Source organism: Pinus tabuliformis, chromosome 2_2 (assembly GCF_031772625.1).
Source record: "Pinus tabuliformis cultivar Carrire ecotype Pingquan chromosome 2_2, CPIR1, whole genome shotgun sequence".
Taxonomy (NCBI): domain Eukaryota; kingdom Viridiplantae; phylum Streptophyta; class Pinopsida; order Pinales; family Pinaceae; genus Pinus; species Pinus tabuliformis.
In genome coordinates, this window is record NC_142300.1 from 5,240,774 (window position 1) to 5,312,862 (window position 72,089).

The following is a 72,089-nucleotide window of genomic DNA, read 5'->3' on the forward strand; positions in this document are numbered from 1 at the left end:
TTTCCACGACCAACGATTCTAACCTTCCTGTCATCCCCCAAGAAGACGTCACCACCATCATATTTCTCATACTCAGCAGAACCAATTTCTATGGGGAGTGAAGTGGAAGGATGCACCTGAGTCAATAAACCATGCCTCATGATCTACATGTGTACTTGAAGAAGCCAAGTACACATCCCCATCGTCATATGAGGTGATTTTCGCCTCTGCAGAAGGAGCATCATCAGATCCCTTTCCTTTGTTAGGAGCTTTAGATTTACAGTCCCTTTTGTAGTGCCCTTCCTTTCTGCATTTCCAACACAACACCTTTACAAGTTTTCCTAGAGATTTAGATCTCCCTCTAGATTTAGATCTCCCACTCGATGACTTATTTTTGTCTCTGTTCTGGGACAGTCCTCCTACAGACAAGGCATCACCATTTTGGCTCTCCATATTTTTTTGTCTCATCTCCTTTGTCAGCAAGGATGAGACTATTTCATCAAACTACAAAGCAGTTGCATTGCCACCTATTGCAATAACCAAACTATCCCACGAATCTAGTAGAGAACACAACAAACTAATGAACTTATCTTCATATGAAATTTTAATATCAACAAACAATAACTGACTTACCACAGTATTAAATGCATTTAGATGCTCTGTCACTGAGTCTCCATCTTTCATCCCCAGGTTATACATCGTTTTCCATAGGAACAGTTTATACACCAAAGACTTAGATTGGTACAAAGTCCCTAACATGTCCCACAAATCCTTTGCCATAGCTTCCCTTGATACATTTAGTAATACTAAATCTGAGAGACACAATCATATTATGCTCTTTTCCTTTCAATCCAACTTCTTCTATTCTTTATCGAACACTCCCATTGGTTTAGTACATGGATCTACTGCGATCCACTGATATTTATCTACTAACAGATCCTCCATCTTGAGTTTCCATAACTCAAAACTCTAACCATTAAATTTCTCAATCTCTATCTTTCCACTCCTCGCCATCTTCTTTTAGCACTAGAATTGATCCCGCAGATCTCCCACTGAACAGGGTCTACCACAAGCTTGAGCGAAACCCCTCAGTAGCAAAGGTGTCCCCTTGAAGCCAAAACAACTCTGATACTAAATGTAGGTTTTAACCTCATACATAAATTACCTGCATACGAATTCTAAAACACAGAAAATAAAAAGTGCGAGAACGTAACACATAAAACACATATACACAGATATTTTCCCTTGGATCCCAGAACCGGGACTACCAGCTTGATTTTTCATTATATTCATTTCAATTTTACAATACATATTTAAACATGCTGAAGCATCCAATACCATGGATCGAAGACCATCGCATCCAAAAACATGTGCGAAAACCATGCACAAAACCATAGGTAGGTTCGCCCAACCTAATATACGGTCCACAAATATTTTCCCTGCAGCACTGCCCCTGACCCCGTAGAGGGGGGCTAACCACCCCCCTCAAACCCCCTATGACTCCCCTGCTACGCAATTGGCACAATGAAGTGGGGGCTCCACCCCCCTCTAACCCCCCCCGTAAACTATGTGGGCTAGTCGTGGAAAGAATATAAACAACCTAACAACGCGATCTATGCCATTTTTTCAGGCAAGCCACCAAAATAATACCCAAAATTGTTTATAACTTTCCATAATCATGATTAAGGTGATAACAAAGAAAATAATTCAAACTTGAAGCAATAACTTGACCTAGATTTCCTAGTACACATCCGACATTTCTTCAAACAGATGGTAAAAATAAAAGTTATAGTTAATTAATGGATATCTAATCTTAAATCTATGAAATTCATCTGAGAATCACCAAGAAGATCTAATTCCCTCTCAAGTAGATGCAACAACACTTTTTAGTCCATGCATTCAACAACCATTCAAATAATTATCAAATCATGAACAAGAGCCATAGCTAGAGTACATCATAGAACCATGCTTATAACCAACATATATCTAGAATGTTAACCATGAAAAATAAGTCATAAAATCCATATAAAACAATTACAAGTGCTCATAGATCATAATAGGAAAATTATCTCTTATTAACTTGTGCAAAATCCAACCAAGTCAGGGACTTCCACATACAACCGACCATAGATTGGCTTGAACCAAATATTTCTTTCAGCCAATCAACCTGTGCCATATTCCAAGCTTGAATGTGGGGTTTCATGGGATAAACCAAGACATAATAAACTAGGGACTCTAGAGATTAAACCACCTCCACCCTCAAGCTACCGTCATCTCACCTAAACTAGTCCCAAGATCATAAAACCAAACCAAGCTTGGATGCCTCAAAATTTATTCACCATACCTTGAGGAATTTGTTTGTCTCCACCCACCTGTCAATGGATTTCCATTGAAAACAATATCCTATCCCAACCCTTGGGAATTTTCTTAAGGCCACCTCAACCAGTTCCAAAACCTTCTAAAAATCCAAAGCTCAACCAAGAATGAATCCCATCACACCATGGCTATCCTAGAAATGAAAAGGCAAGGCTGAAACCACTGTTAAACTAGGAAAAAACCCATGCTAATGACAACAAATGAACCAAATAATGAAATGTATATACCATGAATTCACATCCCAATAAAGAAATCATACGTGAAACCTATTACTTGCAAGATCTTCCTACTGAAGCTATTGATCCAACTTTCTCCTTACGCCCCCTTGCTTTCCTTGGCTTTCCTTTTCTTGTCCTTTTCCTTCCTCTGCATGTATTTGATTTCCTTTCCTTGCTTGCTCTCTCCTCTTGGTGCTATGTCTCTAAAATTGATCCAAAGGCAAGAATGAAAAAAAGTTGGGAACTAACCAAAATCTATGAATTGCTTCTTTGATGCCTTTTTATTGTTTATGTCTCCTTTTTCCTTCATTTTTCTTAGCATACAAATTTATGTCTCTTCACCTTTCTTTTCTCCTATTTTCTTTTATTTCTCATAATTAAATGCCAATCACTGCCTCTTTTCCTTTCCCAATTGCTTTAGCAATTTCCATATCCATTATTGAACCAAAAGCGATACCCACTAAAGTGTTTCCTCAACATTCAACTTGGAATATGTGTCCCATGACCGTGATCTTATTTTTCCTTTATTATCCTTTCTTATATGAAACTTTAACCCAAGATTGTTACAAACCCCTCCCTCTTATGGGAAAACCATCCTCAGTGTTCTTTGAAACCTATGACCAACAGACCAATGAAAATAAAACATGCTTCTTATGGAGCTTTATAAGATAGCTCAATGCAATATTTACAATGACATCCCACTGAAAGAAATAAAGAACATACCACTTATTGGAGCTTTATAACATAGCTCATTGTAGTATTTACAATCATATATATAAATATACCAAAAAAAAATTGCTTGAAAAAGAAAATAATGAAGGATATAAAGACCACATTTGATCAGCCATCTCCCATGTAGCTTCATCGGGCCCAAAGTTCTTCCACTGCACTTTAACTTTCTCTATTGCTCGGTGCTGGAGCATGAGTTGTTTCCACTGCAATATGCATTGAGGTTCTAGCTAGAATTCGCCCTCTGGTTCCACCTGTAATGCAGACCAATGCATCACACGATAAACATCCTTCACATATCTCTTAAGTAATGAAGCATGGAAAATATCATGGACGTTCATTGTTGGTGATAGTGCAAGTCTGTAGGCCACTAGTCTAATCCTATCAAGGATCTCAAAAAGCTTGCAATATTGAGGTGCCAACTTGGCACATGACCCAATCTTGAAGGATATCCTCCTAGTCTTCATGTCTAAGTACACATTCTCCTCAAATTGAAACTCCTTGAATTCTCTATGTTGATCCGCATAACTCTTCTGCCTGTCTTATGCTACCTTCAAATTCCATTTGATAACCTGCATCTTCTTCTCCATCTCAGTGAACATATCCAGTCTAATCAACACCTTATTCACCTATTCACTCTAGGTGATAGGAGTATTACAACCCTGCTCGTAAAGAACCTCAAATGGCACTATAAGAGAAAAAGTCATTGGTGAGGGTCATGCCTGTGAGAGAACTTTAAGGTCCATCACCGATGTGACATATGGTGACGGTCTTTAAAAAAGCATTGTTGTAAGTGTATATAGTGATGGTCCTTTAAGGTTTGTCACCAAAGCCATTTTCAATGAAACTTTTGGTGAGGGTCATTAAAGGCCCATCACTAATTCTCTCTTTGGTGACACTTTTGGTGAGGGTCGTTAAATGCCCTCCACTAATTCTCTCTTTGGTGACACTTCTAGCGACGATATTTTATTGAGCATCACCAATGATCTTTTTGGTTACTTTTGGTGACGGTCAATAAATTTTCATCATCATTGATCATTCCAATGATTTTTTTGTAACGCTTCATTCCTGTGATGGACCTTTAAGGTCCATCACCAATGTTGTCTATGGTGACAGTATTTAAAAAATCGTTGTTGTAAGTGTATATAGTGATGGTCCTTTAAGGTTTGTCACCAAATCCATTTTCAATGACACTTTTGGTGAGGGTCGTTAAAGGCCTTGTTAGCTCTACTATGCAGTGCTGACTTTCTAATGATAGAGAGAATCTTGGTCTGTTTGGCTGTGTCCCAAAAGGGGCTTACATTGGTCACTTCTCCCTTTCTTCCCTCACCCCTCTTACCCTTAATATTTCCCATTTTCTAAACGAACCTTCCAAATCCGACAAAATTCCCTTTGGCCTCAACCCTAAGCGCAAAGCTAAACTAACCATAAAACCTCATCCATATGCCTTGTGTGCTCGTAACCCATTGCACCACATCCCCATCGTTGATCAACCCCCGCCAATCCAGTGGCTCACATCGCGTCTGATAAAGGCAACCCACTCGACCACTTTTCACCGTCAGATCATCTCCACCAAGATTTAATGGCCTTTGCACATATCGTGTGGACAACTAGATCGAACGATAGTGCATGATGAGGGAGGTTTTTCTCCCTCATCTACTACTACATGTCATTCATTGTCTGGAATCGCACTACCCTGAGCAATTACCACTTAGCGCTCGAAAGCGGTGCGATGAAAACTGTTACCACCCAAGTAATCCATCCTCACCTGTTAACGCCCATGCAGCTCCATCACCCGATGATCATCTGATCTGTCCACTGAAGATCCAATGGCCCTAACGTACCCCGCTTCCACCTCAGCCGATAGCCTTCACCGAGCGATCCCTACCATTCATCTCCTCGATCCGACAGTCATCTCTCTCGCTCATCCCAACTGTCCACCTACCCATGCACCCTATGTCCTACGTCCATTCTATTGCCCAAGCAAGGAGATGACCAGCTCTGCTTGACTGATAACAATCAGATCCACAAAAACCACATTAAACAAAAGGCATAGCCAAAGGGAGAAAAGGACATAGCATGGCTCTGTAACTGAATTTATCAGACATGGACTTCACTGCTGCGAGCATTGCAACCGCCTAAAGGACAGAACAACAGTTTTATAGATCATATTTACACAGTGAAGAAAGCAACTTCATTCAAAGACTCCATTAGGTAGTTAAAGGCAGTTGGTGGTCAATTAAGACCCCTCCATACCTAAACGACTAGGTGTCGTTGTAATGTAAACTTATAAATATCAAGATGAAAGATGTAATCAAGGTTGGCATTGGATGTAAGGTTCAACTTCTGGAGACTGTAGACACTTTGTCGCTTGTAGCATCTCATCTTCATTTTCACCTATACAAGCTTCTTTTGTTGTTAATCGCTCACTGTCCATTTTCTTCTATTCTAAGTTTGTGCTGATGTGCGGTGTTCTTGATCTCTTAATGTTTAACACTAGATAACTTTCATCTTATCTTTGTGTTAGAATGTTGAATGCATCACTGAATGGGTTACTCAGGTTTCTTTCTATCTAATGCAGGAGAGTTGTCATCTTGTCTTTTCATTAATAGATTAGATTTGCAGGTTTCTATACTAGTTGCAGCTGGCCATCACATGGTCTTGTGTATCTGCTGGTGTGGTTAGTATTCTCCATATTCACCTAATATCTAAACTATGAGCATTGGTGGTCTAAATCCTTGTAGATTGAGAGTTTTCATGCATGTCTGGAGTGAAATAGGGTAGAAGAGGTTATCTTGCTTGAACCAAACCATCATTCCTTCCATTAAACCTCGCAACAATAGTTGAATTTATATGTTACCAGGCATCTCCGAGCTACAACGTAGAGAGTTTCTTGGAATCCGAACATAATTGGCGTCGTTGCTGGGGAGAGGAGATTGAAGCTCATCTTCCCTGGGAGAACAACACAGATCTAGCTTTGATGATAGACAAATTCTGGACACATTTTTAGTTGTAATCATCTATCTGGCGACTCTATTGGAGGTCGAACCTCTTAGGGACTCCACATCACAGTTCTAGTTCAATTTGTGAGGCATACTCGAAAAAATCCTTAGAAATCACCATCTAACTCAATCCCTGACCCTGAGACGATTGTCAAGTAGAGAAAGACATCACAAAAAGGAGCATCGGGATTAGGTAAGCCTAAACAATTTTATTTATCTCTGCTAGAAAGGCTTGTAATAGAGCATCTACATGTTGAAAATATAGTGTCTAGTACTAGCAGTGAAGAAATATTTTCAGAGAATCATAAAGCTCCCATTTCTTTAGGTCCTCCTTTCGATCTCAGCCCAAAGGAAACCTCCCTTCTAGTCCATCAATTTTCTTCAGCCCTGTCATTCATTTCTCAGTGTTATATCATTCAAAATGCTAGCACCCTTCCATCCACCCTAGCCATGGCAGGTCCACAAGCACCAACCAAAATGGAAAGAATCGTAGCTGCTAGGTATGGACCCCTAGTCCTGCCTATTCCTGTGAATTCCATGCCTGTAGGAGAATATTAGAAATACTTGCCTAAGTTCACTGGGACAGAGGGAGTAACAGCTGAAGAACACCTTGAGTCGTTTTATAGCTATGCTGATAACCTCGATATCAGTGAAGATGATGTGTGGATGAGAGTATTTGTCCAAACCCTTGATGGAGAGGCTAGAAGGTGGTTTAGAGAGCTGACCCCTAGGTCTATAGCAGACATTGAAGCACTGGATGATGTGTTTTTAAAGAATTAGGGAGATAAGAAAGACCTGCTATACTACTATACTGAGTTTGCCAACCTAAAAAGGGAAAATGGGCAGTCATTGTCTGATTTTAATAAAAGATTCAATCGTATGTATAACAAGATACTAGCTGAAGTGAAGCCTACCCCCACCTCTACCAAACTCACCTATGTCAATGCCTTTGATTCTAATTTCTACCTACTATTAAGAGAGAGAAGATGTGCTTCTCTAGCTGAAATGCAAGATGCAACCTTGGAGGTGGAATCAAATATCATGGCTACAGAGAAACTCAAAGGACATGCTGATAGAAGGAGGCAGAGAGGTGAGTCTTCCTCTTCTTCTTCATCTTCAAAACCCAAAATAGACAAAATGACTAAAATGATAGAGTCACTGGCTGCTGAAATCTCCAAGCTAAAGGTTGAGCAAAGTTCTAGGAAAGCAAGGCTTCCTAATACATTTGATCCTAGAAATCCAAATATATACAGAAGAGCAAATGAACAATTGCACATCATTCAGAGGGACAAAGAGGCAAGTGAAGAACAAAGGGTTAAGACTCCTTTCCAGAACGTAGTCATGGAGGAGGAGCAGTTTGATGAAGAGGATGAGATTCACTGCATGGAAGACAAGGGCAGTGCTACCTTTTTGACATTAGCTGCCTACGAGGAGTCATTACTCAGGGATCAGACCAGTCAAGAGTGGGATAGAGAAGCTATTATGCAGACTGAACACCAACAAAGATATAAATTGAGGTCAAGAACGAGTACTGTCAAAGAGAATCCTACCCAAAGAGTTGTTGTTCCCACAAAGTAGCAGATCAGCAAGAAGAAGCGACCAACAGCTGATCCCATCATCAATAAAACACCAGCTCAAGAGGTAAGAGGCCCTGACGAGTCCCCTTCCCCTTTCAATTTTGAATCAGAAATCCAGAAGTTAAAAATATTTGTGCCTCTAATAGAACTTGTAAAGAGTGAGGTCTTTAAGACCTTGAGCTGAAAGCCACACGAGCCTCCATTGACTATGTGAATTTACAAGATGACAAACTTGCAGTTGTGGTTAGCCCAATGACTGAACCCTCTGATAATAGCTCCCCATCATTTTATGTCTCCTTGACCATTCATGACAAAATCCTCCACAACTGTCTGTTGGACACAGGTGCTAGCCATAATCTGATGCCCAAAGATGTCATGGAAGAGTTAGGCCTCAATATTACCAGACCTTATCGTGACTTGTTCTCCTTTGATTCAACGAAGGTGAAATGTCTGGGGTTACTCAAAGACTTAGCCATCACCCTAACTCAGCTGCCCATGAAAATCATGATGATGGATATTGTGGTAGTAGATGTTCCCCCTAAGTTTGGTATGCTACTTTCCAGAGGGTGGATTAAGAGGTTCGGTGGGACATTGCAAAATGACTTGTCTTATGCCACCATCCCAGTTTTTGGAGGAGAAAGCAAAAGACTATACAGGGAAGCCTAGCTAGCCTATATCATCAGTGATGAGAAGAATCCCACTAATCATCCCATTTACGCGGTAGACACTAATTTTGGAGTGTGTATTCTCCAAATTGAAAAATCCCAGAGGGAATTGGTGCAACTCAAGAAACCAGTATGCCAGGCCATGGAAGAGGAAGGGACACAGGCTTGGGATATGTTATTTGATGGAGCTTGTTCAAAGGAAACTGTAGGAGCAAGAGTGGTACTGGTGTCACCAAAACAAGAAAGCACACATCTGTCTTTTAAGCTGACTTTTCAGGTCACCAACAATAGAGCAAAGTATGAGGCTTTGATATTTGGCTTAAACACTGCCAAAGACATGGGAATCAGAGACATAAAGGTGTTTGGAGATGCTAATCTCATCATTCAACAAGTGAACAAACGTTCCAAACAAGGCACCCAAGGCTAAAAGCATACAGAGATGAGGTATGGAGACTCAAACACTCTTTTGATAGCTTTTGTTCTCATATATTCCTAGAGTAAAAAATCAGCTTGCTAATTCCCTTGCTGTGTCTACTAGTATGTTCATCTCTCCCATGCCCCCTAGATTGGCTTATGAAGTCCAGATAAAATATAGTCCATCCTTGCCTGATAATGTCCAGCACTGGAAAGTCTTTGAGGATGATGATTAAGTAAATAGGTTTCTGCAAGTCATTGATGAATTCTATGAAATGCAAATTGATCAAGAGAATGAAACCTTGGAGGAATATCCCCAGCCCTATCTAAGGAACAGAATTGGCCAAGATAGTATTGTACGGTTGCCTAGCAATGACATACTTGAAGGGCTAGTGCCTCTAGAGAAGTTGTTTGACCATAATGATGTGCCTCATAAGATTTCCCAAAAGGAAACTTAGTCTGCAGTCCATAGGCATAACATAGGAAGTCCAGATCATCCAAAGTATATAAATCTATCCACCCATTTGTCTACTGCCCAAAGTTTTGAGTACTGCACCTTAATGAATCACTTTGCTGATGTCTTTGCCAGTGACCTTAAAAATTATGACAAAAATATCATTCAGCATAAGATCCCATTGGAAAAAGACACCATTCCTTTCAAGAAGAAGCTGAGACCCATAAATCCTTTGCTCCTCCCTCTGATTGAAAAAGAAATCAAGAAGTTGTTGGCTGCCAAATTCATAGTTCCTCTAAGATATTCAAAGTGAGTAGCCAACTTGGTAGTGGTGAGGAAGAAAAATGGAGAAATCAGGTTGTCTGTTGATTTCAAGAACCTGAACAAATGCTCTAAGAAAGATAGCTATCCCCTGCCCAAGATGGAGCATTTGCTACTGAAGGTCTTATGTCATTCCTGGATGGATTTTCAGGGTATAACCAAGTTTTTGTACATCCAGATGACCAAGAAAAGATTGCTTTCACCACTCCTTGGGGCACTTTTATGTACTCCAAGATGCCTTTTGGACTGATGAATGTTGGGGCCACCTATTAGAGAGCCATGGATATAGCATTTATACAAGAGAAGGATAAGTTTCTCCTTGTCTACCTAGATGATATAGTAGTATACTCCAGCAGCCATCAAGATCATTTGCAGCATTTGAAGAAAGTGTTTCTGAAGTGCAGAAGGTTTGGGATATCAGTGAATCCTAGGAAATCACAATTTTCTTTAGAAGAGGGCAAGCTTCTAGGACACATTGTTTCTACTGTAGGTGTCAAGATTGACCCAGAGAGAGTGAAAGCAATACAAATCTTGTCTATCCCAAGACCAAAAAAGGACATCCAATCCTTTCCAGACAAAATAAATTTTGTAAGGAGGTTTATTCCTAATTTTGCATAATTGGTAAAACACATCACCTCTATGCTGAAAAAGGGATTAGAGATCAAATGGACTAATGCAACAAGAATATATTTTGAAGCCATCAAAAGAGCTATTATGGAAGCTCCCACTTTGATCAGCCCAGACTATAGCAAGGAGTTTCATATCTTCTCCTTTGCTTCCTTTGAGACCCTTGTAGCAGCCTTATTGCAGAAAGATGATGGGAATTCAGAGCATCCAGTGGCATTTTTCAGCCAAACCTTAATGGATGTTGAATTAAGGTGTGATATTATCAAAAAGTAAGCTTATGCTCTTATCAAATCTTTAAAAGCTTTCCGAATCTACATTCTGCACTCCAAGGTAATCGCATATGTTCCCTCTGTTTCAGTAAAGGATATCCTGACGTAGCCAGATGTTAATGGAAGAAGGGCTAAATGGATTGCAAAGCTTATTGAATTCAACATAGAGCTAAATCCCACCAAGATTGTTAAGGATCAAGGTCTTGCTAAGCTAATAGCTGAAGAAAATTGCAGGATGCTGGACATGAATTGGATAAGCACAAACTCAGATGACAGATAGACAAGGGGAGAAATAGTTGAATGAGGGCAGAACCAGTCTTTGGTTGAAAATCTGGCCTCTTGTGAATGGTATGATAAAATAGCTCACTTTCTATTGAAACTAGAAGTCCCTCTAGGTCTTAGCTCAAGCCAAGCCAAGACCGTTAAGCTAAAGGCAGCCAAGTATTGTATTCATGAAAGCTTGCTTTATTGGAGGGACCCATCAGGAATCCTCTTAAGATGTCTGGACAAAGAACAATCTGGGGAGGTCATGCATCAGTTTCATTCCAGCATCTGTGGAGGACATCACTATTGGAAAACCACAGCCCACAAGATCCTCAGAGATGGGTATTATTGGCCCACTCAGTTTTCTGATGTCTTTTCATTTGTAAAATCTTGTGACAAGTGCCATAATTTTGAAGGAAAATAGCAGTTGAAATCCTTACCCTTGAAGCCAATACGTGCTAGTGGCCCTTTCCAGCAGTGGGGCTTGGATTTCATAGGGGAAATTAATCCACACTCTAGTGGCCAGCACAGATGGATCTTAGTAGACACTGATTACTTCACTAAATGCATTGAGGCCATCCCTACTAAGAAAACTGATCACCATGTTGTCATGAAATTCATGACAAAAAACATTTTCACCAAGTTTGGGTGTCGACCCAAATTGGTTATAGATAATGCAGTAGCCTTTAGGGCAAAAGATTTGGTGGACATGTGTGACTCAATGGGAATTAAGCTAGTGAATTCCACCTCATATTACCCTCAAGGAAATGTTCTAGCAGAATCATCCAATAAGAGCCTGATAAGGATAATGAAAAAGCTGCTGGAAGACAACAAAAGGAACTGGGATTCCAAACTGAAGTTTGCATTGTGGGCTGACAGGGTGGCCACAAGGAAATTCATAGGGAATTCTCCATTCAAGTAGGTATATGGCACTGAGATTGTATTCCCAATCCAGTCGACCCTCCCTGTGGCCAAGTTCTTGCAGGAAGAACAGAATGAGGAAAATGACATGGCAAAGAGGATTAGTGACTTGGCTGAAGTGCATCAAATCAGAGATCAATTGATTGAAAAGTCTGCAACACATCAAAAGAGAATCAAGGAAGCCTTTGACAGAAAGGAAAATATGGACAATTTTCAAGTTGGAGTCTTGGTTCTTAAATGGGATGCATTCAAAGAAAAGAAAGGAAATCATGGAAAATTTGATGCTCTGTGGACTGGACCTTTTGTCATTACTCAGGTCTAGGGAACCAACACTTTCATGCTGCAAAGTATGGAAGGAGGAACAATTTTTGATGGCCTAGTTAATGGGCAATTTTTGAAGGTTTATGTTGCTTCAAACCTTTAGGCCGCAACATTTTAAAATATGTCTTTTATAGTTTTTAGGTGTAGGCTTAATTAGACTCCATGCCCAATGGAATATTAGGAAATCTTGCTGATATTTTTCCTATATGAAAAGCAGTGGTCTACGGTTCTGTTGTGGCCAGCAACACCCCCCCTAGTTCATTTAAGTGTCAACCAAGATACTTAAATGAATGGGGACCCTTAGTTAATTTTTAGGAAAAGCAAGAGTTTCTTCTTGAGGTTACAATCATATGCTTAGGAAAAGCCTCTTGGATATTTTAAGCGTAAGTTTATGATGAGAAGAAAATCTTTAAAGTCGCGTTGCAAAAGGATAGGAAATATCTTCATTTCTCTTTAAAAATCGATATGCGCACGACCCTTGTGTTAACAATAAAATCGCATCGCAACAAAGTAGTGCCCATAAAGAAAAACTTAAAGATTCACCGATCCGCGATAACGCCGATCGCTAGATCGCATATCGCAGAAATGAGTCGGCAAGATTTGGCAAACATCAAATTTCTGCGATCTGCGATGTTGCGATCGCTGCGATGCTGCGATCGCTGCGATGCTACATCCTTGCGATTTGTGATGATGCGATTAGCAATCACGCGATGTGCAAGGTTACGTCAGCAAATCATAAATCACTTCAGTACGAATCCTCCGGGCACGCCATTCAAAGAAAAGCCACTTACCATAATCTGACCCGAAATCATGCGCTTTTAATGATAGTAAATGAATTAGTTGTCAGTTATTAAATGGATTAAAGACGCGTGCCTTGGTAGAGATTTACTTCACGTAAGGTGGCATATTTGATTTATCTGTTGCATTTAAAACTCTCCCATCACCTTTCTGGATCAGTCATTTCCATTTCACTCGTAATCTGCAGGAACGAAGAGCTAAGACGACTCAGACAGAAACGCAAAGAGAAATGGGAAAGAAAAATAAATCTCAAGGCTTCGAAGCGAGGGAGAAGACTAAAGAGATGGCGCCTCTATACACAGACACAGCCTGTAACAGAGACGCAGGGATATCAACATGGGAAGGCATGTACAGGCTGCTAGAAGAGGAAAAACCTAGAATAATCAAGGTTGCTGCTGTCGCAGGTGCACCACGCTCTTCTGAGGCGTCCTTAGAGGACCTAGCATGTTCATTCCTTCACAGAATAGCGGCGAGACCCAAAATTCTACCATATACAGACATGATCAAGTGGATACTAGATGATGCAGACTTGAACAATAGACAATTCAAAATTCATGGACATGGGCTCATCGGATCGTTTGATGTGCAAGATTTGAAGCTTATGTATCATCTTCCAGAACCACAAGCGACCTATAACGCACAATTTGTTAAGAAGTTCACGGCGGAGAATCCAGATCTATCAGACACCACTAAAGAATGGTCTAGAAGAGGCGAGCCGCTAAAAAAGGATAAAAACGGTATGTACAGCACTGGTTCCCTCACCTCTCCATATTGTTTTGCTGCAGCCATGCTCTGTAGGTTATTTGGGATGCCGGATATGAACAAGTTTTCATCTGAATGGCTACCATTAATTGATGCTGCCACAAACGCCGACATTATAGATTGGGCCAAAATTCTTTCTGATAATCTATACACATCTGTTATCAATTACTAGTCTAAAAGATCCTTGTCTCAAAGGGTCTATCCTCCTTTTTATCTGTCTGCATATATTATGGATTCTGTTTGTCTTGTATCTGAATTCCCTACTATGGGTTGGAAATGGACTACCCAAGACCCATTGCCCATCCATGTTTATCATAAGGTATTATGGGATTCCCAGTTTGCCCCTCACTTTTACCAGATTTGCCATGGGCTTATTTTGCCCCTATATAGAATAATGTATGATAAAGACCCCCAAGGTGCTCTCCCAAGGCCCAAATTGACATCATCCCGATCGCGAGATGGTTCGGGGAAGAATGGTTTACTTACATTAGAGTTTTTGGAAGCACTGTACCTCCACATGTCCTACCCCTATATGTCCCTGATAAACTTTTGGCTCGGGAAATCGCTTATCAAACCTGTTCTGAAGGCGGCCTGACCAAAGACCTAAAGGACAAGAAGAAGGCCATATGGCCTCAATTTCCCGTAACTTGTGGGGCCTTCTCTTTGTTCGATGTAGGACACACTTTTGGTGAAGTGGAGAATGTGACGTGTCTTCAATTATTTAAATTCCCAGCGAGGCCATTCGACCCAAATGATGTGGCCCAAGAATTCACAACGAATGTCAAGATAAGAGTGTTCTCTGGAAAGAAAGATTTGTTTGATGATCTGTTTCAGAATAAGAGTTTGCTCCAAGAAATTTTGCGGGAAGCTCAGTCGAGGTTGTCTCCAGGTGACCTCCAAAAATTCACATTATACAAAGAAAGAAGGCTGGCCAGTATTCCGCTAGAGAAGCTGTGACTGCCTGCTAGAGAACCAACTCCAAGCATCAGCCTCAGTGAAAACTCTAGCACTTCCAGATCCAAGTCCAACGCTGTGCAAGAAGTATCTGAGCATCCTGAAGAGTCTGTTTACAACCAAGGACGAAACGAATAAACAACCAAAGATACAGCTCAGTCAAGTGCAATGTCTCAACAGCAAGTTATCACCTCCCCACCAAGAAATCTCCCCCCTCCTGTCATTGAAGCACCACGTGTCACAACAGAGCTAGATAAAGAGTGGGAAACCTTCAATGAATTGATCAATCTTGAAGGGCAAGCCCCGAAAACACCTGCGAATAATACACAGGTGGTGCAAGAAGTGGTTTCAACCATAGTCAGTAGTGCCGCAGAAGCAGAACACCTTCCTATCGCTCCACCTTCAGAGCTTCTACTTAACGTAGAAGAAATTCCCCCACTGGATGTATTCTATAGTCCCCAACACAATGCAGTTGTAAGGACACAGAGAAAGAAAAGAAAACTAGAGAATACACTGTCTCAAGATGCTGAACTTTTGGATGTCTTATGGAAAGACCCCAATAATAATCCGACTGAAAATCTCACGAAGTTGTCTCAGATTGCAGGAGCATATGCTTCTGCGACTATTGACAAGGCCTCGGAAGTTCAACAACTATTGAAGGAACAAGAAAATCATATACAGCTACTACAACAACAGTTGCAACAAGCCAACGCTAACACTGAAGCTTCCAGACAGCTCGAGAAACTACAGGAAGATTTTCAACAAATGCAGATAGGCTATCAAAGGAGTCTCGAAGAGAAAGAAAAACAATTTCAGACTTTACAAGAAATGCATAAAGATGAGCCCAAGCTGGCAGAATTCATTTCAGAATCTATTGGCTTGAACGAGCAACTATTGCAACAACAGGAAGAGTTGGGATGTAAAATATCACAGTGGAGTCACTATTGTGAGCTGAGCGACAATCTCACTAGTCAAGTGGTGGACTTGCGAAGTGACTATGATCAGAATGACAAGAAGGTGACAGAATATTTGACTTGGCAAGATGATAATGAAGGCAAAAGGGCAGGTGCACCCAGGATAAATGAAAATCATAAGGAGTTGCTATTTAATAAATGGGACGATCAAATCAGGCAAGCGGAGCAAGCAGCAAAGACAGCGGCAACTCAGGCAAGTATTCTTATCGACTGTGTAAATGAAAATCTACATAGGGCCAATTTAATTGCAGATACCACCCCAGGGTACCTACCAAACAAGTCGCAACTGGAAACAGAATGGAGGCAGAAAGCGCAGGCAAAAGGGAAAGCAATCCAAGCATTGGCCAGGTTGAATTGGGAATGTTACTGGACGTACTTGGTTAAACCGCACAGCCAATGGATGACGGTGAAATGCATTACAAACGCAGCCAAAAAGGTAGTGCCAGCTCTTGTAGATGTCGTTTTCACAGCCCAGCTCAGCGCAGAAATCAGTCAGCCGACTCTTCTCAAGCCTATGCTGAACACTTGCAATTTTAAAGACCAAGTTCATAAGTGACTTCATTTAGAATGTTGTTTTTTCCTTCAACTAGATTAGAAAAAGGACGGTCGTTTGAAAACCGCATCCTAAATTTTGTAATAATACTATTATTAGAATTAGGAAGTAGTATTTTAACCCTTCTCATGCATTTAGAGAGGGGTCCAGAAATTTGTAAAAAACTTGTCCTGGGAACATGCACTTCTGCACCCTCAGAGGAGGTTTTGATAAATGGATGGATTGAGGTTTATTTATGTTTGTATTTTAATGTCTGCTACTGATGTTGCACTTCTGTACTCTTAGTAGATGTTAGAACAAGTAGAGATAAATCGTTATTGCTTGAAGTTTGTGAGTAAAATCAGTCATAAATGGTACTTTTATCTCTTGACCAATTTCTGCTTATATTCTTAGAGTGATATGCAGTTTTAGTTGTTTATATGTTAATGTATGAATGTGTGGGTTACCATTTGGCACTTCTGTACAGTGGAGTCATTTATTTGTGCTTGACATATGAATAACTTATTATGCGATATGCTGTTCACAACTGTTTTGCCTAACTTTTTATGCAGAATGGTTTATCTTAATTGATTTATATTCTTATGATAGCTGAATGATCTTTATTACCAGTTATTGTTCGAAATATTTTTGGATCGCGTAATAGAAGAAATATACCCCGGGTTAGCGTAGATTAGATGTGTTGTTTTCATTAGACTACAATAGCATAGAATCAGTTTAGGAGTTAGAATTGAATTAGCCCTAAAGTTACTTCTAGATCAGCGTCATCAAACTCTACACACACACACACCCCTTACATTGGGAAATTGGTCCCATTATCCCCAGTCGAACCCGCTATACCAAACGGAGAAGGAGCTGCCAACCAAGTTCTAGACCGGGTGGGTATCCCCCTTGTTGTCGACCCGATTTCCGGGCCCTCAACATATTTGGCGCTAGAAGGAGGGCCTGAACACAGTGTCTGTTGGAATGATTTCCAAATTGTAAAATTTGAATCAGGATGGCTGCTCATAAAATCCCTATTTGGAGTTGCATCCATGTTCCTACCTCTTCCAACACTCCACCAGATGTGGTAAGACTCTTGTCTTAGGTAAAATTCAACGGTAAGAATAATTATTCTGCCTTTAATCATGCCCTTCAATTTATTCAAAAAGTTTCAGGTTCTGATATTCAGAGAATTGATGAAGGTGTTTTGTGCAGGATTTTTACTCTTACATTCATAGTGGAAGCTAGAAAATGGTGCAAAACCCTCCCAGTTGCATCAATTCACAGCTGGGACCAATTCGTCAATACTTTCATTTTGGAATTTGATTGTTATGACTACGACCAGGTATATGATGAGTATTCCCTACCTCCTATGTCTGATCAAGCAGAAATTAGTTCAACCTTTGTTTCATTTTCTTCTAATATGAATGAGGATTCCAAGTTGAATACACAAATCATCCATAATGAAGAAAATCTGCAAAGCCTAGGAGTCATGCATGCTTTAATACCAGAAGACAAAAACGAGAATGCTGAAAGAGAAACTACCTTGGGACCAGGAGATGACTCGGATACAAAGTCAGACAATATCATTACAAATCAACGAATGTAGATGCCAAGGTTAGAACAGCAAACTATTTCTCTTTCAAAAAGTGTCAGCACACAAAGGTATGATCTAAAACCCGATGTCTATGATGAATCCAATGAACAAAATTTTTTCCATGATGTTTTCAAATGCATTGTTCCATATTCGCATTTTTCTCTTTATCCCGATGTTTTTAGTGATGATAATTTCTCCCCTCTCAATTTTAAAGATATCTCAAAAAACACAGAGGGTTATTCAAATGACTCATCGTTAGGTTTTCGAGATAAAGAGACAACTTTAGCACATCCTTTGACCAATGTCAAACAAGAGCCGCTTGACCTCCCTTGTCTGAAAATATATAATGAAAAAGAGAAGCCTAGGGAAATCTGTAAAATCATTTGTGATAGTTACTTTGACAACGATGATGTCGTTGAGTTATCCCAAGTAACTCAACTAGGTTCGGATAATGAGAGACATCCTAAATCAGAAATCATATCAGTTGACCCTCATTTCAAAGTAAAAGATCATTTGCATGATTTTACTATCCAAGACAATACCCCGATCTATGATTCATATCATGAGGAAAGCTCCATACCTGTTCGCAATCATAACTCATCTCCTGATTTACAAGACCTGGCCAGTTCTTGTGAGGAGCAAGATGTTACAAGTAAATCGCAGTTGTGCTGTAACACTATCTGTACAAATAGTCATTCCTTTCTTTCTCACCTGCACTCATTTTGTACAAAATCGGATTTCGTTTTAAATTTTCAAACTTTTGATAGACTATGTTTTAGCGATTTATATATGGGAACTTTCATTTCAAACGAAATCGCTAAAAGCTCAGCGTTAACAAACATTGGGTTACAAGTCATTGAAACTAAAAAATCATATTCACAACCTGGCCTGTTATCCTTCCTATTACGGGATCATCAATTCATAACAGAAATTCATCCTAATTTTTATGATCCAATAGGTATCCAGTTGGAAAAAAGTTGTCATGAGAAAGGAAGATCAGACATAATTCGAACTAAGGTTGTATATTCTTATTCCACATCTAATATTCACGATCCAAGGAAGATTTGGTTCTTTACACTGATGTTTGGAAGTTTCATACGGCTAGGAATAAAAATGAATAGATGGTTCCATTGGAAATATCATTTCACATAGTTCATTTTCTATATATAGCTAGAATAGGAGTAGGAGTAATTTAGCTAAGTTATTAGGTTTGATTTTGATAATTGATAGGCAAAATTATACCTATTCTGTACATAACCCTAGGGAATATCTACCTCTCATTGCGTTAAATATCTTTCTCCATAATAACACTTGCTTTGGTTAACGACATTTGACATTTACTAAAGACACCTTTTCTCTGTCAAAGATTTTGGAACTTCTACTTCTATGAACAGCAAATCTTTTAGAAACTTGATCTTTATTATCAATAGAACTTCAACCCAGATATGATGATAGTTTCAACTCCAAGAAATTTGAAGAAAGCTATCTCAGTGAAGAATTTGTTTTAGGTCAGCACAATGAAAGGTATCAATAATAAAATAAAGATTCTCTGTAGAAACAGCCATAACCAAACAACTCTATCATTGTCGTCCAGATCTTTCTTAAGGAAAGAAAATTTGACTTCCTCCCTGCTAAAGGAAAACGCAGCATTCAGAGGAACAATCCAAAAAGACACTATATCTCAAAGAATAAGAGGTCTCATCACGAGCCGGCTTATCATGATCATAGATATTATAACTTGCTGACTTTGCCAAAACTATCTATCAAAACATGGCAATGACTCAAGATTGTTGCAATCAAAAGACAAGGGGTCTCATCACGAGCCAGCTTGTTCAGCAAAAGTATAAATCAAGTGAATGACTGTGTCATAATTTGGCCACCAAACCAAGACATTGTTCTTTAGAGAATAAAATGGAAAAAGTGTCAAAAAGGGTTTTTCTCTGAAAAAGTTGTAAATAACCTTAAGCAGGATAAAGGATCATTGCTGGGTAATAGGTAACCCTGTCGAGGCTATGGACGCCTGCTGGTAGTAGAGGCTCTACCTGCGACAAAGGAGCATATTTAAAAAGGTTGTTACATAGGGAAGACTTTATTTTATGTTCTACAAGACCAAGTAATGACTGATTTAAATGCAAGGACAAACTGAGGATGCAAGTAATTGAAATAGAAAGGGGTTGAAACAAAACATCATTGACAGTTTGAAGTATCATTTGCCTTATCTTTTTATAATAAAGTTCAAGTTTTCTGGAAAAAAAAAATTCAGGAGTTTGAAAGCGTCAATAGAAAATCAGAGATAACTGGTTCTCCCAAGTGAATCGGCAATTGTTGTGGCCAGCAACACCCCCCCTAGTTCATTTAAGTGTCAACCAAGATACTTAAATGAATGGGGACCCTTAGTTAATTTTTAGGAAAAGCAAGAGTTTCTTTTTGAGGTTACAATCATATGCTTAGGAAAAGCCTCTTGGATATTTTAAGCCTAAGTTTATGATGAGAAGAAAATCTTTAAAGTCGCGTTGCAAAAGGATAGGAAATATCTTCATTTATCTTTAAAAATCGATATGCGCACGACCCTCGTGTTAACAATAAAATCGCATCGCAACAAAGTAGTGCCCATAAAGAAAAACTTAAAGATTCACCGATCTACGATAACGCCGATCGCTAGATCGCATATCGCAGAAATGAGTCGGCAAGATTTGGCAAACATCAAATTTCTGCGATCTGCGATGTTGTGATCGTTGCGATGCTACATCCTTGCAATTTGCGATGATGCGATTAGCAATTGCGTGATGTGCAAAGTTACGTCAGCAAATCATAAATCACTTCAGTACGAATCCTCTGGGCACGCCATTCAAAGAAAAGCCACTTACCATAATTTGACCCGAAATCATGCGCTTTTAATGATAGTAAATGAATTAGTTGTCAGTTATTAAATGGATTAAAGACGCATGCCTTGGTAGAGATTTACTTCACGTAAGGTGGCATATTTGATTTATCTGCTGCATTTAAAACTCTCCCATCACCTTTCTGGATCAGTCATTTCCATTTCACTCGTAATCTGCAGGAACGAAGAGCTAAGACGACTCAGACAGAAACGCAAAGAGAAATGGGAAAGAAAAATAAAGCTCAAGGCTTCGAAGCGAGGGAGAAGACTAAAGAGATGGCGCCTCTGTACACAGACACATCCTGTAACAGAGACGCAGGGATATCAACATGGGAAGGCATGTACAGGCTGCTAAAAGAGGAAAAACCTAGAATAATCAAGGTTGCTGCTGTCGCGGGTGCACCACGCTCTTCTGAGGCATCCTTAGAGGACCTAGCATGTTCATTCCTTCACAGAATAGCGGCGAAACCCAAAATTCTACCATATACAGACATGATCAAGTGGATACTAGATGATGCAGACTTGAACAATAGACAATTCAAAATTCATGGACATGGGCTCATTGGATCGTTTGCTGCGCAAGATTTGAAACTTATGTATCATCTTCCAGAACCACAAGCGACCTATAACGCACAATTTGTTAAGAAGTTCACGGCGGAGAATCCAGATCTATCAGACACCACTAAAGAATGGTCTAGAAGAGGCGAGCCGCTAAAAAAGGATAAAAATGGTATGTACAGCACTGGTTCCCTCACCTCTCCATATTGTTTTGCTGCAGCCATGCTCTGTAGGTTATTTGGGATGCCAGATATCAACAAGTTTTCATCTAAATGGCTACCATTAATTGATGCTGCCACAAACGCCGACATTATAGATTGGGCCAAAATTCTTTCTGATAATCTATACACAGCTGTTATCAATTACCGGTCTAAAATATCCTTGTCTCAAAGGGTCTATCCTCCTTTTTATCTGTCTGCATATATTATGGATTCTGTTTGTCTTGTATCTAAATTCCCTACTATGGGCTGGAAATGGACTACCCAAGACCCATTGCCCATCCATGTTTATCATAAGGTATTATGGGATTCCCAGTTTGCCCCTCACTTTTACCAGATTTTCCATGGGCTTATTTTGCCCCTATATAGAATAATGTATGATAAAGACCCCCCAAGGTGCTCTCCCGAGGCCCAAATTGACATCATCCCCATCGCGAGATGGTTCGGGGAAGAATGGTTTACTTACATTAGAGTTTTTGGAAGCACTGTACCTCCACATGTCCTACCCCTATATGTCCCTGATAAACTTTTGGCTCGGGAAATCGCTTATCAAACCTGTTCTGAAGGCGGCCTGACCAAAGACCTAAAGGACAAGAAGAAGGCCATATGGCCTCAATTTCCAGTAACTTGTGGGGCCTTCTCTTTTTTCGATGCAGGACACGCTTTTGGCGAAGTGGAGAATGTGACGTGTCTTCAATTATTTAAATTCCCAGCGTGGCCATTCGACCCAAATGATGTGGCCCAAGAATTCACAACGAATGTCAAGATAAGAGTGTTCTCTGGAAAGAAAGATTTGTTTGATGATCTATTTCAGAATAAGAGTTCGCTCTAAGAAATTTTGTGGGAAGCTCAGTCGAGGTTGTCTCCAGGTGACATCCAAAAATTCACGTTATACAGAGAAAGAAGGCTGTCCAGTATTCCGCTAGAGAAGCTGCGACTGCCTGCTAGAGAACCAACTCCAAGCATCAGCCTCAGTGAAAACTCTAGCACTTCCATATCCAAGTCCAACGCTGTGCAAGAAGTATCTAAGCATCCTGAAGAGTCTGTTTACGACCAAGGAAAAAACGAAGAAAGAACCAAAGATACAGCTCAGTCAAGTGCAATGTCTCAACAGCAAGTTATCACCTCCCCACCAAGAAATCTCCCCCCTCCTGTCATCGAAGCACCACTTGTCACAAAAGAGCTAGATAAAGAGTGGGAAACCTTCAATGAATTGATCAATCTTGAAGGGCAAGCCCCAAAAACACCTGCGAATAATACACAGGTGGTGCAAGAAGTGGTTTCAACCATATTCAGTAGTGCCGCAGAAGCAGAACACCTTCCTATCGCTCCACCTTCAGAGCTTCTACTTAACGTAGAAGAAATTCCTCCACTGGATGTATTCTATAGTCCCCAACACAAAGCAGTTGTAAGGAGACAGAGAAAGAAAAGAAAACTAGAGAATACGTTGTCTCAAGATGCTGAACATTTGGATGTCTTATGGAAAGACCCCAATAATAATCCAACTGAAAATCTCACGAAGCTGTCTCAGATTGCAGGAACATATGCCTCTGTGACTATTGACAAGGCCTCGGAAGTTCAACAACTATTGGAGGAACAAGAAAATCATATACAGCTACTACAACAACAGTTGCAACAAGCCAACGCTAACACTGAAGCTTCCAGACAGCTCGAGAAACTACAGGAAGACTTTCAACAAATGCAGATAGGCTATCAAAGGAGTCTCGAAGAGAAAGAAAAACAATTGCAGACTTTACAAGAAATGCATAAAGATGAGCCCAAGCTGGCAGAATTCATTTCAAAATCTATTGGCTTGAACGAGCAACTATTGCAACAACAGGAAGAGTTGGGACGTAAAATATCACAGTGGAGTCACTATTGTGAGCTGAGCGACAAAATCACCAGTCAAGTGGTGGACTTGCGAAGTGACTATGATCAGAATGACAAGAAGGTGACAGAATATTTGACTTGGCAAGATGATGATGAAGGCAAAAGGGCAGGTGCACCCAGGATAAATGAAAATCATAAGGAGTTGCTCTTTAATAAATGGGATGATCAAATCAGGCAGGCGGAGCAAGCAGCAGAGACAGCGGCAACTCAGGCAAGTATTCTTATCGACTGTGTAAATGAAAATTTACACAGGGCCAATTTAATTGCAGAGACCACCCCGGGGTACCTACCAAACAAGTCGCAACTGGAAACAGAATGGAGGCAGAAAGCGCAGGCAAAAGGGAAAGCAATCCAAGCATTGGCCAGGTTGAATTGGGAATGTTACTGGACGTACTTGGTTAAACCGCACAGCCAATGGATGACGGTGAAATGCATTACAAACGCAGCCGAAAAGGTAGCGCCAGCTCTCGTAGATGCCGTTTTCACAGCCCAGCTCAGCGCAGAAATCAGTCAGCCGACTCTTCTCAAGCCTATGCTGAACACTTGCAATTTTAAAGACCAAGTTCATAAGTGACTTCATTTAGAATGTTGTTTTTTCCTTCAACTAGATTAGAAAAAGGACGGTCGTTTGAAAACCGCATCCTAAATTTTGTAATAATACTATTATTAGAATTAGGAAGTAGTATTTTAACCCTTCTCATGCATTTAGAGAGGGGTCCAGAAATTTGTAAAAAACTTGTCCTGGGAACATGCACTTCTGCACCCTCAGAGGAGGTTTTGATAAATGGATGGATTGAGGTTTATTTATGTTTGTATTTTAATGTCTGCTACTGATGTTGCACTTCTGTACTCTTAGTAGATGTTAGAACAAGTAGAGATAAATCGTTATTGCTTGAAGTTTGTGAGTAAAATCAGTCATAAATGGTACTTTTATCTCTTGACCAATTTCTGCTTATATTCTTAGAGTGATATGCAGTTTTAGTTGTTTATATGTTAATGTATGAATGTGTGGGTTACCATTTGGCACTTCTATACAGTGGAGTCATTTATTTGTGCTTGACATATGAATAACTTATTATGCGATATGTTGTTCACAACTGTTTTGCCTAACTTTTTATGCAGAATGGTTTATCTTAATTGATTTATATTCTTATGATAGCTGAATGATCTTTATTACCAGTTATTGTTCGAAATATTTTTGGATCGCGTAATAGAAGAAATATACCCCGGGTTAGCGTAGATTAGATGTGTTGTTTTCATTAGACTACAATAGCATAGAATCAGTTTAGGAGTTAGAATTGAATTAGCCCTAAAGTTACTTCTAGATCAGCGTCATCAAACTCTACACACACACACACCCCTTACATTGGGAAATTGGTCCCATTATCCCCAGTCGAACCCGCTATACCAAACGGAGAAGGAGCTGCCAACCAAGTTCTAGACCGGGTGGGTATCCCCCTTGTTGTCGACCTGATTTTTGGGCCCTCAACAGGTTCTTGAAACCTCACAGGGAGGATTTCATCCCCAGAAAGAGTCATTGTTAGCTATGCTATGCAGCACTGACTTTCTAATGAGAGAGAGAAGCTTGTTCTATTTGGTTGTGTCCCAAAAAGGGCTTACATTGGTCACATCTCCCTTTCTTCCCTCACCCCTCTTTCCTTTAACCTTTCCCATTTCCTAAACAAACCTTCCAAATCCGACAAAATTCCCCTTGGCCTCAGCCCTAAGCGCAAAGCTAAACTAACCATAAAACCTCATCCATATGCCTTGCACACTCGTAACCCATTGCGCTGCATCCCCACCATTGATCAACCCCCGCCAATCAAACGGCTCACATTGCATCAAATAAAGGCAACCCTCTCGACCACTTTCCACTATCAGATCATTTCCACCGAGATCTGACGGCCTTCGTGCATATTGTGCGGACAACTAGATCGAACGATAGTGCGCAATGAGGGTGGTTTTTCTCTCTCATCCACTACTACGTGTTGTTCATTGTGTGGAATCGTGCTGCCTCGAGAAATTACCACTTAGTGCCTGAAAGCGGTGCGATGAAAATTGTTACCGCCCAAGTAAACCACCCTCACCCGTTAATGCCCGTGCAGCTCCATCACACGATGATTGTCTGATCTGTCCACTGAAGATTCAATAGCCCTGATGCACCCCACTCCCACTTCAGCCGATAGCCTTCACCGAGCCATCCCGACCATTCATCTCCCCAATCTGACAGTCATCTCTCTTGCTCATCCCAACTGTCCACCTACCCATGCACCCTACGTCCTATGTCCATTATGTTACCCAAGGAAGCAGATGACCAGCTGTGCTTGACTGATAGCAGTCAGATCCCCAACAACCACATTAAATAGAAAGCATGGCCAAAGGGATAAAAGGACATGGTATGACTCTGCAACCAAATTTATCAGTCATGGACTTCACTGCTGCGAGCATTCCAACCACCTAAAGGACAACACAGCAGTTGTACATGATCATATTTACACAGTGAAGTAAGCAACCTCATTCAGAGACTCCATCAAGTAATTAAATGCAGTTGGTGGTCAATTAAGACCCCTCCATACCTAAATGGCCAGGTGCCATTGTAATGTAAACTTATAAATATCTAGAAGAAATATGTAATCAAGGTTGGCATTGGATATAAGGTTCAAATTTTGGAGACTGTAGACACTTTGTCGCTTGCAGCGTCTCATCTTCATTTTTAGCAATACAAGCTTCTTTTATTGTTAATTGCTCACTGTCCATTTTCTTTTGTTCTAATCTTGTGCCTGATGTGTGGTGTTCTTGATCTCTTAATGTTTAACACTAGATAACTGTCATCTTATCTCAATGCATCATTGAATAGGTTACTTAGGTTTCTTTCTATCTAATGTAGGAGAGCTGTGATCTTGTCTTTGCATTAATATATTAGATTTGTAGGTTTCTGTACTAGTTGCAGCCGGCCATCACATGGTCTTGTGTATCTGCTGGTGTGGTTAGTATTCTCCATATTCACCTAATATCTAAACTGTGAGCATTGGTGGTCTAAAGCCTTGTAGTCTGAGGGTGTTCATGCATGTCTAGAGTGAAACAGGGTAGAAGTGGTTATCTGGCTTGAACCAAACCATCATTCCTTCCATTAAACCTCACAACAATAGTTGAATTTATATGTTATCAGGCATCTCTGAGCTACAACCTAGGAGAGTTTCTTGGAATCCAAACAGGCCCATCACTAATTTTCTCTTTGGTGACACTTTTGGTGAGGATCGTTAAAGGCCCATCACTAATTCTCTTTTTGGTGACACTTCTAGTGGCGATATTTTATTGAACCTCACCAATGCTCTTTTTGGTTACTTTTGGTGACGATAAAAAAATGTTCATCATCATTGATCATTCCAATGAGTTTTCGATGAAGCTATGTACTTGTTACTATATTTTTTGTCAAAAGATAACGATTTAAGACCATTGTTGTGGAGTCTTTTTTATTATGTGTCCAAGGTCATAGTGGTTATAATAGCCAGTCAATTTGTTAAGAATTAATTAATTTGTATCATTTCCCTCAAGTCATAAGAATACAGTTTTCTTAAGAGTCAACACATGATTTATCTCTATTAGGTTTGTTATCTAGCAAATTTCCTTTAAATAAAGTTCCACTAATGTGTGTGGGAACTATATTAATTAATACATAATCAAGCTCTATCAATTCTATTAATGAGAGAGACCTAGCACTCCTCAACACTCATGGCACACCTTAACATGCTTTGGAATAGTACACTAACATTCCTTGGCACCTCACATGTCTTGGAACATCTTTGTACCTAGAACATCTTGCCATGAGTAGGATGCCCAAGCACATGTTGGCATGCCCTAACATAGCATAGCACTCCCCTATCATGTGTTGGCATTCCCTGGAACACCTTGGCATAATATTGCATTGGAAAACATTAGCACTTGGCACACATTGGCACTTAGCATGTATTGGAACATATTATTAGTGTTCCTAGCATGCCCATTTTGAAAAAGATAAAGTCTTGACTTATTAACCCTCTTATGTGTTCATTTCCTTGCATTTTAGCTTGGTTATTCCTTTTTCTGCCTCGAAACTCCTTGACGCATATTGGCACACTATGGCACCATGCACATCCTAGCATGTCTTAGCACCTGGAATGCCTTGGCACTATTTGGCACATGCTAGCACACCCCAAAAATACCTAGCACACTCTAGGACTTCTTGACATTCCTTGATATTCCCTGGCTTGCCTTACCCATGCTTAGCATACCTTGTCATTCCCTCCTTGGCATGACAGCTAGCACTCATTAACACTCCCTGACACACCCTTATATTCATTAACTTCCATGAATTTTTAACCTAGTTCTCCCTTGTGTTGTCCTAATACTCCCTAGCACTCCTCAGCATGCATTGGAACTTCTAGCACACCTTCGCACTCTTCAATATGCTCTTCCACTTCAAAGCATGCATCACACTCCCTGATGCACATTGGCACTTGGAAAGTATTAGCGTGTTTGGCATACGTTGAGATGACTTGGTATGATTTGGAATGGTTTAATATTAAAGTTATTTGAGATCAATTATTGGAAACTAGATGAGAAGAAACGAAGGAGGATTTGGCACTTAGCACCTATTGGCACCTAGTGTTGGTTTTCCTAGCATGCCTCTCATGGAAAAGGTAAATTGATGACTTATTAACCCTATTATGTGCTCATTTCCTTGTAGTTTAAATTGTTCATCCCTTTTGTTCCCTTGACAATCCTTGGCATGCATTGTCACACACTTGTACATCTTGGCATGCCTGAGCACTCGGCACATCTTTTCTTGGTTGACATGTCTTCATACTATCTAGCAAATGTTAGCATGCCCTAGAATTCGCTAACACACCTTGGAAGTCATGACCTTACAACTAGCATTGCATTTTTCCATGACTTGGTAACATTACATTCACTAGAACACCTTGGCACTCCCAAGTTTTCATGTCCTCTGTTATCCTCCACAATGTCCCAAGCTGATGAGGAAATCAATGCATGTAATCACAGACCAAGATTTTATTTTGGTAGCTAGCCCTACCAAAATAGAGAGGGCTCTCCCTATTAAATCACAACAAAGAGATGGCTAGAATGTAAGGGATTTTAGGCTACATAGCTAGGCTCAGGTGGGTTTTGAAATATTTAGGGTTTTGTTGCTAGATAAGTCTTATAGACATTTTTGTGCCTTACAGCATTGAGCATGAAATGTCCATAATCCAAGGGATCAAAAGTCCCTAAAAGTGTTGTTCCTGCCCCTAAAGGAACAAGGTCAACCAATGACATCTTCTCCCAGAAGTTCTCCACCAAAAACTACTCAGAATCAGTCAATTCAGGATCAATTCAGATGCTCTACTAGCTGCCTGCATTGCAAAGCACCCCAGTACACTAGCTAGGTGCGTTACAACGCACCTAAATGCACTACCAGGGTGCGCTAAGAGAGAAATGCCAAATGGCAGTGTCATTCCGCGAGGTGTACAGACAATGGAAGCTTCCAGAATCTTCCTCAATGACACTTGCCTCACTGAGTTCGACCAAGGATGAGTAAGAGGCTCTCAGCCTCCAAGTGGAAGCAAGAAATGACAGAGAGAAGCCACAAGTCAAAACATAAGCTGACTCATCCTCTCTACTTACATCTATATATGGATCCCTCATCCCAGAGATCCAGGGGCTGGAATTTTGTACTTTGCAGAGAATTGCTGTTGGTTTGAGATTGAGATTAGTGCATTGGGTGATTTATAGTTTGTTGGAGGTGAGGAAGGGATTCCTTTGCTGGGAGGTAGATGCTGGATCGGGACTCACTTGGTTGTATCTCCTCTTGGACTTTCTTATTATATCAATAAAACTATTTGAGTTTCTCCTACATGCTGTGTATCAATGATGCTTTGTTATATTTGCATGTTTAGCTTAAATCTGATCCTAAGCTAGTTATGAATGTAAATCTATGTCTTTTGTGTAGTTTTCCTCTTCTGTGATCTTGCAGGAACTTGGTGAAGCTGGACCAGTAAGGGAGCAGGCAGCGAGAAGCGAACAAAGAGGAGAGCGATTGGATCAACAAACTAGCGAAAGACACAGGTTAGTTACATCCTTCCTCTTCGTTTACATTTCATAAAGAAGAATACGAAAATAGTTTTCCTTGTTTGTTGCTAAGGCACTATCACACCTTAGAGTGGGATAGGGGCATTCTGAATAGATACTTTTCCCAACAACAAATTGGCGACTCCGTTGGGGAGCGTATCTAGTTAGTTTATTTGTGTTTCTATTGTTGTTCTTCTCATAAACTTAGGAGTGCCGAATCGAACTGCATTTGCCATTTACAAATGCAAAGTAGTGATCTGCTACTCTAGTCCATTCACTGGGCCTGTTTATGATCTGAACAGCTGATCCACAAATGCTCTAATTGCCCTTTGTGATAGCTCTTATTCCTCCTTTAAATCATCCCTCTAATTGTACCTTATTGATAGCTTTTATCTGGCCAAAAACCATAGATTAAACTGCAAACCGTGACCCAGAACCCAGAGACAATTCTCGTTTTTGCTTTAGCGCAGGCTCTGTGAAGAGGTTCTGCATTTCAACGCAGGTCCCGAGAGGGCTACCTACGCTGCAATTCAGTTTCTCTATGCAACAGGTGCGTTGATCAACCTTTGCCCTGTGCAGCTGTGGTTCTCTGCTTCATTTTGTTCAGTTTTATCTCTAATTTTTTGCAGCCTGTTATCAGTGTGTTTACCTATCTGAAAACCCCTTTTCTTTGCCTTAATTTTGCCTCAGTTGTATAAAAGAAACTGTATTTGTTTTTGTGTATTTGTTACATCATTTGCAGTTTCCCATTACAAAAGTAAACTAGTCATACTGTCGCCCTTAGATCTAGACCTGTCGTAAGTGTCGTTTTCATCTTAGGAGTAAGTTTGTTTGCTGTTGACAGTTGATTACGCTTTTACTTTTGTCTTTTGGTTTGAATTTGTGAATTTCTAGTTTCGAAACAAGTGTTTACTTCAAAATCATAAAGTGTCGTAATCGTCTTTTTGATTTCAAAAAGAAGCTTGTTTGTGTTTTCACTTGGAATCGAATTCAAATGTGTACAACAACTTTCTTTTTAGGCATCAATATTAAGAAAGTGAAAACAAATACATGCATATGTGCATTTGCATTTTGACAGTTTGTATGGATTGATTTAGGAAAAGTGCATTTACAGTGTGCTCTATGCTCTTTGAGAAAAGATTGTGTCTTTCTTTTCCCCTTTGTAGCTAGGATTTTCATTGTTGAAAAGAGATAAAAAGCTTGCTTATCATCTTTAGACTACATTTAGGAATTGTATCTACATCTCGTGGTGATCCAAAAAGGCAAACTTCTAAGAAAGATCAACCTAAAATAAATTGAATGAACTTAACAACGCTTTGGAACTTAACGCACAACATAGAGGTCTAGGCTAGAGACGTGTTCCGGCGTCGTAAAACCTGGTAACTGTTGGCCTCACTGATGGTTGGGTGATTCCTCCTAAGAGACGATAAGTGCTAGTATGGATTGTGCTCCCACATACCGTCGAGTATATATTGGGAGACCCCTATAGGCATAAAACCCTTATCCATAGGAAGCCGTGTCGGCCGCCCTATTGATCGCAATGCACTGAACACAGCATTCGGGAAGATTGACCGCCCGTACCCTAAAAAGTATTCTGCGGTTTTACGATTGGTTTGGCACACCCTCTACCTAGAACTCCATAGCAGTCCCTTTCGTTCCTTTTCAGACTCCTTAACGGAAAAGGTCCGTCTAAGCACTTGTCACTTCAGGCTCATTAAAAATCGAAGGAGACTAGAGTCATCTTTTGCTTTTTCTCGACTCTTTAAAATTGAAAAAGCAAGTTGTGTCCAAGCATCGTTAAAATTTATTTTAAATGGAATAATCATACCCTTTTTCCTGTGCTGATCTTTAGGTTGAGAAAATGGAGCCCACCAACCAAGGAATTCCCCTTGGTGGAAATCCTAGTCCCTTCTCCTCTTGGGGAGATGTTGGTGCGCCCCATATGGCCACATTGTCGCTTCCAGGACTGACAATTGGTTTGCCGTTCTGGCTCTTTTCAACCAATGTCGTTCAGAACACCACTATTCCTGAACAGTCGAATCAGCAGTTAGATGAGTCCAGAATTTCCCACCAACTTTCTACTTCCTCTAATTCTTCCTCTCTTCCTTCCTCTTCACGTGACGGGACTGGTAAAGCTAAAAGCCAAGTTCCTAAGGAGAAAAAGGAAAAGAAGAAGAAAGAGAAAAAGAAGAAGGAGCCAAAGGCAAATAAGGGAAAACAAGTGTCGTCTAATGAAAATCCACACACAGCACCGACCAGGCCTAAATCGCCATGTGTCATTTGTAGAGGAGACCACTTTCACAGAGATTGTCCTTGCATCCCTCGGATACTGAGGGACTGGTCTCCTCATTTTCACAATCCGGTGTTGTCAACCTCTGATGGCCATGTTGAAAGCACACCGTCAACTAGCGAAAGCGAAGTCCCAGGACGAAAAGGGAGGGCTAGACCTCCCTGTAGACTGTACGAAGGCGACCACGCCCTCCACCGTTGTCCCTTCTTAGACGAAGCTAAAAGAGTTCTGGATGATCGTCTGGTTTCACCGTTACGACTCCCTCTTGGATATAAAAAACTCTTGCCGAGTCCTTCGTTAGTTGAGAATCCAGCTGGCCCGCTCAAGTGGTCGGCTGAAGCGTCTATCATTGAGGATAAACCAACTGAATCCATACCAGACGAAAGTCAAAAGGTCGAGGCGGCAGTCGACCCGGTTTTGCCTTCAAAAGAATTATTTTCGAATGATACAGTCACTGAAGAGGATAAGGATGACACCATCCAAATTCTCTTCATCAACACAGACTCCGACGAACACGGGGGCAATCCACCCATTCCTTTATCGCAGGAAGGAAGTTCGTCAGAGCCATATCCGGTCGTCTACTCGGTCCCACCACCAAGCAACCTAGTTGTATCCTTCAACTGGAACCAACTAGGCAGACCCCGTTTGCCAGCAAGCATACCATTCCGGATTATCTTTCAAATATACAGAATGGTCATGGTTGGCACCATCATTGATGAGGGGGCATCTGTGAGTATCCTTTCCTCTATTGCTTGGAAAGCACTTGGTTCACCATCGCTGTTGCCTGAAATGAGAAATCTGACAGGCTTTGATAAAGGAACCAGTCGACCTTTAGGGATCCTCCCCAATGTGCCCATAACATTGAAAGGGAAGACCGTTCAAATGAACGTAATGGTCGTTCAAGGACCCTTGGATTATAACCTACTCCTTGGACAAGACTATATATATTGCATGGGAGCTATCGTCTCCTCACTCTTTAGAGTAATGTGTTTTCCGCACGAAGGAAGAGTGGTCAAGCTCGTGGACCAACTTTCATTCCCCAGATCACGCATCGCAAATAGTCATATACTATCCCTAAATGGTCTCTTCACACAAAAAATGTCTCCACCCACGATCCGTCCTCCCGATGAGCGCGAGTAATTCGGAGGGATATGACTGGAACCCAGGGGGCATGCGTCCTGGTCTGTTTCGGTAGGAAAACTTTGGGTATAGGGTAGGTTTCTGCGGGAGAATATGACTAGTCTGTACCCCGTCCGTGATTGGAAGAGGGTTATTCTAGAATAAGATTCTCTTGTCAAAGTTATGTGGGTCAGCGGGCGTCGTCACTCACCTTTGTTCATCTCGGTGGACATTGCCGAGGAAATGTTTTGTTTGCTGCGCAAATGAGACAATCTTTGGTAACCTGAAAGAGGTAGGCCTCTCTCGGTAAAACAAATGTTTTGGCGGAAGTGAAGTAGGGGTAACATTGAAATCGTACTTTATACCTGGGGGCATGCAAACCTTTTGGAGTGCAAGCAAGGGGCAGCTATTTATTTTTTAAAATTTTTAGGACCTCTAACCCTTTAAACTTGTAGGATTAGTCGTTTCCGAACTTGCATAAAGAAAGGAGTCCGGGGCAAAGCTTTGAAAGGTGCAAGCTCCATAAAAAATGGCATCTTCGAGACATTTCTTATCATATGACTGGGTTAATCGAGCAGTTTTAGCACATAGTTCATGCTCATTAAAAAATAAACATAAGACCGAGCAAGTGTTTCAATCCGCATTTAAGCTTGTTAAAAAAAATGAACTATCCTTCGGTAAATAACCACTGTGAATGTAACATTATCAGCCATTAAAGCCTTGGTCGTGTTTGCACCGTCACCTCCACTTTTCCATTGGCTGATCATTCACCTCCATTTGATTGTTTACCCATTTTGAGGAACAACTGCGAAGAGTGATTTCACTAGCCATCCTTGTGACACTGCCGTGATTGGAAAATTCCAACCCTTACCTGGAATCAGCTGCTACCCGTTTTATCACTCGTTCCTCAAAAGACGAGTCTTCTTTAAGCTCTTTTCATCTGACTCGTAAAATATGAAAAGATTGCCGAGTTTTGGCCTTCCAGCTCGTTAAAGCGACCGGAAGTGCTATCCCTCCTCTAGATTTTAATCTTTTTGGACCTGAGGGATTATTGCACAAAAAGATCGAGCGCTTGTTTTGTTCGGCTCGTTAAAACTATCGAAAATTCATCCCTTCTATATTGTTTTATACTTTTTCGGACTTAAGGGATTAGATGACGAAAAAGGACTCCCGGAGTTACCTTTACGTTCCTTTTCAGACTCCCTAAAAAGGAAAAGGACCGAGTTATCTTTGTCGTTAAACGCGTTAAAAAACATTAATAGCGACAAACTTGTCTTTAGACCAGAACGAGTTTTACTATCGCTAGGCTCGTTAAAACATAGCGATGGGTTTGCCTGAAGGGAAAATTATAGAACAAGCATATGTTATCCTCCTCAAGCTTGACAAAAATAAAGAGGTACTGGTCAGCAATGACTGGGGAAAAATTGGGAAGAAACTCAAAGAACCTTTATTGGTAGCAAGTCGCTCTTGAACATGACACTTCAACTCCGCGCCTGAGTCGGGTTGGGTTGTTTCATTCACCGGTCACATCACCATGGTCTCGCCATACCATCCACCTTTGGGGTAAATGCTACCAATCCATCATACAAGTGTCGCCGATATGTTCAAGAGAAGTTATCCAGAGAAGTCACCCGTGTCCCATCCACTACCATAAATTATACTTCATTCTTTCATGACCGCCACCCTGAACCATATATCATCAGATCGTTTTCACCTCCATCAAAATCATTTGCTCCATTCCGTGTCACTGATGTGGGATACATTAAGGCCCTCCTTTGACGGATCGCTTCTTGTCGACATTAGCTCATTATCCAAGAAGTTGATCTAGGAACACCCCCTTCAGTACTTTGAAGCTTGCATGCCTCAATGGCAAGTTTCTCACTTCCGGCGACAGGTATACATCAATGACCTTCGACCGAAAGATTTTGCGTGGTGTTCGACGCCAAGTCCTTTATTCACACCACGTGAATTGTACTGCAGTACCTTGAGGGTCATTATCATTATCGGTGATTCCTCTCGCGCTTGTTAACAGTTTACATCATTGACTGGTAATCAAGCGATGTCTTTCCATGTTCGACTTCAGAACATTTCTCACATGGATCGACTTGTACTTAGAGTGAAGATTGGACGAGATTGAAGACCCCGGATCTAGTTTCATTCATCCAGGCTGCGATATATATTCAGGAAAAATAAAGACATTGACATGTACAGCATTGCAGCACAGATAATCATCCTACCAAAAGGATGATGATTTCATCAAGATCATCAGTCTACCATCAGACGATTGTCTGTCCTATGTACATAAAAATGAATTTATAAAGCTGAGCATGAGAATGCCCGCCTCAGCTAGATCATGAAAACAGTATGAAAATAATGTATTGTATTGTATCTTATTACAGGTCTCCTCCCAGCATTGAAAGAACTTCAGATCCTCCTAATAAAGCATTTCACCCGATAAACGGCCTCATACTTTAGGGGCAACTGTTATAGAAATTTTTGTGCCTTAAAGCATTGAGCATGAAATGTTCATAATCCAAGGGATCCAAAGTCCCTAAAAGTGTTGTTCCTGCCCCTAAAGGAACAAGGTCAACCAATGACAGCTTCTCCCAGAAGTTCTCCACCAAAAACTACTCAGAATCAGTCAATTCAGGATCAATTCAGATGCTCTACTAGCTGCCTGCGTTGCAAAGCACCCCAGTACACTAGCTAGGTGTGTTGCAACGCACCTAAATGTACTACCAGGGTGTGATGAGCGAGAAATGCCAAATGGCAGTGTCATTCCGCGAGGTGTACAGACAATGGAAGCTTCCAGAATCTTCCTCAATGACACTTGCCTCACTGAGTTCGACCAAGGATGAGTAAGAGGCTCTCAGCCTCCAAGTGGAAGCAAGAACTGATAGAGAGAAGCCACAAGTCAAAACATAAGCTGACTCATCCTCTTTGCTTACATCTATATATGGATCCCTCATCCCAGAGATCCAGGGGCTGGAATTTTGTACTTTGCAGAGAATTGCTGTTGGTTTGAGATTGAGATTAGTGCATTGGGTGATTTATGCTTTGTTGGAGGTGAGGAAGGGATTCCTTTGCTGGGAGGTAGATGCTGGATCGGGACTCACTTGGTTGTATCTCCTCTTGGACTTTCTTATTATATCAATAAAACTATTTGAGTTTCTCCTACATGCTGTGTATCAGTGATGCTTTGTTATATTTGCATGTTTAGCTTAAATCTGATCCTAAGCTAGTTATGAATGTAAATCTATGTCTTTTGTGTAGTTTTCCTCTTCTGTGATCTTGCAGGAACTTGGTGAAGCTGGACCAGTAAGGGAGCAGGCAGCGAGAAGCGAACAAAGAGGAGAGTGATTGGATCAACAAACTAGCAAAAGACACAGGTTAGTTACATCCTTCCTCTTCGTTTACATTTCATAAAGAAGAATACGAAAATATTTTTCCTTGTTTGTTGCTAAGGCACTATCACACCTTAGAGTGGGATAGGGGCGTTCTGAATAGATACTTTTCCCAACAAGAATAAGGGAGAAAAACCAGGGAGCCAGGTCAGAGGATCAAAGGGTTACAACAACAAATATAAAAAGGAGCAAGGTAGCATTATGTTTGTGATGGATCTTAGGGTTTTTCGGTGTAGTGTAGTGTTTAGAAGAAGTGAAAGGTCTTAATGAGCATGAAACATAATTTCATTAAGCAAGAAATAAACTAACACATAATGATTTTTCCATGAAAACAGAGCTTTATGCAATGAATTTTGTTTATAAATTGTAAGGAAAACCATTGAATAATTGATGAATGGAAAGAGAAGATTAAAATATTTCATATAAAGCTATAACAGAGAAAAAATAACATCACAAACTTACTGCACATGAATTCCTAGATAATAGTTGCAAATTTTGTCCTTTGATTTCTAGAAAATGTCCAAGTACAAGCTACAATAGTTCTCTCCTCTGAAATCCAACCCATTCTATCATTGAGAAACTGATACATAAAGACCAAAACAACATCACCCCTCTCTTAGGGATTGAATCAATGACTCTAGGAACTATTCCATGAGGTGTTCTAACCAAACCCTAATATCTAGGGAAGTTAAAAATGACTTCTACAATTAACTTTGACTTCAACCTCTCTCATAAATTATGTCAAATTTACTTCAAAATGGCTTATAAATACTAAACACCCATTATCTAAATTTACTTTTACCCCTCACATTCATCTACTTCACCCTTTTGATGTTTACCAAAGTCAAACTAGGAATTACAAAAAATTACATAGTGAAAATTTTATAAAAAATCTCAGAAACTTATAGGTGTGGAGCGAGCTATTGGAGGCAATTTTTGAGTGCCTTTCTGAAGTCCAAATCCAGATCAGAAGCCTTTTCTAGAAATTTAGGAGAGTTTATATGTCTTTAGAGTATTTTTCACTCAAAATGACCCATTTTTGGCTACGATATGGCCATTCTTCCAAGGTGTCTCCAGGTGTGCAACGAAATGGAAAGATAGGGGTAGAAAGGTGATTTTTAGCCTCTTTTTTTACAAATTTCTCAAAACCTGAGCCCCAGACCAGGAAAGTGGGAAAATGGGGTTTGAGATGGGATCATATGCTTTCCAAAAATGCTGATTTTACATCATTTGGAGCCCTGAGGAAGAAGCACAGCATGAGCTCGCTGCCCTCCTAGATAGAAAATTTCCAAAAACTTGCAAGTCTACACCAAAACACACAATTATCTTCAAACCCTCCCAAAATTTGTCTAGAGATGCCTCCTTAGCACACTTAGAACTTTCTAACGCTCCCTATTGTACACCATTATTCATTCATTTCCATGCAATTGAAGCTAGTCCTTCCTTGTGTTTCCCTGGCACTACCTAACATACGTTGTCAATGCCCCCTTAGCACACCCAAAACTTGCTAACACTCCCTATCACACACTCTTATTCATTCATTTACATGTAATTGAAAGTAGTCCTCCCTTATGTTTCCCTGGCACTCCCTAGCATGCGTTGGCACCACACCTGTAGCACCTAACACCTCTTGGCATGCCTTAGCACTTGGAATGTCTTGGAATGACTAACATGCCTTGGAACTTTCTAGCATGTGTTATCACTTCCTGGAATTCCTTGCACACCTTGGCACTCCCTAGCTGTCATGCCCTCATAGATAGCCTTATTTTTTTGTGACTTGGCAACCCAACCAAGTCATTGAAAAAATAGTGTTGTCCCTAGACAAAAGTCTCCCTTTGTCTAAAATTGCTTTTTCCATCCCCTTATTGTAATCATAGGCTTACCTATTGCAAGTCCTATTATGAAATTATCCTAATTAACTTCATCCTTGGGACACTTGGAAGACACTCTTATTCATTTGTTTCCATGCACTCAAACCTAGTTCTCCCTTGTGATGCCCTCACACTCCCCAACACTCCTCGACATGCAATGAAATTTTCTGGCATGTGTTATCACGCCTTTCCATTCCTTGAAATGCCCTAGCACTCCTTAGCTATTGCGCCCTCATAACTACCCTTATTGGTTTTAAGACTTGGGAACCAACCAAGTCCTACCTCAACTACAACATCTTGACCAAGTTACAGTTACTACAACTACACCATCCCTTGTTCACCTAAGAATGGCCTATAACTCATCTTAGGGTACTCATGCCCAATCTTAGCTCATCCCACTTAAGAAGTTACCAAGTCAACGCTCATGTCTAACCATGGCCATAAAACAACTAAGCAACATATTTTACATCTTGACATGGCATAGCTGGCATGTCTAAAAATCCCTTGGCACTATGTGGCACATGTTGGCATTCCCTACATTCCATGGCATTCTTTAGCACTCCCTATCATACCGTACCACTCCTTGACATGTCATGGCACTCTTGCATGCCTTGGAACTACCTAGCATATAACTTTGTCACTCCCTCCTAAGCACACTTGGAATTCACTAACACTCCCTATCATACAGTCTTATTCATTCATTTGCATGCATTTTTAACTAGTTTTCCTTTGTGTTTATGTTGCACTCCCTAACACTCCCTGACACGCATTGGCAGACCCTGACATGCATTGGCATACCGTGGCATGTCACCCTAAACTCTAGCATTTCTTGGCACCACCTAACATACCTTGTCGTCCACTCCTTAGCACACGTATAACTCACTGACACTCCTTGTCACACACTCTTAGTCATTCATTTCCATGCATTTGAAACTAGTGCTCCCTTATGTTTCCCTAGCACTCCATAACACTTCTTGGCATGCATTGGCACACCCTAGCACCTGACATATCTTGGCATGTTTCCCTGGCTTGTAACATGCCTTAACACTACCTAGCATACCTTATCACTCCCTCCTTAACACACCTAGAACTCACTAACACTTCCTGTCACAAAATATTAATCATTCATTTACATGCATTATTTTCACCTATTGCTCCCTTGTGTTCCCCTATCATTCCTTAACACTTCCTAGCATGTGTTTTTAATGGACAAAACACTATATATAGGGTAGCTCATCCTCCATTTGTGGAAAAGCAAATTTGGTTAAGTAAGTCTGTAATAAGAAGTGCAAAGATAACCAACCAAGAGAAGGAAACAAAGAGAGAAGATTTTGGTGTTGTTTATGGGTCTGTTTTAGGGCTAATAGATCCACACATGTGAAGGAATGAAGAACTATATACTGTAGAAAAGGTCGAAGATATTGTTGTTGTCCAAGAATTTGAATCAAGGAAGAAGATAAGAAAGGTTACACACTGAATTATAATAAGAGTTCATACCATCCAAGCGAAGAAGATCAAGGTTCAAAAGGTTGGTCAACCACACGTTCTAGGGTTTATGCAAGAGGGCCAAGAACTACAGATCCTATCCATGGGACTGGAATTTGAAGGATAGTTGAGTTATTGAAGGAAGAAGCCTGATCATTGTTGACTCAAGGAAAAAGAAGGAAGTTGAATCAAGGAGGCTTGTGACTTGGTCTTGGAGAGGTCATTGAGTCAAGGGCCTAGGCTATGGTCTTGGTATTCGTCAATTGAAGTCTATATAAGAAGAAGATCTCGTTTGGGTTTTCCTCTCATGTTGGAGAGGTTTTGGCCCTTGTTGATCGGATATTTGATTTGTCTATTGTCTCCTCATTGTTTATGAATTGGTAGATGTTTGATGAAGAATACTTTTTTGAGCATTGTTTGTTATTGTGGATTAGTCTTGAATGTGTTTGTGTATGAAAAATTGGTTGGGTCTGTAAACTATGAGTAGAGCAGTGTTTGATTAATGCATGCTTCTTACAATAAAATATGTCTCTTACTTAAACAATTAATTTAGTGGAAACATGGGTATTTGGACAATTATTTTGGAATTTATGCACCTTACTAGTACATCAACTCATATAATACATAAATATAATGGAAATTTGTAACGTGTTGCAGCATACAAAGGATGTTGATAAAATCTGATAGCTTAAATGTACATGATAGTTTGGAAAGGTGGGGAATAACTCTTATTTAGTCATAGGTAGCCCACTCAATTCCTTTTTTAATCTGTAAATTTCCATGATGATTTTGAAAGTAGGTGGGTAGCAATTCTTAGTCATGCCACAGATAGCCTAACGAGTACTTTTCTCTATCTATAATGATACTAGATACAAAACTTTTTTGTATTGTGTGCTTCTTCAATTTTATTTTTTTATAATATATCGTGTTATAAAAACTTTAAAATAAGCCTCTCACTTTGGTTCTTGCATTTGTGGTAAAATCTGAACCTAGCTTCCGAAAGTAGTGTTATTCTGGAGGATGCCAACAATATTTTTCACTCCATAAAGGTTTTAACCTATCTTTAGTCTTTGATGAGTTTTTTGGATGATTGTACTTTAAAAATAAAGATGCATCTACAATTTTCTCACTTGCTAATTTAGAATCAATGAAAAAAATCAAAATAATTACTTACATTTATTTGTAGAGTTTACATGAAATTGATGGAACATGGTGATTACATCAAATGAGTGTGAAATTGAATTTTGAAATTTTATTAATGTCCTCAATGCTTGGAAAATGTAATGGGATCAGATGATAAGTTAACATGTAAGGTATTTAGTGAGACATTGCTTCTCTTCTAAGAAAAGTATATCTAAACCAAGTGCAATACTAGGGAGAGAGAGGATTCTGTAGTGTGCAACGCTTATTTGTGTGTTTTTAGGGCTAAGGCATAGTTGCTCCATTTAACTAAAGTAAAATGAGAGGAAATGAGGCAATGCATACTTTGTAAATCTTAGCTATGAGGATTTGGGGTTCAAGGCTTAGTCACTTCACAATTGAAATAAAATGAGATCAAATGAGACAAGGACTTGCAAATTATTAGTTATATGTAATGACATTAAAGTGATTAAACACAAAGTATCAAAATTCGAAGTAGAATCAACCCTTGTGTCTGAAAATTAAGTCAAGCATTTTTTTATGGCTAAATTCCCCATCAAAAATACATTTTATTAATGCAAAAGCTTAGAAAACCACAGCTATGTAATCGAGGTATCCCTTTTAGATGCACAAACCTTTCCCCTTGGCTTCCCATTGACTTTGAGGTTGTGTTCCCCTACACTCCTATATGTTTACTAGGGATACTACAGTCCAAGATGACGGATTCTAAGATATATTGTGATAGGGGGACGTGGGTTTCAGAAATTTTTGTTGCCACAGGAAGCTCTTGCCATGTTTAGTTCAACAATACAGAAGCAAAATGCTCATGTAGAAGGATTTATGGTGCTTTTTCAATTGTGGGAAATAGAAATTCCATACATTATGGTGCTTCTTGGTACAATATTACTCATTCATGGAGAAAGATCAATGGTTCCTTAGGTGGAACTACACCAATGTGTGGGTGGGACCAGGCTCATGAGATTCATTTTTTACTACCATCACAATGGACTACAACCAAATTGATTACAAAGGATTTATGTGAAGGAAGAACTCATGAGATTCATTTTTTACTGCCATAACAACGAACTACCTCCAAATTGGTTATAAAATATTGCATTGTTAAAAGTTAATTTTTAGCTTTGAAGTTTGACATAATAATTATAAAACCAAATCTCATTTATTGTATAACATGGAAACACATAATATTAGTATTAGATACTTAAACATCAATAAAAAATATTTATAGTCTTTTTGTTTAATTATATAAAATCCAAATCATTTGTTTAAAATTACAACTTACAACATGCTTAATTATTTTGTAATTTTGAAAAATAAAAAATATAATTTTTTGAAATGAGTATACAATAAGATAAGAATATATACATTCCATACATTTTGATATATTCAAAAAATATAATGTTTTTAAAACATATAAAGAAATAAATAACTCTAATTAAAAAATTTAACGATCATCCAAATTAAAAATTTAGTTTTTGCAGCGTTTTCTTTCCCGCCTTAGTGTATTCGAATGAATGTTGAGTAGTTGAAAAAAAATGAAAGACCCTAGTTGAAAAAAAATGAAAGACCATTTTTCCGCATTTTCTTCCCTGCCTTAGTGTATTCGAATGGATGTTGAGTAGTTGAAAAAAGAGGAAAGACCATTATGTAGTGTTTTCTTCCCCACCTTAGTGTATTTGAATGAATCTTGAGTAGTTGATAAAAAAAGGAAAGAACAGAACAAGTTTTCTTCCCTGCCTTAGTGTATTCGAATGAATGTTGAGTAGTTGAAAAAAAAGGAAAGACCATGGGCATGGTACAATCTGATCTGTGGCTATATGGAAACAGGTACGGGTCGCTGGATCGATTTTTAGGGTTTCTAGATCGATTGCCATTCTTAGAATTGATTTGAAAATTTGTTTTATATTTTCACATGAAATGTTGCAGTGATTCGCTGGCAGTTATTTTTTCATGGTTGAATTTCGATGCATTGAGAGATAAGATTGAGGAGGATCTCTTCAATGGCTTGCTCACAAAACATGCATTTATTTTTGCTAGGCAAATTTGGACCATGATGGAAGGATCAGAAGCCTTAGTCTTCTTTTAAGAGCCCAAGAAAATACAAGTACCCTTTCTCTCCTTTAATTCCTTCCTCGATTTCAATTGCTTCCAAAAATCTACCAACTTTTTCACCTAAAATTAGGTTATTTGGGTTTTGTCTTTTCAAGAATTTAGCTTCAAATTAACTAGCCCCACAATTACTATATTGGCAATGAAATTTTTATTAAATATACCCTCAACTCTTATAGTAGTTTGGTAGTATACCACACCATAAATTACAAAAACTGGCAAAACCCAACGGGGAAAACAACGGAGAAAACAACAACGCAGACTTCTCAGGGTAACTCCTTGCCCTCCCTCATTTCAATGCAACACGAAAAGATTTTATTTCTCTCTTTCCATTTCACGATAGTTCTTAATCAGAAATCTCAATTTCAAGCTCTATTACCAGAAATGGAACGAAAGTCTTCCTTTCTGAAAAAAAACCATATAAAAAATGGAGGTAGTTTTTGTTTTTTAATGCAAGAAACTAGGTTTTACCAAAACAGTTCATTTCTTGAAACTGTTTTATGGAAAACATTAATCTGGTTCATTTGCAATATGGGTCTCTTCTTAGAAGTGGACATGAATCATAAAAAGCAGAGTTTGGTTTTCTAGATAGTTTTCGAAGGCATTTTCATAGTCTATGGTTAGAAGTCAACCATATATAGCTGAGGTGCTAACGGAACAGGGTTGTTGCAAATAGGTTGGGCATTCTCCCTAGTGACAACACCCTGCAATAGTGCTTAATATATCTTTAATAACATTGACTATTTAGGGATTTTATTAGTTAAAGTTATGTTATTTTTTTAATTGTAGCCATTGATGTGTAGTAGTGTATGGTTAAGTTTTTACAATTCTTTGTTATTTTTGTGTTGCTTTTATTTAAAAGTGGATTTGGTGATTGTATCTAATATTTAAAATGTGTATTTTTATATAAAAATATAAATTTAAATGTATAAGATTTATATATATATATTTTTATAAATTAGTAGTTGTCACAAACCCCGAGATAAAAAAAAAAATTAAAAAAATTAAAAAAATTAAAAAATTAAAAATAAAATTAAAAATAAATAGAATAAAAAAAAAAATAAATAAATAAAATAAAAATAAATAAAAATAAAAAATAAAAAATAAAAATAAAAATAAAAATAAAACATTATTTACATAGTCATAAATCTGGCGTTAACCTCATGTACGAAGAATGGTTTTCAATTTAATTCTCCCGGTCTTATATTCCACCGGAGGAGTTTATGGGTAACATCGTTCTACTTTACCGTTGCCGGAATAATTTATCCATTGTATGCATTGTTACGGCTAGCTCACTACTGGCAGTGCCAACGCTTAACACCCGACTATTGAATTTAATTTCGTTGGCCCATCCACGTGAAGGGATGAGGTCCAGGAGTCTCTGAAAATTGCGCCCTCGGTTATCACTGCCTCGCTCAACGGTGGGGATGGTTTGATGGTCATCCAAGGGCTGTGCTGCCCCAGTGTTGCCCATTGGTTTATCCGATGCCACAAGGCACAGATCAGTCTTTCCAAGGATCCCACAGAGGCTCTGGCGAGCCAACTCCAAACTCGTTCCAACTCTATGCCATCGCAGGATTGTCTTAGTTCCTTCAGTCCGTCGAGCAACCATCCAGAGGCCACCATATGCACAGTTAGAAGATTTCTGGTAAGATTTTCGCTATGCTGTCTTAAACATATTTGGTTCATCATTCTCGGCTCCTGTAAACTTTTGGAGAGATTTGGTTCATTTTGGCTAACGAATTCTATGTTTTGCTTTGATCTCATGGCGAGCACGATGTTGTTTGGCCTCCCGAGCCTGCTCCTGGGTATGGTCGCTTGCTCCTGAAATTTTGACTCAATCGGCTCTCTACAGGTATGTTCATTCTCTAAAGCTCCATGGACATTTGCCAGTGTTGTTTATTTCATGTATTGTTTGATAACGGAGGGGGGTTTCTCTCCCTCGTACTCCATGGCATAGCCCCAACGGCCCATAGCCTTACCCCTTTTCCACTGCTGGTCACAAATAACGACAGGATTTCCACACCAGACTCATCCTGCGCCTCTCTGGTTACAAGAGTATTGGTTCCAGGTGGAGCCATGCTGAACCAAGGTTCAGGGTTTAGCAGTGTTAATTTATGTGGGCATGCCCTCGGGCTTCCCTGGGTTGTTTGTAATTTAACTCTTTCTATTCAAGAACATGGAATGGGTAAAGCTTTGGTGAATATCTCTCACCAGTTTGCAATGTTTAACACAATCTTATTACTTACTTCTTCTATTGGCATGATATTTGTAGCCCTCGCGGCTTTGCTATGTGCTATTTCAGGGTACTGTTTCGGTTCCTCTGTATGAAATGCTAAAAGTAATGGTTGCGTGTTTTCTAGCATAATACTCCTTGATTAAGGAAATTGTTATGGTTTCTCTAAGGTTATTATGCAGTTTCTGGTCATCTTTTAATTTAGATATTGTACAGCCTCTTACATTGACATATGTCTGTGAATACTCGATTGGCAAAAACTCTCCTTACTGCTTTCTGTAAAGAAAATCGCCCAGAAAATTTGCATGACCCTGTTGTCGGCATTTCCAGGGATGCATATGGGTATATGCTTGCGGTCTTTAGCCCCGCTCAAGACTGGCTACCAATAAATGGTTTCACATTCTAAATTTAATTTTCTTCTAGAACCTAATACCTCTACCCAGGAGTCTTCGAATTACTGCTCTGCCATAGTAACGTAAATAGTTTTGTACCATTACTTGCAGGTTGGCTGGAAGATGTTATTTTACTTCTGTAATTCATTTATATGCTTAAATGTCTACTCCTTATTACAGTTTCATTGGATTTAGTTTTGTGCGATGGTAAATTATCAAGGGTTCGGTATGTTCACTCTTTTCATGCATCTCTAATGTGTGTTTCTACCCTTCGATATTTTGCTATGGCCCATCCGGGTCTCTTGTCTTGCCTTAACCGTAAGCCAAATTCAATAACATCCCCAGGGTTTGAATGTTGACCCTCCATGCTATGATTTTATTCCAGTTGTTATTACTTCTCGCTGCATGACAACTTTTCCTTCAGTTCTGGCAAGGGTCTTCCTAGGGAAATAAAACACCGGTTGTGCAGGTCTACTTCTATTTCAAGCTTAAGTAACCCCTTTAATAATTTCCGGTTTTACAGTTATGCTCTTATCCGGTTACAGTTAAACTATAGCTTTTACGGCTCATGGCTATTCACTGTTCCAGAAAAGTTTGTATGATTAGACCACAGACCCCAGTCACTATTCTCGAATTCCCTCACTCAAGGGTATTTCTGCCACTACACATGTTTTTCTGATTTCTTCTTTGCAATTGACAGAGGGGTAAGAGAACACTATCTATGCATAATTTTCTGCTAATAAATCAAATAACCAGACCCCTCACCCAATTCCTATGCAGATACATATAAAATACTGAACATATTTCCTACCAGAAAACTTAGCAGATAATTTAACAGATGTCCAAGGGATTTTTCCTACTTACCTAGTCTCTGCCTGGCGAATAAGATTCCTTAGTGATTCACCTGGAATTCCTACTGCTTCTCTGTTTGACCACCCAACCGTGAGACTCGTCTTTCAAGACCAGAGTCTCCCCCCTAGCTTTCGCTTGCCGGATCACTACCCTCAGCAAGAATGCACTTAGTGCTTGGCTATCTGGTCATCACCAAACTTAGCCTCAATCTCTCTTTTCTTTTCTTTTTGCCTATCCCTACACCACATATTTTTTCCTCCTCCCTTACCTTTTCTCTGGAAGCCTTCCAGTTAGGGGAGGTAGTTTTGATTGCCGTTTTTTAGCAACTGTCTTTTCCCAACTTCCTCCTTGGAAGTTGCCAGCATTACAAGAAACATTTCTTACATAAATATATTTTAAAGAACATAATAATAATAATAGTACTATTAATTTTCAAATAGTTAACAGTGCCATATTTAATTTTGTCTTTTACCACAGTGAAAATCAAATATTTACATTTTCTCGAGACATCACAGTAGTTAAATAATTTAGTTCATTTTTCTAGTTAATTATTATTTTATATAAACATTGGGACACAATATTTTTTTTTGCCATTGGTCTCATTTACAACATTTCAAATGATTGGAAAAGGATTTTGATAAAACCATCCTACATAAACGTTTATCAACTATTAAACTATCTAAAATATTAAATATCATCAACCAAAGACATTAATTTAAATGCCTTTTTCATCTGTGATAAGAGAGATTATGTTAGGTAATTTTCAATAATAAATCTTAAGAGCAAGAGGCTATTGATTAATATGTCTATAATACAAACATAATTTCAACTATGATAAATATGGAAAGTTTCATAATTACATAAAAATAGTGATAGAAATAATTGTAAATTTATAAAATTAAACAAGTCTCAAAAATCAAAATACAAAATAGAAATCCATCATTTAATAAATTCTAAATACAAAATGAATAGGAGAACTACTAGAAGAAAATACTCCTCATGGACAAGAAAAAAAACCATGCGCTGGAGAATTTTATGTTTTTTAATTTTTTTATTTGATTTTTTATTTTGACTGAGTTAAAATGCCAAATATTATAACATATTCCCCAGGTGGAAAGGGTCTCTTGGCACAAAAATTTAACAACCAAAAATATATTAAGAGGAGCCTAGAATAAAATACCTAGATTATGACATTTCCTTTTCAAGACTTCAAGGTATGTCTCACTTGTTTTAATTTATGAAAGAAAATTGATGAGAAAAAGCTAATAAATTAAAAAAATATTAAGTACAAAACCATGGAATATAACAAAACCATGTGCAAAAACTAGCAAATTAAATGAATATAAAGTACAAAACCATGGAATATAACAAAACTATTAGCGATAACATTTTTTCAAAAGTTATTTTAACATAAACAAATCTACGGACTAAAAAATAATGGTTTGGTAAGTTCTAACCATGGGTGATAATATTTTTTTAAATGTTATTTGAACATAATCACATTTAACAACTAAAAATGAATGATTTGGTATGTTAGAACCACAAGTGATATTTATATATAATATTTAACTAAGCAAAAATTTAAAAAAATCACAATTTAATAATTTATTTCACTTATTTATATTGATCAACCACACTTGTTAATTGAAAACATTGACACATATAACAAATTTTAATGGATCCAAAAAAATAAAATCAAAATTAATCCAAAATAAATAATATCAAGAAAGAATATCTAAATTTAACTATTAAAATTAACATAAAATAAATTACTACACAAAACCATATACATGATGCATTAAAATAATTAATATAAAACACGACTACATATAATAATCATTTAATCAATGCAAATACAAATATGAGACATCCATTATACACGTTAACAATAATTATGGTAAATAATATATACTAGCCTAGATCCATCTTAATTTCGGATATACCAACACCCTAAAGGCATCAAATCTCTTTTATAAATTAGTAATGTATATAGATATTATATATTTTTATAAATTAGTAATTAGATAATTTAGTTATTTTTTTTTCTCACAAACTAGCAATTTAATATCTAGTTCAACTATACTTTTAAAATATATTATTTTTATTATTATAAATATTAGTTTTCTATTATAATGGATTAAAGATAAAGTTTTCAAAGTTTTCTCTTTAGATTTTGTCTTCAAACACATGTTGAAGTATTTATGGTTCTGCAAGTGGCAATAGTTTGAGACAACCCTCTACTTTTGGCTCTATATCCAATGGAGATCAACTCAATCTCCACCATCTTGTTACCCAACCATGAAAACAATAACCCAATAGCTCTGTGGAAAATGCTACAATAGATCCCAAATTTGAGGTCCACTCAAGTCACATCCAAGAATATATACAATGTATGTGGGATCATGTACTCATCCGGAAAATGCAAAGGCTAAATCAAATGTAAATTCGGTGCCAAGTGTTTCTTCACTATTGTATTTGCCATCCTAGAGGATCAAACATGGGTATTCAAGAATGGCTTATGTGAGCAATGGAAGCTTTGTTGATAACTATAAGTATTAAGGAATGGTCCATGTGAGAAGCTAAAGCCTATGAGCAACTACCTATGAACAATAGTATTCGAGAATGTTAATGATGAATGCTTGGTTTTATGTTTCATATTTTTCTTGTTTTTTCTCTCTCCTCATTTCTTGAATGTGAAACAAATTCTTGATTTTATGTTTCATATTTTTCTTGTTTTTATCTCTCCTCGTTTCTTGAATATGAAACCTCCAAACTCTATTTCTCATCCCATTGTCATTTCTCGTTTCGTTTCCTCTTTCTGGTTTCTAGTAACATAGATTTCAAGCCCTTCCTTCTAGCTTTGGTTGAATTTCTGCATTGCTTTCAACTCCAAAAGTAGGTGATAGAAAGGATGGGTAGAAATCTTGGTACCCGATATAGAGTTAAAGAGGAAGAAACATTGAGGCAGACACCGTAAGATTCCTCTCGTGGGGTAAAAGGATCACAACATGACCATAGTAAGCCCTCGAGAGAGAATGAAGATGCTAGTGGTAACAATCAGAGTATGGTGCAGTGCCATATATTAAGGTCCACCAATGACATCATATTATAAAAAATCTAAGCATGAAAATAGATTGAAACAAAACAAAAGGGAAACCCTCACTAATTCGTAAGGACCTTTCTCAATAATCGGGCAACATTTGGGTATGAAAAAATAAGAATCCCTTCTTCAAAGTCCTTGTTTTCTTTTATAGATCTCTTCATATTGATGGATGGCTTCAAACCTCCTCAAATGGCCATTGGATGAGTGCTGGGCAGTTGCATTCGTTAAAATTCTTGGCAACCATTTGAAATTTTTTTAGCTTAAAAGTTTTCTTTACAGAACTTTGACTTTCACATTTTGTGATTTGGTGCATATGTTTTCCACTCACACCACATTTGTTTAAATAAACTACATATTTATTTTCTTTTGATTACATTTCTCAACTATGGCCATGGATTTATCCTAGACAAGTAATGAAAATAAGATATGTTCTAGGGAATTGAACATATGTTTTTTCATCACTTGTATCGATATACTTTGACAGGACAAGCACGAAAACCCAAACCCCTCACTTCATTGCACTATGACCGATAGAGACTTTCCTAGCTGTTGAGCACAACACATAGCCCATATCATTTAGAGATATACTGGTGTTATTCTTTCACCTTGAGATGGATATATATTTGTTTTAATGCAGCAGGGAAACAACTGCTACATTACGATACATCGACTATACTCAAAGGAAAAAACTATTTTTCCCGTACAACCACGTTGTGGTAATACGTATCTTTCCATGTGTCATCATAGCAATAGATTCCATTTTGCTAATTCATCGTGTTTCTCATTCTAGTGGCTGCCATTATTGTGCAAGTTTCTTCCGTCACCTTTTGCCTCCATGAAAGTTGATAATAAAATGCTAAGACAATGCTAAATGTCAAATTTTAGAAGACATTTTGAAAACCTTTTTGATCCATTTTCTAACATGGTCCACAATCTGCTTTGACATTACTACGATGTATCTCTTCCAAAACTTGATTGTCTTCCATAGATGGACAACTAATTTGATAAATTATCTCTTTATATTTGTCTTGGACTCAAAAGTTATTGGATGTTCTTGAAGATGGGCAAAGTGTTCACCCAAAACATCCAAACATATCAATAACAACACGTAGTTTAACAGAAATATTCATCCTCATCCAATTAATAAATGTGGAGATATTCCTCTAAAAGCCTGGATTTCCCATACACTGGGCCTATTACTTATATAACCCCTGGTTTTAGTTTCTCTTGAATGTTTGGCGATTCAGCTGGAATATGTCAAAATATAGAGTGCCTTGATGTCTTCACTCCAACTTCTTGGATGCCATCTCAAAGAAAGGCTCAAAGGATATTCCAAATATTATCTTTAGAGGTGGCCATTTTGACCCGAAAGGCCGAGTATCCATGCCATCAGTCACATTCTTCTATGCATGTGTACATTACCAAGCAATTTATCATCAATAAACATTGTTGCAAGACAATAATTGTTCACATAAATTTCTGAGACATTCTTGATATCTAAAGATATTTCCTTATAAAGCTCAAATTTAGCAAAGCATCCAATATATGGATCATGAAACAGTGGATCCCCACACTAATATATTCGCCATGGGATTGAGACAAAGATATACAAATTGTAAACTCCCTCATGTAGATGAGAAAGTGGTGTTGGAAAATCTCCATGTTAAATTTCTCAGACTGAAGGGTAAGGGAACCATGAGTACCATTTAGAATTGACATTCTTACCATACTCAAATGGGTGTCCTTCCTCAATGTAAACAATTCTTCAATAATATGGCCACTCTCCCACATGTGTCACTTCTCCCAATCCTCACGCTTAATTGGCAGACCGCACCTACGCATTTCATTCGACAATGCGTATGTCTTGGGACTTTCTATCCACTGTGGTGGGCCTTCATCCCTCTTTTTGACAAAGTAGACTTCTCAGGGTAGGGGAAATCACAACTCCCTGCCCTCCCTCATTTCAATGCAACACGAAAATATTTTCTTGCTCTCTTTCCATTTCATGACAGTTCTTCAATCAGAAATCTCAATTTCAAGCCCTTCCTTCCAGCTTTGGTTGAATATTTGCATTTCTCTCAAATCCAAAAGTAGGTGATAGAAAGGATGGGTAGAAGGCTTGGTACCCAAGCTAGAGTTAAAGAGGAAGAAACATTGAGTCAGACACTACAAGATTCCTCTCATGGGGTAAAAGGATCACAACAAGGCCACAAGAAGCCCCGAGAGAGAAAGGAGATGCTACTACATGTAGTGGTAACAAGGAGAGAGAAAATATTTTAAAAGAAGAATCTGGCAAATTTGAGGCTATAATTAGCAAAGTGGAAAGCTTGCACAATCTTGTTTAGAGACCTTGTGAGCAAGTTGCAGATGCTCATACACTCTTTGATATTACATCCACACTCCTCACTACTGTTAATAGATCACAAAACAATGATGGTGCTACTCCAGTTGATTTTATTAGTAGTGATATTCTAAGAAACTATAGTGACCAGGCATATGGAAGCTGGTCTTTGGAGGGAAATGACGATCAAACCCAAATATCATGGAGAAATATTGGGCTTTTAGCTGCTTCTGTTTTCTAGGATGTGGTAGGGATTTTCACTATGCTTGGACCAATGGATAATGAACCCAAGCAAAGGAAACCTATAGTATAGAGAAAACAGACTAAGCCGACAGAAAGCACTCGACCTGAAGCAGTGAAAGAGTCCCCAGAAGATGAAAAATAAAAAACATACAAGAATATGGCAAGAATATTTAACATTTTGTGAAAATAGAAGCAAGCCAGATTCGAGAATTTGGTTCTAAATAAATATCATTTTCCCAGACAGTAGAAAACATCTTTGCGTTATCATTTCTAGTAAAGGATGGTAGAGTTGAAATAAATGTTGATGAAAATGGAAAACATTTTTTGTCCCCAAAAATGCTCCCAGAGCTATAGAAATGTCATCTGGAGAAGCTTCTTACAGCCAATTTATTTTTCAGTTTAATTTTAAATATTGTAAGTTGATGATGGAAGCTAGTGGTGAGGAGTTGATGCCTCACAGAACCAATCGACTTATGATTCCTTGTTCTAAGAAGGTTTCAGAGACTCATATCAAAGGGATTTCAAGAAACAGGGGCAGAGTGGTACCTGTAGCTCTTGAGGTGCAGGAGGATGAATGTGGAAGTGATGATGATGGTGGAGATCTTCAAAGGCCAGCACCGAAGAAGCGAAATAAGTGTCTCCTATGACTTTTTGTTGCTCTTTTGGGTGCTTTTTGTTGGAAACTACCTCTGTTTCTATCAGCGCACTGTAATTCATACAAGAGGCTAATCTTTAATTTAAGCAATCTGGAATATAAACAATGCTATCTTGTTCTCATAAATAGTTATAATTAAGTTGATTTGCAGTGCAAATCCCCGGTCATGTAGTACACCCCTTTAGCCATGGTTCCAAGGCCTGGGTAGAAGACTGGCATCACGTAAAAAGAAATTGTTAATGTAAGATGTCAAGTTTGATCTGTTAAACCATGAGTAGTCTCCTTGTGACAATATGTTGTAATTCTAGGTTTGAAAAGTATTTTGAGATACCAAACAAGAAAAAAGTTTCCAATTGTCTAGTTGGTTTAATTTGAGAATACATAGAGATGAGAGTAGGGTAAGGTGAGGCGAAAATAGATGTAAATACAGAGGTTCAAAAAACTAGCTAGCAGCCCTTACCATACCCAAACCCTTTTTTTGGCACTATAGGGATAAAGAGATCCACCCATAGGCATGTGGAGAATAAGTAGGGATATCCATGCTCTGGATTAACTAATTGCTTGAGCCTGGTTCAAGCAGGTGCAACTAGCAGATGGCAAGAGATTGGGAATATATATCTATTAAGTATGTGTATATGAAATTAATTATGTCCCCTTTTGATTTTCAAGGTGGAAGGAATGCAATGGAGAAAGGGAGATCGTACAAGTCCCAATAATAAGAGTTGAGCTCACTCATAAGTATATGATTGTAAAAGGCCATCATGAACTTTATTAAGATAAGTCATCGTTTAGTTTAGTTTCATCCTTTAGTTGAAGCTTCAAGCAAGATACTCAACCTGTTTTCAGCCCTTCAGACTTCCTGGAATGGCTACAGAACAACCCTATTTCACCCACATTGAATGCCTCTTCTTGTTGTGATCTTAAACTTCAAACTTCAGCCTTTCTCCCTACAAGAGCACCCAAGAACAAAACTCAAAACAACCTCTCTTTCACACGTTGTACCTACAGCAAAACATAAGACTTCCACGTTGCTTCTAGGGGTTCTTTCTTGCTGTCTTATGGATCCTTCTTGCAGTGTTTAGGGCCTCCCTTTGACGGCATCTAGGGCCTCTCTGAGTGTTGCTTTAGACCTTCCTTGATTGCGGCTATATGCTTCTTCTTGATGGCTGAGAAGGGCCTCACTCTTGCTACGGATTAGGGTCTCCTTTGCTGTGGATAAGAGCCTTCCTTTTACTATGTATCTATTCTCTCTTGACTACGTCTTTATGCCTCTCTTGACTGCATCTTAGCTCTCTCTCTAGACTGTGCTTTAGGCCTCTCTCTTGATGTGGTTAAGCCTCCTTTTGACTGTAGTTAGGGCTACCTTTTACTGCAACTAGGGCTTCCTTTTCGACTATGACTAGAGCTCCTTCAAGACTACATCTAGATCTCCCTTCATGACTGCAGCTAGGGCCCCTTTGTGACTGAAACTAGGGCTCACACTATTGCAGCCTACTAGCCTCATGCTACCTGGGGACTCCTGCACTGTAGCACTCTCTCCTACTTCATCCACATCCATATCTACCCACATCCACTAGTCCTGCTACTCTCTCTTCGGGGCTTCCATAGCAAGGTATAATCCAAGAGGTTGGGTACCTCAAGGATCTACCCCTCATCACCCATAGTCCTCCTGACTATAACTCGATGTATCCCCACCTCTTCTCTAGATGTACATGAGCACTCCCTGTAGTCCCTAGCATGCCCTAGGACACTACAACATGAGCACTAGTGCATTAAGTATGCTAAAATATCACTTTCTTGTTAATTTGACCATGAATATCTCTTTTACAAAGAAATATTTCTTAGCTTTGTTTACATTAGTGGTTTGATAATAACATTTCTACAGTCTTCTCACTGTCTTTCTTAAATTTTTTAAAGTTATGCTTTTTAACAAAAAAGGGCTAACATTTTACTCTAGCTAAGTAAGGATTCTTTAAATAACCTTCTAGCTTGGTTCCTTTTTGTTCAATCTAAGCTTGGAAAAGTGTCATGAATTTACATTGAACAATGTAAGAATCTAGTCTTCTCCAGAAACAATCAAGCCAACTCTTTCATTTTGTAAATTACCTACCAGTTCTGGACACATTCTTTGAAATTTCTAATTTTCTATGTTGAAGGTGCTAGATTTAGGTAAATGATACAAAATGCACACCTACAGTTCTATTGTTCACCTATTAGACCAGTTCAAATTATAGGAAAACTTGCAAGGGTAGGACATGACTGTTCCAACCATACTCTTATTGGCAAGCAATAAATATATTCATAACACATACCTACAATACTATTGTTCACCTATTCAACTAGTGCATATTGTAGGCAAACTGTTAAATGTTGGACTTCGTTGTGTCAAGTTCACATGCCATCGCTAAATATGCAATGTATTGTGTGCATCCTTATATATGTTTGAGATTTCAAGCTAACTGTTTATATAAATGCATGTATAAAACTTATATATTAGCAAAATAACCATCAATATCTTTTTCTAGCATTTTGGGCAGAATTCACAATAGTATGCTAAAAAGTTTCATTTCAATGTCTGGAAATTAGGATATATAAATGTGAGATATATACTCTATATCTTTGGGTTATCTCCTTTTCAAATCTGAGCTTTTTTAGGCTACATGTTAATTGTTTGAACTTTGAACTTTGAATAAATTCCTGAATGGAATTTGTAAATACTTGAATGAATGGACTTTGTAAGGCAGTGGTACCATAAATTGTGTTATTTCAAAGATTTGACTTCCATATTTTCACAAAATACAATGTCCTCACTAAATACTTATATGTATAGATACTTATGTTTAGGATTATATATGTGTTGGAGTGATTCCTTTATGTTTTACTATAATCCTGATGCTAACAAGCTTTAGCTAACTTTTTCATCAATTTTTCATAGAAATATGCAAAATATTTCATTGTCAAAATGTGGCAAAAATTACATTTCTCCTGATTTATTTTTTTATTGTTCATGACAAGATAATCATGTTGCAGGAATGAGGTATCCTACAGTGTATTTCAATTTGTGGATTTTTTTTCCTCTCATTTTTTTACAAGGATGTAGATGTCATTTTCATGTTGATGGTTTTGCATGTATCTTATCTAGACCCAAATGCTCGTAATGGAGCGGATCTTGAGAAGTAGTTGTGGAAAAAGACTCTCAGAGGTTAATGTTACAATACCACTTCCACCTAGTATCAGAAAAAGTTTAATGGTAAGTGACATAAAGAAGAGTTATTTAACCACAGGATTGAAAGGGCAACCTCATGTCTTAGTTCTAAGTCATTTATTTATGTTTCTTAGCTCTAAGTCATCTATTTTTGAGCTTTACCAAATCAATTATTTCACTAAACTAATATGCATGGATTGTATTTCTCACCTGATGTTAGTTACTTGACATGGTTGATATCACATTCAATTCTAGGCCACTTATATTTTAAGTCAAAGATTTTATTGATTAAAAGGATGTTCATATTTTGATTGGTTTACTTGGATCTTGATTTTAAAAAGTTTTGTAAATCCCACGTGGATGTTATTTTTTCAAGGTGAGCTCTTTGCACCAGTAAGGTCAAATGAGTCCTAGAACATAGGGATACAATAAGAAAATCTTTGGCCTTTGTTGTGTATCTGTTATTCTTTATATCATTGATGGATGGTTATTGATTATGTAAAACAGAGGATGGGAAGGTCCCACCAATTCTCTTGACAAAACAAAATAAAATGGAGTGGTAGAATTGTGTTTTAAAGGGTGAGCTAGAAATCAGTACTTGAAAGGTAAAACTTGAGAATGGCAAGTTATCTGATCTAGATCTAGAGACACAATAGACTGTGGAAAAAAAATGATGGTATTGATGAGTCTTCCTAGAAAATATGCTCTAATTTTTAGACCATTGCCCAAATTTCAGTTATCTACAATGGAAATAGTGACTCTAGCTTTATTTGTATGAATAATGACTTTGGCCATTGTCCTATTCATTTCCTATGAATGATTTTGATTTTCAAACTCCAAATAGTTTGTTGTTAAATTAATTAAAGCTTTGATGACAAACTTATAGTTTTCAAAGCTCTTTTCTAAATCTATTTTCTTGAGAAAATTTGTCTTTTTTTCTTTAGGTACTGTAGATTGCTACTGTGTGACATATGCTATGATATAATTACCTAGATAAATAGATAGAAACATTGTACAACATAGTCTTTTTTAAATCTAAAGAAACAATATTTCCAAATATAAAGTTTATTAATTAAGAACATCTTTTAGACTTATTTGCCTAGTTATGATTATATTTCGGTAGGGGATTTTGTGTACGCTGATATTGTGTTGTATCTTTGGTTTTTTTCAGGTAACAATGCTTAATAAGGAATGTGTTCTTGAGTAGTAGGCACAGATCTTATTCTACTATCAACAAGAAACTCCATGGTTTTCAAGCATGGCAACAAAAACGCAGATGTTACTGGGACATCAAAATTCTGTGTTGGATGAATTTAATACTAGTGGTGATTTTGATTCCTTGTCAGATAAAGAATGTCATGAGTCAAACTCAAATAAACAGAAGCAGCTCAAGAATGAAGGTGAAGCTATTGTTTTCTTTCCAAGTCAATTTCTTTTATTTGTTGGTTGTTGTCATGTTTTGAGTGCGGACTTGTGAAATTCCAAATTTCATGTTGGTTTACATAAAGGGGATATATATATATATATATATATATATATATATATATATATATATATATATATATATATATATATATATATATATATATATATATCATTCATGGTTTCCAGAGATCCATGTTCCATTTACACAGAAGTTTAGATATCATTCAGATATCTAAACACCAAACAACAACAACATTGAGATTTTTCTTTCATTCAACCTATAACATTTTGCATCTATCTTCATCAATGTTCTTCCTCCATATGTTATCAAATTATGACATTTCATTTGCAATATCTGGTGCATTTTCTAGTTATAGGTCATTTATAGATTATAAATGTCTTCAGAGTTTCACTTCTAACTGAGTATTCAATTGAACATATTGATTCTCTTATACATAATTATTTTTCCCTCCACCCACTTTTCATAACTTCCATAACCATTAGGTAGGGACTTGCAGCTTTGATGTTGCTTTGCTTGTTTAGTATAATATTGTCGAGACTTTAATTTATTGAAAGCTGTAGAATTTACAATTTATGAAGTTTCAAGGTCTAATTTTTAAAAGTCTAATTCTTTAGAGGGTGCTAGCTCAATGGAAGAGCACCCGCTTTACAAGTAGGAGGTTGGTGTTTTGATTCCATTGTGCCCTGACATGATCCATATGGATTGAGTTTTTGACCATCACTAATGAGCTTTGGTGACATTTTTCAACCCTCACCAAAATATGAAATGGTGACGGTCAACGAACACCACCATATATATGCATCAATAGTGATGAACCTCAAAGGTAATAATGTAACCATAAATCATTATTGTTGATATGAAATGGTGATGGTTGATGTCTGTCATTATAGTCATTATTCGTGACAGACCTTGAATATCACCACAACACCTATACTTATGGCAATGCAACTTTTGGTGAGGGTCAACGAACGTCACCATATATATGCACTAATAGTGACGACCATGAAATATCCATCACAATAAATCATTGTTGTTCATATGAAATGATGACGGTCACTATCCGTCATTATAATCAATATTCGTGATGGACCTTTAATGTCATCATAACACCTATACTTTTGGTGACACCACCTTTGGTGATGTTCAATTTTTGGTGACGGAGGTTGTGGTCCATCACCATTTCTCATATGAAATGGTGACGGTCGCTATCTGTCATTAAAAATCATTATTGGTGACGGACTTTGAATGTCACTACAACACTTATACTTTTGGCGACACCACCTTTGGTGACATTTAGTTTTTGGTGACGGAGGCTATGGTCCATCACCATTGCTCATATGAAATGGTGACGGTCACTATCTGTCATTATAAGTCATTATTGGTGATGGACTTTGAATGTCACTACAACACCTATACTTTTGGTGATGCCACTTTCGGTGACGTTAAGTTTTTGGTGATGAAAGCTCTTTTGACCATCACCAATGAGCTTATGGTGACATTTTTCGCCCCTCACCATGTCCTTTTCTCTTGTGGTATGGACTCATCTTCAAGGATTCTTGGTACACATTATTATATGAAAACTCTACCAGTGTTGAAGATACTCTTCCCACCTCCTCTACTAATGCATGACATACATCCTCAACATGTCTTCAAGAAGCTTATTGACTCTCTCTATCTATCCATTTGTTTGTGGATTATAAGTTGTATTGAAAGCTAACTATGTCCCTAAACATGAAAACCACTCCTTCCAAAATCTGGATCTAAACTTGGCATCTCTATCTGATATGATGTTGTTGGCAACACCATGCAATCTTACTATCTCTCCAATGAATATCTTAGCTACCTCACTGGTTGAATTAGCAGACTTGACTCTAATGATGTGAGCTACCTTAGTCACCTATCAATCACAACCATGATGGAATCATGTTTCTTTGATGTCCTTGAAAAACTATAATAATGTCCATGGAAATGACCTCCCATTTCCATTTTGGAATCATAATAGGCTGTAATAGACTAACTGGATGCTTACACTTATATTTCACCTACTGATAGTCCGAGCATCTATCAACAAACTCAGCCACCTCTTTCTTCAAGTTTGTCCAATGATAGGACTTCTTAACAACTTTCAAAGTCTTCTGATATCATGGGTGACCTAAATACGGCATGACATGAAACTCCTTAAGATAATATTCTTGATTGCACTGTCATTTCGTGCATAAATCATGTTCCTGAATTTGAACAACCCATCTATTGTGAGATGATACTCCGCATCCCTATCACCTTCACCCTACTACTATAACTTGTGCCTTAGCTTCTAGTACTTGTCATCATGTTCCCCTTCCTACAAAAGCTTCTCTTGCAAATCTGTAACATAAGAACTCACAGAAGAAACATGATTTACCTACACTCTCCTACTAAGAGCATCCATAACCCTCTTCTCCTTTCCCTTAAAGTCCATTATCTTGAAGTCAAACTCACTAAGGGTAGGCAAACATCTAGCTTGCCCGAAATTCAGATTGGGTTGGTCAAACAAGTACCTCAATCCACTATGATCACTCATCAAAATAAATCACATTCCAAGAAGATAATGTCTCCACATATTCAATGCATGAATGATAAATTCCAAGTCGAGATCACAAGTCACATTGTTTTTCTCATTCTTATTCAACTTCCTAGACTCATAGCATACCACTTTTCCTTCCTACATCAAGACTCCACGAAGTCCTCTCTTTCAATCATATGTACATACCACAAACACATTATCAGGATATGTAATCTTTAAGACTGGAGAATTTATAAGTAAATTCTTCAACTGCTCAAAGCTATTTGTACACTCCTCATTCCATTCAAACTTCTTTCCTTTCCTATGCAAAGATGTAATAGGATAGGAAATCAATGAGAAGTTCATGATGAACCTCATGTAATAATGTGCTAGTCCCATGAATGATATGACCTCATCAACATTCCTAGGCGCTGACCACTCCATGATAACTTTAATATTTTTCGGGTCCACTACTATCCCTTGCTTGGAAACAACATGCCCCAAGTAATGAACCTAATACTAAAAGAAACTGCACTTGCTAAGGTTGGCATACAACTTATGCTCTCTCAACAATATCAACACTGATAGCAGGTCTTCTACATGCTCCTCCTCATTCTTAGAATATATCAATATATCATCAATAAAGACTATCACAAACTTGTCTAGATAAGGACGCAACATATTGTTCATAAAACACATAAAAGTGGTTGGGGCATTATAAAGAGAAAAAGGAACCATCACAAACTCATAATTCCCATACATGGTACTGTAATGACCCGGAAATTAATCATATGACCAAATATAACAACCAAGTTATCAATATATAAAAATTTAAACAATTGTGTACCTGATGAGTGAATATTTCTTACTGAAGTTTACGGTGTTGTGACCTGCTTGCGCTGATCTGGAACCATTATCCACAACAAGGATTTGGGGATGACTCTCCACCCAACCGTAGGCTTAGCTACTCAATATATTTCAACAACTAGCCACACCTGAGCCTTCAACCAACTTACTATTGTTGTAGTGTTTTCTTCTCAATGATGTACGAAAAGAATCCACTTAAGATTGTGGATGACAAACAATCTCAACAATAGAAATGACTACTAAACATTGTAGATATACAACTATTGATAGAAAAAAAACCTGCCAAAATAATGACCTATGCTATGATCATAGTTAAACGGTGAAAGAAAGAGTAATAACCCCAAACATCCAATGGAAACCAAATATGTAAAGAATACTTTTATAATAACACATGTGAAGAGAACAGATAAATGTTACCAGTCCCCTTCTATGGGATGGGTTCTTGGCTATCCTAAAACGTCTTCAGCTTTTGTAGAGTCCCTCTGCTCTATAATGCATAAACCCAGCAAATATGGTGTGCGACAATGAAAATAATCAAAGTTACAACAGTGAATGCAACAATGAAAATAATCAAAAGTGAATAATGAATGGAAAACCCTCCTATTTATAACAAAATATTGAGTTATCCTCGAATAATGAGCAATAATAAGATATTATTGATCCCATTCTTGGAATTACCACTTGGAATATTTTATTATATTTGTTTAGGAGGGAAAAAGTATTTAAACTTGTATTTAGAAATAATAAATAAATAACTGATTTATTTATTATCTCAAGGAATTAGTTAAGGAATAATAAACAAATAATGATTTATTTAACCATTCCTAAATGATTTAATCAAATTTGACAAAGAATAGTAATTAATTAATGATTAATTAGTTATTCTTGGAGAAAAATAAGATAAATTATGATTTACCTATTTATTTTTCATGATTGGGTCAAATTTAAGAAGGAATAATAATAAAAAAAATGGTTTAATTAATTATTCCTAGAATAAAATCAAATAAATAGTGATTTATTTAATTATTCTTCATGGGTTTAACTATAAATTACTTAATAAAGGTGGTTTATTAGGTAATTTCTCACAGTGAAAGCAATTTTTCTATGGTAAAGTTGGCTTTACGTGGTGTACTTCGATCCATCTAGTAAACTAGGCTAGATGATCATATTTCCCCCCAATGTATGAGTGTTAGGAGAAAAATGTATGACGAAAGTACGTTATAAAGACACAATCACTTAGACAACACAGGGGAGTCAAGGGGAGAGAGAGAGAGAGAGAGAGAGAGAGAGAGAGAGAGAGAGAGGGAGAGACCAATGAAGATGAATATGAGAGAGGATAGTGACAGAGGGGGCGAGACTAATGCAAGTCTCATTTTATGTTTGTGGTACTGGACCTCTATGAGGTGCGGGAGGCATGCCCATACCCGCTGAGATAACTCAGTGCAAAAATAATAGTTTGCCCGTAAACATGAAATTGAGAAATGAAGTGCATGCTGGATGGTACATGACATGTTAGCATAACACAGCCAAAAAATAATACAATGCGTCCCATATACATAATTTACCTAGTAAAAACATGAGCCAGGACTGAATACAATAATATCTGAGTATATGAGATACAAAGCCCCTTCCCTAAAAAAATGGGTGGAAGGGAGGGTAGAACAACTACTGTAGCCCTGCTAAATAAGGAAGGGCTCTGCAAAACTAAATGGATCATATGGATGAGACATGCATGTTGTGAACATTGCGATTGATAGGAGTTGAGCCCATCAACTCTATGGAACATCATTTGAGGTTGCAGCATAGTAGGTATGCATCCGAGCATGTCAGGGGCTACCTGAAGGGACACCCCCTCATGAGGTCTGAAACATCTCACACGCACCCTAGAATCACCGGTATAGTCTGCTACATCACTGGACCATCAAGTGTATGGATCACAAACATGAAATGATGAATTCAAAGGGAAATAATGGGACCCTCTGCTCGATCCAAGGTGCCAAACAAAAATGGAAGTTGGAACCAAGATACACCACCCTCTAGGTCATTCTTCTAGAATGAATGAGCTGATGTCGATAGAATAAGGCCCACGATAGATGAGGTAATGACGATCCTCAACTAAAGCATGAGGGAAAATAGTAATGTGACTAATGGACTGACACCAAGGATAATGGGGAAAAAGGGGACTGAGGGACAAACTATTGACTACCCTTGTCAGATCATAAAGTGCATGGTTGACCTCATAGCAACTGACTCAACTCTAAAGGGGATGGGGGCAGTATGACTGGAGGTAAAACTGGGAAACACAAGATGAACAGTATGCAAATATGGATGGAATATTGTGACATGATATTATAGGACATGAAATAGACTCCAAGAATGCAAGGGTGACTAAACGCGGATGCTCTGAACAAGGGTGACTCGATGACGCTGCCACACAGACTAGGCCTAGTGGGGACCATGAGAACATGAGTAAATGATGGTTACTCATGAAGATGATCGACATATGGTATGACAAGTATTTAGACGAGGTGGACCTCAAAGTACAAGACTTGTCACTTTATGATGAAAGTCGATTTTGAGGGGCGATGAAGTGACCTTTCTTGGAAAAATGGTTTCTTCGTGAAGTGTCAAATCATCAAAAACTAAGGAAGACCCATTATAGAGCTCGGTGAGAGATTTACAATGGTATTGATGGCTTTTCAAACTGAGATATGAAGACCATAGTGGATAAACCCACCATCGGAATCGGGATCTACGACTTTCAGGCAAGTGGCCTTACCTGTCTAAAGATGGCCTCAATGCTTCTTGGAACGATCGTTCCTGATGAAGAATTAAGGGAAGAGGAAAATGAGAATGAACTACTAGAGGAGGTCTAGAATCATCCTCGCCCATGAATTCAAACCTGGGGACTATGTGGACATAGAGTAGAATATTTTATGATATGGTATCAAACATCTATGATATGCGATGTGCATATGGCCCACGAGAGAGGCTGGTAGGACAAACTATCCGAGGAATGGGAGGATAATCAATCATACCTAGGTCTAATGGGATCTAGTCTGAGACTTGAGAAGATGGCTAGGGGAAAACCATCATGCCCCCAAGCATGTGATACTACCCACGAACATATGTGATGGAGGGGGCTAATCTGGTATGCAAAGGTGGGAATGATTCCCCCTAGCTGGAGGAGTTTGTGGAGTGCCATTATGTTTTGAGTGCTCAAAAAAGGGATTCAAGCATCTCAGCCAAAATTGGCACGAGATCCTCTAAAGGAGATGTAGGGGCCTATTTGCCCCCTCAATATGTTATGGACGTACTAGATGTATTTAGAGTTAAGGGCTTCAAACACTTATATGATACATATTATGATTATGCATTTTATATGAAGATGATGGTTCACCATTTGTTTTGTTTATGGTTGTCTTCTATGGTATACATGTGATAAATGCAAATCTAGAATGTTGTTTGCAATGGTATCTACATAGTGATTTTGGGCTCTAGGTACATGACTGTATGTAATGGTTTCAAATTCATGTACCAATAGCTTCACTCGTAGATATTTTCTAAATAAGAATTGGTTATGCACATGATACATACCACTCAATTGCATGACAAGTACAATGGAATGTAAACAAATGTGAAGATGAAGGATGCGATGAGAGAGGGAATTGACTAACAAGACTATCACTGCATCATATTCGGCCTGATTATTGATGGTAGATCCAATTCACATGCCATTTCACAAGACTAATGTATGCAAAGGGGTAGAAATGGCCTAGGCTACCAATGCTAGATTTTGGGAGAAGCGACTCAGACCATCATCATGGCTGATATACGGTGTGGATGATGTATCCATCTAAAAGGTGCAAAAGACAATGGATGAGATGATAGAATATACCTATCTCTATGGCAGAAATAAAGACACGCAAAGCTATGAGCAACATTTCTGGAGGTAAATCGCACTGGGAGAATTAGGAAGGAGATGACCCTCGAAATCCTCATGAAGGAATTCCCCATTACTCAAGTGTAGGGGTAATCAAGGGTAGACATAGATTCCATGGTTTCCTCATCAGGCTAGGAGATGGGTAGATGGGAGGAAGACTGTTTACATGATGCGACGACATTACCTGCTGCATCAACCTAAGGAATAAGGTTCACATACACATCATATTTAATGGTAGATGATGGACTGGTAGATGGAGGATCTACTGATGTTGAGACCTCAGATTCTATTGAAAAATGTTTTATAAAAATGCGTGCAGCACCCTTAGGAAGGTTTTCCCGTGAGGAACTCAAGGATGATGACAGGTAAAGTAGGGAGCATGTGGTGTTCGTCTTCTCGACATTAGGGGGAGGGATCACAATAGAAGGGCTAGAGTTTCCCTATTCTAGTTGATTGGTGGTGCCAAAATCCATAGGTAGAGGAGCATAGGTTCCACTATGAGTGGCCTCATAGTCACGAATCACCCCAAGGCAATCGTGAAACTCATCGAGATGAGGGCAACAATGGGAATAGTGACGATGAAGATCACAAAGGGCACAAGGGTGGTTTGTACAAAATGCTTTGCATTTCTTAGGTGGAACTGGTATGTTAACATAGTCTTCCAGAATATTCAACTCAGGGAACGCTTCATGAACCAAAGGTTTAAGTTGAGGAAGTTTAGGACAATTGTTGGTGGCATGCCCAATGACTTCACACAAAGTGCATGGGGGTGTTGTCTTTGGGGCCTTGGGGGCTGGAGGAGTTTGGGGAGCCTTGCCCTTCAAATATTTCCTTTTGGCTTTGCCCCTCTGGCTAGATGCTTTCACAACAGGAGCTCATTCATGTTGAGGTTGTGATGGAACTGAAGCAGCGAAAGGGGTCATGGGGACCGATTGAACCGAGGTCAAAGCATTATACGGTCTTGGCCTACCAAGCAGAGTGTTTGCATGGGGGTCAGTGTACCATACTGGGATCTTGAGAGTCATGTTAGGAAGGACCAGTGAAGCCATGACAAGTATAGAAAAATTCCCAGAGGGGGGAATAAGAAAGGTATCTAATCAACAGGATAATGTCGAGGTGGAATAGCTCCTAGATGGTTAAGACCTGGAGGAACAGTTACTAGAGGGAACATAGGAGAGGCACCCATGAATGGAGGAGGTCCTAGGGGAGTGGGTCTAGAGGGTTCAGTTAGAAGAGAAACAGTCGAATGTTGAGGAGCTAGTTCTTGATCAGGTGTACCAGACCGCTTAAGGGTAGCTCGTGATACTTGTAACATGCAAACACTCATGGAAGTAGGTTTAGAAATGGGAGGGGGAGGACCAAGGAAGGCACCCAACAATGAGGAATCCTTATAAACTCTAATCGAGACACTGGTGCATGGAGTTGAAGACTCATTATCAGACATCAATTAGATGATGGACTCGGGGGAGGTCACGGATGCTGGCTCGTAGTAAGTCAATTGATCAATGGTAATGATATTCCCTTCATGGGGGGAGCACATCTTGCAGAACACCGCAGATGCTATAACTGACATGGAATATGTGTAACTATGACCTAAGAGGATGTTGTAATCCAAAGGGGCATCAATGAATTCGATATCGACATGGACAATCTTGCCTACAAGGGTCACTGGATAGTTGCGATAGATGTCAAGGGGCTGGGAGGAGTGTCCATCCCACTCACGTAAAGTTATGGAGGAGGGGGACAACTTAGGTGACTTGAGTTGTTTCCAAATAGCAGTGGAAATCACATAGGTGGATGCGCCTTCGTCAATAATGCATTTGGAGATGATGGCATTACGAACTCTAACTGGTATCTGGAAAGCAACAGATGAAGGTAATGGGGGGTGCTCTGATGTATCAACCAGGAAGACAATCAAACGATCATCGGAAGGATCCACTGCACCCAAGGTAGTTAGTAGAGCCTTCTTTTGGGAAGGGAACAACTGGAGGACTTCCAGTGTCGACATGGAAGTAGTTGATTATGCCAAGTTGTCTACTATATTGTATGTATGGGAAACTCAGTTGGAATCTGCATTACAGTGTAATGGTCCCTTTGGGATCTTGGGAATGGCCTCAACTATTGGTTGAGGGATTTGTAAAGGACCATTTGGTTTCGTAAGAGGCTCAGTAGAAACTTTGGTTTTGGATTTGACAGCTGACAAAGTGGAGGGCTTGTCATATTGAAGCAACCGAGTTTGTAGGTAAATATTGGAGGGGTTCACCTCATCATAGTTCATCATCGAATCTGGTAGTCACCTGGGACTAGAAGGTTGGGGGAGGTGGGCTACCTGACCTGGCTAGGGTTAAGTAGCGACAAATCCTTTTTGAGGGAAAGGATTTGTGAGCATGGTCGGCTGAGGTTGTACAGGATTTTGAGGTGATTATTGACCTCGAGAAACTGCTCAAGCTTCCCATAGTTGGGGCATTTGGGGTAAAATAGGACACTCATGTGTATAGTGGCCATGTACACCACAATATGCACAAGAATTTTTCATATGAATAGCATTGTTTTGCTTAGGCTGGCCACATTGTTCTTGGTCATTGGTGTTAGGCTAGTTCCCCTGGGGTTCACTAGGCTGGTTAGCTTGGTTACCCTAGTTACCCTTATTCTTTTTCTTCAAATTCTGGGGATCGGTATCACTTTGTTATGCAAACACCTAGCCCTAAGGGGGTGGTGGTTGCTGAGGTTGAGGATGCATGGGATGCTGAGGTGGTAATGCTTGAGGGGCTGGAGCGCTCGGCTGGGCATAAGGAGGAACAACAATTTGGTAGATGGGTTGGGGCCCTAGAAACATGTTTCTAGTAGGAGGGGTATAAATGTTGGAGGAACTAGTTCCCCCCTGCGGATATGCACAACTCTGGTGAGTGTATGGAGAAGAGTGTGAAAGGGATCCAATGATATCATCGGTGGCGTGAGATGCCCCCGGTGCGTTGGCACTTCCATGACGAGGGAGGTCTAGAGTGATGGTATAGACATAACCAGATTGAGCATAAATCAGATCATATCTCAAAGCAGTTTGGAGAGATTCTTCCTCGGTCTAAGTAAAATGGGGCGCGACATTTTTCTCGATGGGGGATAAAAGGATCTTGAGAAACAAATATAGATAAACATGGTATTTGAAAGGTGGGGCACGACATGTGTTCCTCCTTCGATGCCAGTCTTGAACATGGTCAGAAATGTGAGTGGCAAAGGACTAACAGAATGTGGTCAATAGCTCTATACCGGTGTTGTATTGGAGAGGTAACTAGAAATATGATAAGAACGCTTTAGCAAGAATCGCGAAAAATGGAATGAGAGGTGAAGGGCTGGTCTACATACCATTTTGCAATGTCTATAGTGAGCGTGCATTGGAAGAGATGAAGATGAATGGAGTCATCGGTTATGGAATTGGACAAACACCACATGTGGAAGGATTGAACATGGTTGGTAGGATCCTCTTTAGCAATACCCTCAAACTTTCGTATGTCTAAGGGAATCTTAGTTAACATAGAGGGCCAACCAGCATCATGGTGAATGGGGTCATTTATCAATTGGCTAAGATCTGGTAGACTTAGCCGAGCCATAAAGGTGACCATGGGGGCTGCCGAAACAATTCCTGAGATTGTTCCACTTGATGTGACCATCAGTATAGCACTGGAGCCACCACCAGTTTGGGTTCCTGCACAAGTTGTGGGTCCATACATGATGACAATATGTGGTGAAGGAGGGTTGGAATCAGAAGGACCAGGAGAAGAGTCAGGATGGGGACTCGGAGGGCTATGAACTCAAACCTAATGCGGAGGGGTAATATGCCCAAGTGGAAACTGGGGGTGAAGGGTTAATAGTCTTCGCAAATCATGCCTTGGTGGCGCAATGATGGAAGGACACATGGAACACATAAATGGTGAAGGGAGATCAAAAATATATCTTCTGTCTCTGATGAATGAGATGAATTTATTATGTTAAGTCTTGGCTTGGCAGTGTAAACCAAGTGCCCTTCGCTTAAGGTGTTCTTGTGTGTGCAAGTGTATTAATTGATCAAGGCCCATATTGTGTTTGTAAAAGAAGAAAAAATATTGTTGCAAATAAACTAAAATAAATAACAGTAAATGAACAGAAAAAGATTAACTAAACCCCACCCAAACTGGGTTTACAAACATTGTACTACTCGGTGGCTAAACTGATGGAAAATACACTGAAACGGTCAAGAGATTTGAATGTCAGTGTGACTGGGATCAAGTGACTCTAAGCTATTGGAAAGTGGTGCAGAGACAGTAAAAAAACCAGAGGGGAAGATCATTGCAAAAAGATAGGGAGATGGGTGAAACACCTAGGGCAATTGATGGGACCCTACAGGAATGACCAAACAATTTTAAATGTGAAACTATGGATGGTAGCAACCTATCTTATCAAATCTAAAATAAAAGGTTACAGATCTGGAAAATGTGGCTGAAAGTGCTGCAGAAACTCAGACTTCTCACTTTGCTAAACTCCTCCTAAGAAGGTGGAAGTGTACTAGAAGCCCTAGGGGAGGATAAATTCGACTACGACAAGTAAAATAGAATGGATCAAGGCCTAAGCAGGATGAGACAAAGGTCATACAACCAACAAATAGCTCTCATCAAAACCAAAAAGCCTAAAAATCACAGGTTCTAACCTGTTTTTGATGAAATCACACTTTTTAGGCTGAAAGATGCGTTCTAAAGCCCAAATTGCACCTTTTGGGCTAAAAACTGTGATTTATGTTCCGAGACTCCCAGTCTACAAATTTTGGAAAAAAGTGTTGCCTTTCTCATGGCTAGTTCCTGTGACCTGCGGAAATGACCACAAAGATTGCGAAAGCTAGAAATTTATTAGATCTAGGGTTAAAACTCTAGGAAACATTAATATAATTGAAAAAAGAAGAAACCCTAAGCTGAAAACCAAAGATCACTCAAGTTTTTGGATCTAGAGTATAAAACTCAATGGAGTTGCCAATTTGTTGTAGTGTTTTCTTCTCAATGATGTATGAAAAGAACCCACTTAAGATTATGGATGACAAACAATCTCAACAATAGAAATGTCTGCTAAACATTGTAGATCTGTAGCTATTGATAGAAACAAAACCTACCAAAATTTTGATCTATGCTAAGATCATAGTTAAACAGTTAAAGAAAGAGTAATAACCCCAAACATCTAATGGAAACCAGATATGTAAATAATTTTATAATAACACCTGTGAAGAGAACAGATAAATGTTACTAGTTCCCCTATATGGGATGGGTTCTTGGCTATCCTCAAACATCTTCAGCTTCTATAGAGTCTCTCTCCTTGATAATGCATAAATCCAAAAAAAATATGGTGTGCGACAATGAGAATAATCAGAGTTACAACAGTAAGTGCAACAATGAAAATAATCAAAAGTGAAAAATGAGTGGAAAAACCTCTTATTTATAACAAAATATTGAGTTATCCTCGAACAATGAGAAATAATAAAATATTATTGATCCCATTCTTGGAAATACCACTTGGAATATTTTATTATATTTCTTTCGGAGGGAAAAAGTATTTAAACTTTTACATAGAAATAATAAATAAATAAATTATTTATTTATTATCTCAAGGAATTAGTTAAGGAATAATAAACAAATAATGATTTATTTAATTATTCCTAGGGGATTTAGTCAAAATTAACAAAGAATAGTAATTAATTAATGATTAATTAGTTATTCCTTAGAGAAAAATAAGATAAATAATGATTTATCTGCTTATTTTTCATGATTGGGTCAAATTTAAGAAAGAATAATAATAAAACAATGGTTTAATTAATTATTCCTAGAAGAAAATCAAATAAATAGTGATTTATTTAATTATTCTTCATGGGTTTAACTATAAATCACTTAACAAAGGTGGTTTATTAGGTAATCAGAGTGAAAGCAATTTTACTATGGTAAAATTGGCTTTACATGGTTTCCTTCGATCCATCTAGTAAATTAGGCTAGATGGTCAATTTTTTGGTGATAACAACTATTGCCAATGATCTATTCCCTCCAACATTTCCTTCCTCAAGAATGAGTGAATGAATGCTTGCCTCTTCTTCCCCTTCTCCACAATTAAATAGAACAAATGGCTTTAAAAATCATAAGGGGTTTGAAAGGGATCTGCATGTACACCATCCATGTGTCCATGCCAACTTTTATTTTATTTATTTATTATATTTCCACTGTTGTTTCTTATTTTATCTTTTCTTTCTTACTTTTTATTCTTTTAATATTAATATTATTATTTATTATTATTATTATTTATTATTAATATTATTTATTTTATTATTTTATTGTTATTATTATTTATTTATTTATTTATTATGATTATTATTATTATGGGATATTACACACTGCCCCTCTTTATGGAACTTTGTCCTGAAGTTAAGTTTTTTTATTTTTTTTTACCCCACAGTTTCCAAACACCCTCTGATGAACTAGTGCACTAGCATGCATCGAAAGTTCCACAACAACAGTGAAATCCTTAGGAATCTCAAGCCTCTTTCCAAAATTTCAGAACCAGCCATATAGAATCCTCAGTCTATACCATAGCCAAGTCTCACTTTAGATATTAGACCTCATTTGTCCCAAGGCAGGCATCTAGTCCTAGTACGCAATGACTCCAGGCATCTCGCAAGGCTGGCCCAACTCCTCCACAACTCACTAAGGTGCACAACCCCAGGCATGGAGGTCGTTACACCCCCTCTAGACTCCGGCATCCCAATCCATTATCAGGCACTTGGCCTCCTCAAGATGGTCTTATAACTCTTCAAGAGCTATCTATCAAGAGTTATACAATGCATTAGATACGCTGGCATATGTAGTGTTACGTAATGAAATTCATAGATATATTCTTCTTTGATGCACACTTGATGATATCTTAATAGAAAATCAATCTTTTAGAACACTAATGCTCCCTTAAATTGATCAAACAAATCATCACTCCACGATAATGGATACTTGTTCTTGATTGTCACCTTGTTAAACTGCCTGTAATCAATGCACAACCTAAGAGTACCATCCTTCTCCTTCACAAACAACATTGGTGCACCTCAAGGCAACACACTTGGCTTTATGTATCCTTTATCAATCATTTCTCTAAGTTGAAACTTCAATTCCACTAACTCTGGGGTGCTCATCCAGTAAGGTACCTTTGATTATGGTGTTTCTTGTGCTACCAACTCAATAGAGAAATCCACTTCCCTATGAGGTGGTTACTATGAAATATCTATAGGAAACAAAACATGGAACTCCTAAAAAACATGATACCTCTTCAAGACTTCATCTTCTTCAACATCCTTCCATTTATCACTAGAAATATGCACTGCAAATAGTACACACCCTTTCCTGCAACTTTGCTTAGCCTACATAGTTCTA